This window comes from Budorcas taxicolor, chromosome 21, assembly GCF_023091745.1.
Source record: "Budorcas taxicolor isolate Tak-1 chromosome 21, Takin1.1, whole genome shotgun sequence".
Taxonomy (NCBI): Eukaryota; Metazoa; Chordata; class Mammalia; order Artiodactyla; family Bovidae; genus Budorcas; species Budorcas taxicolor.
Genome location: NC_068930.1, coordinates 29102036 through 29162983, shown reverse-complemented (window position 1 = coordinate 29162983; position 60948 = coordinate 29102036). Strand labels below are relative to the sequence as shown.

The 60948-nt window shown below is 45.9% G+C and overlaps 2 protein-coding genes across 3 annotated transcripts; one reads left to right on the top strand and one right to left on the bottom strand.

Moving 5' to 3' along the window:
* The first annotated feature begins 6741 nt into the window (after positions 1-6741).
* Positions 6742-28489, top strand: CTSH (cathepsin H). Its single transcript, XM_052659740.1, has 12 exons — positions 6742-6867; positions 11217-11248; positions 11894-11999; positions 13245-13315; positions 13965-14069; positions 16428-16514; positions 17304-17359; positions 19265-19346; positions 20786-20854; positions 25256-25362; positions 27217-27342; positions 28060-28489. Exons 1-12 carry the CDS (start codon positions 6777-6779, stop codon positions 28133-28135), a joined length of 1008 nt encoding a protein of 335 aa, XP_052515700.1. The 5' UTR covers positions 6742-6776; the 3' UTR covers positions 28136-28489.
* Positions 28490-35718: 7229 nt separating this feature from the next.
* On the bottom strand, positions 35719-56946 carry MORF4L1 (mortality factor 4 like 1). 2 transcript variants are annotated; one of them, XM_052659578.1, is made up of 13 exons: positions 56811-56946; positions 52658-52704; positions 50813-50880; positions 45467-45586; positions 44146-44232; positions 43703-43783; positions 42180-42205; positions 41662-41750; positions 39738-39839; positions 38587-38675; positions 37934-38106; positions 37572-37656; positions 35719-36462 (listed from the first exon to the last, which is right to left on the bottom strand). In XM_052659578.1, the coding sequence occupies exons 1-13, from the start codon at positions 56848-56850 to the stop codon at positions 36378-36380; spliced, it is 1092 nt and encodes a 363-aa protein (XP_052515538.1). In that variant the 5' UTR covers positions 56851-56946; the 3' UTR covers positions 35719-36377. The 2 variants fall into 2 exon arrangements, with proteins under 2 accessions (XP_052515538.1, XP_052515539.1); XM_052659579.1 differs by lacking the exon at positions 45467-45586 and having other exon boundaries at positions 56811-56943.
* Between the last annotated feature and the right edge of the window lie 4002 nt (positions 56947-60948).

Genomic DNA, 60948 nt, shown 5'->3' with positions numbered 1-60948 from the left:
ATTCTCTTTGCTATACAGGAGAAACTAACAACATTGTAAAACAACTATACGCCAATAAAGATTAATTTAAAAAAATTAATAAAAATTTAGAGGCAAACTATTATATGTAGGATGGATAAACAACAAGGTCCTACTCTAGAGCGCAGGGAATCATATTCAATACACTGTGATAAGCCATAATGGGAAAAAACATGAAAAAGAATGTATATGTGTATAAGTGTGTGTAAGTGAATCACTCGGGCTTCCCTGATAGCTCAGTTGGTAAAGAATCCGCCTGCAGTGCAGGAGACCCTGGTTTGATTCCCCAGTCGGGAAGATCCACTGGAGAAGGGATAGGCTACCCACTCCAGTATTCTTGGGCTTCCCTTGTGGCTCAGCTGGTAAAGAATCTGCCTGCAATGCAGGAGACCTGGGTTTGATCCCTGGGTTCGGAAGATCCCCTAGAGAAGGGGAAGGCTACCCACTCTAGTATTCTGACCTGGAGAATTCCATGGACTGTATAGTCCATGGGGTTGCAAAGAGTCAGACACAACTGAATGACTTTCACTTTCATTAAGTGAATCACTTTGCTGTACTGCAGAAATTAACACCATATTGTAAATCAACTATTGAAGAGCCTAAGCTATTCCATCTTGTAAAAGAACTCCATTTTGTAAAGGTACCGGGCAAACAGACTTAGACTTTGGATATTGCCTACACTTGCCCCACTGTGCGCGAGCCAATCAGCCCTTAGGTTAAACCTCTTGACTTTAAGTTCAAGAATTTGTGATTTACCTTGGAAGTAATGATTTACATTTGTGATTTACCTTGGAAGTAAAGAGTTACATTTGTGATTTACCTTGGAAGTAATGATTTACCGTGGAAATGAAAACCAATCAGAACCCAACACCTAACCCTTCCACAAAAGGTAACCAATTAGACGTCTCCCAATCCAGAAACTCCCGTTTTTCGAATTTTTCGCGCGAGAATACCCTATATAAGCAATGTAACCCAGAGTTCGGGGCTCGTCGCCTTAGCCGCTGCATCGGTAATGGTGGGAGCCCCAGCTCGAGCTTGGTAATAAAAACTCTCTTGCTTTTGCATCGGATATTGGCTCCCTGGTAGTCATTGGGAGATTTCTCAACTTGGGCATAACACTATCTACATTCAATAAAAATTTTTTTAAAAAACCAATGGAACTAGCAAGAGGTGCAAGTTCATATTACAATCCAATTGAAGTTGCTCTTTGATGCAGAATTATACACTTCCTGCATTCATTACCTTTCTCACTCTACAAGTTCTCTGGTCACTCATCTCTATATCCGCTGATCCATCCTTCCACTCCTCCATCCATCTACCCACTCATCCATCCATCCATTCATCCACCCATCCATCCATTCATCCTTGTTTCTAACCAAGCATCCATTTAGTCATTCAACCATAAAGCCATTTCCCTATATATCCATCCATCTATTCTTTCATCCATTTATGCATCCCTATAGACCACCTGGAGAAGGAGATGGCAACCCACTCCAGTATCCTTGCCTGGAAAATCTCATGGACACAGGAGCCTGGTGCCCTGCAGTCCATGGGGTCGCAAAGAGTCGGGCACGACTGAGCGACTAACACTTATAGACCATCATCCACCCAAACCACTTAATCAACCCTCTGCTTACCTACTATGCAAAATCAGCATGTGGGTGTGAAAAGAGCCTCATCACTTACCAGCACACCTACTTAACTCTTCAAATCTAATTTCTTCATCTAGAAAGTGGGTGTGTGTCTTCTCAAAGAAACTTCATAGTGTTGTTATGAGCATGAAAGAACAAGATCCATGTACATGGTAGTTATTATATTATTATGGCAATTATTATTATCGTAAGATGCTAGAGACAGAAAGAAAGAAATCTGGTGAGGGGCCCAGTTTTCCAGCCAAGACGTTCACTCTGACAAGTGATCTGGAAAACCAGTTAAAGCCATAAGCAACAATTATGGAAGGGATAAAATTCTGAGGGGATGAGAGGAGTGACCAGCAGATTTGGTTTAAAGAAAAAGGACAAATGAAGGTGGGCTGAGCAGTGATCCCTAGAACAGTAAACAGGAGGCAACCTTTTTTTTTTTTTTGGCCCCACCATGAGACATGTGGGATCTTAGTCCCCTGATTGGGGATTGAACCCATGTCCCCTGCCACGGCAGGCAGATTCTTTACCACTGAGCCACCTGGGAAGCCCCAGATGCCCACTTTGTGGAGAACTCTGGACTCAGCTGGCCAGGAGTTCAAACCCCAGCACTCTTAGGTATTAGCTGTGGGGCCATAGCTACTTAAGCGCCTCTGTCACCTCATCTCTATCTTGGGAGGGGAAACAGAGAGAATTAAGAAAGTTTATTCACGTAGAGTACACACACTGAGTCTAACACATCCCTAGAGGAGGTTGTTGAAAAAAATGTACGTGACATGAGAGTTGGAAGTTAAGCTTTATTTGGGTAAAATGAGGACTGCAGCCTGAGAGAGCACCTCAGAGCTCCGAGAAACTGCTCCAAGGAGGCAGGGAGGGAGCCAGAAGTTTTTCCACAAAGGGCAGATAATCAGAAGTCAGAAGGAAAGAAAAGCCAGATATCCCAAGTTAAGGAATTGAGCAGTTTCCATGTACGGGGAGACGCAAGAGTCTGGGCTCACGGAAGTCGTCCTTTGCTGTGCACCCCAGCTGTCTAGGGCCAGCATCCTGTGTTTGAACATCCTAAGTTTCCCAGGGCTGCAGTCTGTTGGCTTCGAGATGGCACATGTTCTTTCCTTCCTGAGCTTCCCAAGGCTCACCAGCTTACACCAGACTGTGATATCCTTTGTTTACTGATAAGGCAGGAAATAGTTCCTTTCTCAAGGTAATGACTCCTGGGTGTGGAGGATGAGAGCGGCTGTCCCCTCTCAGCCTGCTCAGACTCCAGAAATGCAGCAAGTTGGCACCGGAGCCTGAGACCACACACGCCCAGCCCTCTGTCCCCAGAGGCACCAGTCAGCCTGGGCATGTCACCTGCTGTACTAGTTTCCAGTTGCTGTGCACGAGATCACCACAAATGTAGGCACTTAAAACAATGCAAATTTATGACCTCACATGTAGAGAAGTCCACGTTGTCAACTACAAATTGGCACTTGCCATCCACCTCTACAAGGATTAAATCATGTGTTTCTACAGCTGCTGACCTTCCACACCCCCGGAAAGGCATTCAGGGTGGAGAGCAGAAACGAGGCACGAAGAAATGTACTTGGGCATGGAGGGTGGAAACTGGCAGGACAGGTCTTTAGAAAGTTAAATATTTTCAGGAGCCATTTTGATAAGCTCAATTCATGTGTCTCCTCATATCTAGAAAAGCAGTAAATTCCTTCATGGTGATATCTGCTTCCCATGACTAGCAGAAACCTTCTGCAAAAAAATATATGCTTGATTGCACATACTCCCCCTTCCCCAAAATCATGTCTATACTGACCTTCCCCCCGCTGCCTCTTTGGAACAGTTTCTGGGAGCTATCTGAGGTGCTGACTCCCAGACCCCAATTAGACTTAACTCACAATTTTCATATTGTGCTTTTTTTTTAAGTCAACCATGTGACTTTGGCCAGTTCCTCTCCAGGTCTCACACAGTTGAAAGCAACAGGTCAGTGCGGCTGCCTTCTTTTCCAGTGGAGGTGGTGGAGATGAATCTGCTTCCAAGTTTATTCAGGTCATTGGCAGAATTCAGCTCCATGTGATTGCTGGACCAAGGTCTCCATTTCCTTACTGGTTGTGCATTGGGGTCATTCTCAGCTCCTAGAGGCCAATCACCTTCATTGGCTCATGGCCCCCATCAAAGTCAGCAATGGCAGGGACAGTCTTTCTTTCTTTCTTTTTTTTATAATTTAATTTAAATTTATTTATTTTTAATGTGAGGATAATTGCTTTACAATATTGTGTTGGCTTCTGCCATACATCCACATGAATTACTCATAGGTATGTGTATGTCCCCTCCATCTTGAACCTCTCTCCTACCTCCCACCCCTTCCTTCCCACTCCTCTAGCTTGTCACAGTAGAGTCTTTTTCATGGTTCAAAGTTCTCTAACCTCCCCCTGCCTCCTTCCTCTGACCCTTCTGCTTTCTTCTGCTGCTTGGAAGGACCCCTGTGATTACATCAGGGCTGTTCAGCTAATCCAGGATAATCTTTCAAAGTCAGCTTATTGGAAGCCTTCATTCCACCTGCAAAGTCCCTTCCCAGCTCTGTGTAGATCATGTTTGATCAAATAACCAAAGCATGGAAACTAGAATTCTGCCTGCCATCCCTGGCTCAGGGCTCTGTTGCCAGCACCAGTCCTCAACCACCCTCTGTAGGAGCACAGAGGACCAGGACTGCAGAGAAGCCCTCGCAGAAGTGATGCCCAGCTGGAGCCAGAGGAGCCAATGAACTCACCATGCAAGCGGGTGCAGTCAGTGAAGGACAGACAGAACCCAAAACTGAGCCCACATCTGGGTGAATCACTATAACAGTGCCACACTTGGGGCCAGTGTTTCACCTATAACTAAAGTGTACGGATGTGACAGTTGGTCCGTAAAAAGGCTGAGCGCTGAAAAATTGATGCTTTCGAACTGTGGTGCTAGAGAAGACTCTTGAGAATCCCTTGAACAGCAAGGAGATAACCCTGATATTCACTGGAAGGACTGATGCTGAAGCTGAAACTCCAGTACTTTGGCTACCTGATGCAAAGAGCCAACTCATTGGAAAAGACCCTGATGTCGGGAAAGACTGAGGGCAGGAGGAGATGAGGGCGACAGAGGATAAGATGGTTAGGTGACATCACCCACTCAATGGACAAGAGTTTCAGCAAACTCCAGGAGGAGTGAAGGACAGGGAAGCCTGGTATGCTGCAGTCCATGGGGTTGCAAAGAATTAGACATGACTTAGTGACTTAACACACACATAAAATGTAAACCTGTATTTAACCACTGTGGAAGGCAGTGCACCTACCCCCATTTCACAGATGAGGAATCTGAAACCCCATGTGAGAGAACTACCAGCTTAGGTCATACAGTGAATATGTGACAGGACCAGAACCAAACATTACTCTAAAACTGATCAGGCCAGTGCCATTCGTGTTTCGGACCTTCCTGAATGATCCACCAAAGAGGGTCACTGGGGACCCAGCACAGAGAACAAGTTTGGGGTCTGAGGTCTAATGTTAAGGCCCTCAGTCCTGCCACTCTCTGGGTGGCTTGGATGGGCAGAAAGAGGAGTGGTTCCTGCACACCTGAAGGATAGAACATTGCAGAGGCTGGCCAGGTTTATCCCAAAGCCAGGGGCTTAAATATCCAAGTAGCAGCAACCATGCAGGGTCATTCCTCAGACAGTTGCCTCAAAGCGTACCCAAGGGGCATCCAGACAAGGGCTGATTTATAAATTGATAAAGATCTGCTTTATCTGAAAAGGCAGTGTCCTATGGCACTGCTAATCCTCATGCAGATTCAGTGTCCACCCACCAGCACTGAGCTACCACCGTGAGGCTCTGTAAGTGCACATTCACAAGCTGTACCCATACAGGTCAAATCCAGGAATCTGCTCCCCTGGGGGCTCCGCACAGGCAGAGTCAGGCAGAGATGGAGGTTTCCTCCTGTCTGAGGGAGGGAGAGGGCTCAGGTCTGCTGGGCCAGTGCCAACAGGCTCTGACACACCAAATGCTTAGGACTCCAGAAGAGCAGAGTGAGCAATCTTGGTACTGGGAAGCACACTTGCTGGGAACGTTAGCATCAGTGCTTGGAGCCTCAGTTTCCCCATCTGTAAAATGGAAGAGCAACAACCTGCCCCTTGGCAAGGTGATGATGTAAGTGAACAACTCGGCCCCACTGGGTGCTTGACAGGTTATTGCAGGCAGGTCTAACTGCCCTCTCCTCTCCCTTGAAGCAATCCCTGAGCACACTGCCTTAGTTGAAAATGTTCCCTATGTTCCCTGTTCTATTTATCTCACACCCGGACTCTTACACATCCTATTCTTTTTTTTTTTTTTTCTCAGATTTGCAAAATAGAGAAAATGGCCCTACAGCTGCTAATATGACTCTCTCGACAGAAAGACTAAACCTCCTTGGGGGAGGTGCTTGCAGGGATGGAACAACATCATAAAAACAGCGATCTAACTGCTCTAGTTTGAGTTCATCCCAAGTCTGAAGGGCCCATCAGGGTAAGGTGAATAATGAGGGTGGGAGATGGGAGCCCTGGCGTGAGGAGAGGTCGGGATATGGGGAATCTGGGCTGAGGACAGGCACCACCCTGGCCCATCCGGCCAGGTCTGGCAGATAAGCAGATGGGCAGGACCCCTGCAGACTGAGTGGTCCAACTCGCCTTTCCTTGCAGAGGAGAAGGGGAGTGATGTCCCCGGAGGAGAGGTGAAAGATAAGAGGGTAAGAAGGAGGCGACTGAGACCGAGGGAAGTCGAAGGCCACCGTCTCTCAGTCGCAAGGGCTTCCCGGCTTGTTTTGCTCCCTCCACCTCTTTCCCCTCCTCCTCCCCCGCTTCCTCTCCTCCTCCCATCCCCTTCCCTCCCCTCCCCCCGCCCGGCCCCGCCCCGCCCGCCGCCCGGCCCCGCCCCGCCCGCCGCCCGGCCCCGCCCCGCCCGCCGCCCGGCCCCGCCCCGCCCGCCGCCCGGCCCCGCCCCGCCCGCCGCCCGGCCCCGCCCCGCCCGCCGCCCGGCCCCGCCCCTCCTGCTGTCCCGTGCACATTTTGGCCGCCTGCCCCGCAGCCCTCCAAGCCAGTGCGCCGGCCGAGCCGTCACAGCCGCCGCGATGTGGGCCGTCCTGCCGCTGCTCTGCGCGGGAGCCTGGCTCCTGGGCGCCCCCGCTTGCGGCGCCGCCGAACTGGCCGTGAACTCTTTAGGTACGGGGACTCCGGGGACGGGGACGGGGCGCTCCCGGAGAGGAGCCGGCAGGTCGGAGACTCTGGAGAACTTGGGCTGGTCCGGACTCCGCGCTTGGGAGGAGCCGGGCAGCCCACGTCACAGGCCCGAGGCCCTGGGGCTCTGCGGATCGGGACCGGAGTCCAGGAAGGGTAGCCTGTGTGATGGTGTGGGGTGTGGGCTAGAGAAGGGGGAGGTTTGGAGGGTGAGGGTCTTGCGGGACCCGAGGAGCGGATGGATAGGTGCCCGGGGGTCCCCCTTGCTCAGGGGCGCTGACAGGAAACGCCCCAGCGGCCCCTTCTGCTCTCCACCCCGTACCTGGAGACTCAGAGGATCCGGATCTCCCCCTGCCAGAGGCTAGCAGAGACTTCCCAGCCTTTTCTGGCAGCTCCCAGGAACTGGGCACAGGGAACGTCCCCAGGGGTGCCTTGAGAGCCTGTGAATGGGTTGGACCTGCCCTTTCAAGGAGTGACTGTGCGGAGCCATAGCAGATTTAGCCCCTGAAAACTGAGGCTGTTTGTTCCAAGGACCCAGGGTGTAAGGTCAAGCCCCAGGGCTCCCCTGTACGCACCAGGGCTTCCACTCAGGAAGCTGAGTGGTCCAGCTTCCTGCTGCTCTTACCCTAGTTCTCTTGCTGCAAATCCAGCCACCTACCCAAGCTAAAGGCTCTCCCAAAGGTCCTCCTGCCTTGCCCCCTGCCCACCACCCTCAGCCTCAACCCACCGCCCACAGGCTCTGACCTCCCAAGACCACCTGCCTCCTCACCCTGAGGACAAAGAATTTTAGCCAAAGAGTAGCCTGGGGATAGGACAAAGATCCCGGAGGAGGAATCTTTTCCACTAGAATCTTGCCTCATTACTCCCGACCCAATGATACAAAGAAGCCCCCCAGTCTTGCAGACCTGGGACTACGCCCAGCTCAGCTCAGTCCCAACCTGAAGAAACCCAGCTGCCGGCAAGCCAGGGCCGTGTGGCCTGCGTCGGGGAGGAGGGCTGGTGCTGGAAGCCGTTCTTCCAGAGTAGGGTTTGGCATGCTTCTCCTGTGAATGGCCAGATAGTAAATACTTTAGGCTATTTGTGGACCACACAGTCTCCGTATCAGCTACTTAATTCTGTGCTGAAAGCAGCCAAAGGCGGTATGTAAATGAATGAGCCAGTTGTGCTCCCAGAAACTTTTATTTAGACACACTGAAGTTTGAATTCAGATGATTTTAAAGTGCTACACAATGTGGTTTTCAAAAAAAACATTTTTAAACATGAACATTCTTAGCTCATGGGCCGTACAAAAACAAGTGGCAAGTCAGAGTTTGCTAACCCCTGTTCTAGATAGTACCATGTGCTCCCCGAAACAGCACATAAAGAAAGGATGTGTGCTTTCTTCCAAAAGTCACAATGGACTGAAATGGGTCTGAGATTAGTGTGCAAGGGTCACCAGATGTCCTTCTGGTCCCACCCCAAGATCACCTCTGGCTTTTTCTCCCTCTGACCTCCAATGAATGAGAAGTAGTGCTGGATTTTCACGCCTGCTTGTAGCTTTTGAAACCTCTGCAGGCAAACATTGGTCAGTTGTCCTAAACTCCATCTGCCTCAAGCCCTGGTCCTATGCTGAGATCTGTCTTCCTCTAATGCCATCAGGCTTCCCTGGTGGCTCAGATGGTAAAGAGTCTGCTTGCTAATACAAGAGACCTGGATTTGATCCCCAGGTTGGGAAGATCCCCTGGAGAAGGGAATGGCAACCTACTCCAGTATTCTTGCCTGGGAAATCCATGGACACAGGAGCCTGGCAGGCTGCAGTGCATGGGGTCGCAAAGAGTCAGACACAACTGAGCAACTTTCACTTCACTTTTTCACTTCTGAAGCCATCAGCTATAATGGCTAACCAAGATTTGCAGTCCTCCAATGGCAACCCACTCCAGCACTCTTGCCTGGAAAACCCCATGGACGGAGGAGCCTGGTGGGCTGCAGTCCATGGGGTCGCTAAGAGTCAGACATGACTGAGTGACTTCACTTTTCACTTTCATGCATTGGAGAAGGAAATGGCAACCCACTCCAGTATTCTTGCCTGGAGAATCCCAGGGATGGGGGAGCCTGGTGGGCTGCCGTCTATGGGGTTGCACAGAGTCGGACACGACTAAAGCGACTTAGCAGCAGCAGCAGCAAACCGCACGCAGGGGATATCCTGGAGAAATGTGCATTTCTTTCTCAGGAAAAATGGCTGTCACTTGGTTTCTGGAATAGATCTATGACCCACAAGGGGAGAGCTAAATTCCATACAACTGTGATCTTCCAGCTGCAGGGTGTGGATTGGTGGCACACATGTGTGTGGTCAGTTGTGTCCAATTCTTTGTGACCCCATGGATGATAGCCCACCTGGCTCCTCTGTCCATGGGATTCTCCAGGCAAGAATACCAGAGTGGGCTGCCATTTCCTCCTCCAAGGGATCTTTCTGACCCAGGGATCAAGCCTGTGTCTCCTGCATTGGCAGACGGATTCTTTACCACTGCACTACCTGGGAAGCCCGTGGACCAGTGGAGGAACACAGAAAAGTACCAAGTGATACCAGTACAGACAGTAAATCCATTTCCACACCCTTTACTTCCAAGGGTCCTAGAAACAATGTTTAGCAATAGAGTGCCATGTGATGTGGGGGTGTACAAAGGAGTATGAGGAATTGCGTGACTTTGCTCTAAAACTTGCCTTCTGTTCCCAGAAGCAATAAGCAATCCTGCTTATCTGAGCAGAATTTCTCAGCCCTTTCAAAGGGCTGAGACAAAGATCAGAATTAATGCTAACCCATTCAGAAAAACAGGTAATAATTACTCATGAATATATAAATCCATGAGGAGAGCATTAATTAAGTTTTATTTACCTCATTAAGAGATGCCTCTCCAATGCAAGTTTACTTTTTATGTTTAACAATTGCTTTTCATCAGGTATAATATATTTGACATGTTTTTAATCAGTTGGAGTCTTAATAATGATGATGACTTAATCCAGAATGAACTTCTATAATATCCAGAGGTATATGGGTCACCAGGAGTAACAGTAATTTAAATTTATACTTTCCATGCTTGTCATTGCATAAAAGGATACTAGAGCAATGAAGTATAAACAGATACTCCCTGGGACTTCCATTGTGGTCTAGTGGTTAAGACTCTGCACTTCCAATGCAGGTGGCATGGGTTTGATCCCTGGTCAAGGAACTAGGTCCTACATGCCCTGCAATGTGGCCCCCCAAAATAAATTAAACAGATGCTCCCTTAGGATAAAGTTCTGTGAGATGTGGTTGGAGATGGGGGTTCAAGGAGAAAAAGAAACTATATGAACTATTCAGCTCTTATAGAAGGGCTTGTTCATGTTATTGATGGTGGGTATCACATCGTGATGGTATATGGAATTCTTTGGCTAGCATCCTTTGAAGATGATGGAACAGTCGTATTTTTAAATGTCATTAATTGCAATAAACTGGTGTACATCCTTTGCAGCTATTTAAATTTGAAATGCAGTTTTACATTTTAAAATGTACAAGGGTGGATATAGTAAGAGTCTACAAACAACTAGGCAGCCCGTTTTTGTAAATAAAGTTTTATTGAAACAGTCACACCCCTTCATTTTCACATGTGAGGGTAGAGTTGAGTAGTTGTAACAGACTGTAGAGATTGCTAAGTCTAGGATATTTGTCATCTGTCCCTTTTTTAAAAATTGCTGACACAGGGTATATAAGGGTTTTTAAAGTATTTATTTGTGTTATCATGAATAACAAGCTCTCTGTTAAATTTAATACTTTTTTTTAAATTTTATGTATTTATTTTTGGCCTCTCCATGCAGCATGTGGGGTTAGTTCCCCAATCAGGGATCAAACCCCCTGCACTGGAACTACAGTGTTAACCACTGGATCAATAGGGAAGTCCTGGCATTTAGGTTTTTAAATTAACTTCTTAAAATATGACACAGAAGAGAACACAAATCATTAAATATGCATTTCAGTGAATTTTCATCATCTAAGCATACTCGTGAAACTGGCACCCAGATGAAGCCACAGAACATTACCAGCACCCCAGAAGCCCACTTTGACTCCACACTAAGTATTACGATTATCCTGATTTTTAATACTATAGGTTAATGGCATGTACTTTTTCAAAATTAATTTGGAGCACAAAAGCAGTAAGAATTTAGTTTCTTTTCAAATTCTGTATTGTATACCACCATTTTTGGTGCTTTAAGTTTAACCCAGTTTATTAAAATGCAAATCAGTTCTCTTGTGCCCCACTTGGCTATAGACATGACCACAAGGCACCCAGACTTAATTTTTTTTTTTTTCCTTTTTGCAGAGAAGTTTCACTTTCAGTCATGGATGGTGCAGGTCAGTGTCCAACTTCTTCTTTCTGAAGTTTCTCACTTCACTGTTTCCTGTTATTAGAACAAACTGTCCTAGATTTGAGACGATGAATGAGGAATTTCCAGCCCCCTTCCCCTGTGTCTTTCCCACAAGGGGATGAGTCAAACACTGCAAAAAGATTCGTTAAGTGAGTTCCTTCCAAACAGTGGTCTGGTCCCCAGTGGTGAAGTTGGCTAGCAGCCTTGGAAACCTTCAGATTCATTTACATTTTTTGTATTCAAATCACATTGTGTAACTGGCTACAAAATCAACTGAAAAACACTGGTGTGCATATTTTTGAAAAATGTTGATTTCTGCCATGAACTTGACCTAGTGCCAGTTGTAGCATCTAGGGCTGACCTAAACGTGACAGGCCTTCTCTGTCTCTTGACTGACTCTACGGCAGCTGCATAGCCTTCGTTCCGGCCACAGGCCCCTGGAGGCAGAGGGGTTCCTATATAAGCTTCCCCATGCTCTGCAGAGACCCAGGGTAGTATCCCACCTCTAATACAGTTTTGGCCTGAGAATCATGGCAGGAAGAAAACCTCCATTCCTCCTCTTAGAAGACAAAACCGTTACCCTCTGGTGAGCAGCGTCCTGTTTCCGTGACTTATTGCTAATGTGTTTCAGCATCAAAAGAAATACAGCTCAGAGGAGTACCACCACAGGCTGCAGGTGTTTGCCAGCAACTTGAGGGAGATCAACGCCCACAACGCCAGGAACCACACATTTAAAAGTACGTGGGGACACCTTGCCTCCAGGCCGCTCATTCCTGGGAGAAGGGAGCAGCTCAGATCTGGAATGATTACAGGGTCCACTGGGCTTGGGAGCGGGGCAGGGGGAGAGCAGCCACCAAGTCTCTGAAGCTAGGCTGGGCCAACCTCACATTCCAGCTCTGCTATTGTTCTCTGAGATTCAAGGGGTTGTAACTTTAGGGTGTCCCTCCGAAGGGTTGTGGTGTTCCTGCCTTCTGAGGGTCCAGCCCAGATGCTGAGCCCCTGGGCTGCCGAGGGGAGCAGTGCTTCTGGACTCACGAGCAGCTCCTTAGGACATCTGCCTTCAGTCTGGGTTCGTTTCACTAGAAACACTCGCTACATACACTGAGGACTCAGAAGTGACGGCACTGTCGACTAAGTGAGTAACATGGGCAGAAGCGTGAAGTGGAAGGAAACCTCAGCTTGACCCTTATTTCTGCCCAATATTGGCTGTGTCAACCCTGGGGGGCATTGACAGCTCTGAAGTTTCACTTGACTGTCAAGTGGAGATCATAAGGCTCCCCCCGCCAGACTATGAAGACTGAAGGAGTTAACAGGTGGCAGGCACTTGGCGCAGGTGTGGTGGTTCTGTACCCGGACGTCCACCAGACCTACTAACGGGGCATCTAAAAAATGAGTGCCCAGGCGCACTACGTCCGCATCTCTGGGGTGCAGCCCAGACACTGGTACTGTTGCAAAGTTCCCCAGGGAATTTCGAAGCACAGTCAGGGTGACCTTGGTGTAGTAAATTATAGTTGACTCTTGAACAGTGTGGGGCCAGAGGCACCAACTGTCTGCACAGTTGAGAATCTGAGTATAGCTGATTGTCTGCCCTCCATGTATGCATTTCCTCCATATGTGTACTGTCTCTGTATCCACGGTTCTGCATCCCGTGATTACACCAACCCGGGATCATGTTGCACTGTAGTATTCACTATTGGAAAAGAATCCACGTATAAGTGGATCTGCCCAGTTCAAACCACGTTGTTCAAAGGTCAACTATAACTCAGTAAAAAATAAATTTAAAATTTTGTTTTGAAACAGTTCAACTGTGTCCATTCCGTTTAAAAATTCAAAGCAGCGAAGTTGAGGGCCTGTAAATAGGACACGAGGGAATGTGAGATTTCATTATTTTTTCTGTTTCTTTATTAGTGATCTCCTGAACACCTCTGTTTTGTTTTGTTTTTTTGTTTGACTGTTTCCTCTTCTGCCTTCTCTTTTTTCAGTGGGACTGAATCAATTTTCAGACATGAGCTTTGCTGAATTAAAACGCAAGTATCTTTGGTCAGAGCCTCAGGTGGGTATTATTCACTGGGACCAAATCTGAGTCTTTTCTGTTTGGCTTTGTTTTTTCCCGCTGCGCTGGGTCTTTGTTTGCTGACAGGACTGTCTTAAGTTGCAGTGAGTGGGCTGAGTGGGTGCTACTCTCTGGCTGTGGTTCACAGCCTTCTCCTTGCAGTGGCTTCTCTTGTTGCAGGCTCTAAGGTACGCGGGCTTCAGTAGTTGTGGCACTTGGGCTTAGTTGCTCCAGAGATGTGGGATCTTCCTGGAACAGGGATCAAACCTGGGTTCCCTGCATTGGCAGGCAGATTCTTGACCACTGGATCACCAGAGAAGTCCCAGCAAATAATATTTTAGCATAAGTAATATCCAAAGTATTGCATGAGATGTACACTACAACCTTTTCATCATTGATCTAAAATTCAACTTTAACTGGGTGAACTGTATTTTTGTTTGCTAAATCTGCCCTCCCTGTCCTAACTGCCCCAACCTGAGCCCCCCCGCAAAGGACCTGTCATTTAGCATTTGGAACTAATAGAGTACAATAGGATGGTTCTGACAACCATAATCTTTCTCATTCTCCTGTGGTGACTATTTTAATTACATACTTTTCCATCAGAAATGCGGGTTTTTTCCCCTGAAAAACTTGTAATTTGTCATTTCAGAATTGCTCAGCCACCAAAAGTAACTACCTTCGAGGTACTGGTCCCTACCCACCCTCCATGGACTGGCGCAAAAAAGGAAATTTTGTTACACCAGTGAAAAATCAGGTATGCATGATGGTCCCCAGTTTTTCCTCCAAAACAGCAACATTCTCAGACAGTATGCTAGGAAGAAAAACTCAAGAGAATCCCAAAACACAAAGAGTAATACCCCCAACTCCATTCATTATTTTTCCAGCTGCCTTCCTCCAAAAGGCCAGGAGGTCATTGTTTTTATGGATGTAGTTCCTCTCTGGGCTGAAGTGTACCCCTTTCCTCCTGCCCCACTGCCCTGTCTAAAGCTCCCCGCTGGCCCTAGGTCTCTCCTACAGTCACCCTAAACATCTGTGCCCTTCTGTAACTGGATACAGGACCCCATTCCTACACATCTTTTCTTCCTGTCCTCCATCTACTCCACAAGGCACCAGGCCCAGCCCCTCCCTGGCCCTCTGCCTCCCTCAAGGGAGCTGCAAGTGGTCAAGGAACGCAGCTTTGCAGACATGCTCTGAAGAGCACCTCCTGCAGAACACTGCGTGCCAGGCAAGGAAGATGGTGGCAGGTCCCTGCACTGAGGGCTAAGGACGAGCGGCTGGCTGGAGGGCCCCACACACTGCTGGGAGCCTGGGCCCTGCTGTCCCCGGAAGCGACAGTGCAGTGGCCATCTTCAGAAGCATCCCCACCCCTTGCTCCCAGGAAACACAGGGTGAAGGTTCCCCTCCTGGTAGCACTTGGCTTTCCACTGAAACTCGCCATGAGAAACATTTTCTCCTTTTCCTGAAATCCACATGACGCGGCCATGATGCCCCCAGGCTCACTGGATTCCCAGAGCCTGCCTAGTGAACTAGACGGTTCAGCCAGAACCCAGAAGCCAAAACGAGCCTCTGCTCCAGCAGAGGGGTAGGGTGAAGTCAGTCCCCTCCCCTAAGACCCCAAGGTGGCTTTTAACCATCTGAGAATCCCAGGACAGTTCAAAGCCCAACAAGTATTCAATGTGGAAGCCTGAACCCCCTCACCCTCTGGGCAAGGAAGAAGCAGAGGTCTGCCAAGGATGTTCTGGGTCCTCTTGTTAGCTAGCTATCAGGCAGGAGAGAGACCCCTGAGCAGAGGGGCCGGAACAAGGTGGTCACCCCTGTGGGTGTATATGGTTACAGGTCTGACGACAGGATCTGACATTAGCTCAGCAGCCTCAAGGGCTGAAGGTGCACAGCAAGCAGGTCTCTGCTCAAGGCCTGCTCTGTCTCTTTCCTCAGTGGCCAAGCCCACCTCCTTGACCAGAGATACTCTGATCAGGCCCTCCCCTCCCGCTGCCAAGGGAAGGGTTTGAGAAGAAGAGACTGGGGATGGGGGGAGGGTGAAGGCTCTTTCCAGGAGACAAGTGAGGATTAGACAAGAACAGTGAGGAAAGGATCTGAGGAGACGTTTCAGAAGTAGTCTGTGGACGGTTGAGCCAACGAAGGGTGGAAAAGAGACAAAGATGGGGATGAGAGAAAGATGCCAACAGCAGCTGGTGTTACTGAACCCGTGGGGTAACTGCATGACTGGCCGGCCCGGATCTTATCTGTGCTTCTGACAGTTCTGTGGGGCAAGCATGGTGGTTCCTGTTGTACAAGTGATGAAACTGGGGGATGAGGAGACACCCCTTGCCCAGCTCACATGGTGGGTGGAGGCAGGACTATGATCTGAAGTGGGCAGGCAGGCTCCAGCACCCGACACCTGGCCCCAGTGAGGTGTCAGGAGACTGGTCAGTGGCCGTGATCATGGTAGAGGACGGGGAGATGGATGGCTGGGGCAGGACACCCAGGGTCTATGGTGTCTGGGGTGTATACAGGTGGGGTCCTCTGGGAGGCAGGTAGTCTGGGTCTGGGCAGAGGTCAGGGCTGAAGTGGGGTCTGGGAAGTTGTTAGTTTGACAGGACTGTGGGTGATATTGGAGGGGGAAAGGTGAGAGAGAAGGTTCTGGAAATAGGACTTTGGTGAGTCCTTCTGTTGAGAGCAGTGGGAAGAAGAGAAGCCAGCAGGAGATTCAGAAGTAGAGGGACTTCCCAGGCAGTCCAGTGGTTAAGACTCAACTTCGTGGGTCGATGCCTGCTTGGGGAATTAAGATCCCCTGTGCCTCGTGGTGCAGCAAGGAAAGAAAAAAAGTAGAAGGACATGTAGAACAGCACAGAACGGAGTCGGGAGGAACTCCAGCCCTTGCAGGACAGTGGGGGTTGGTCAGCGAGGGGCCGGATGGGGAGTGCACAGCTGCTGCTGCCCCTTTTTTACAAGCCTCAGTCTTCTCATCTGTAACATGGGGAGAAGGATGCCAGCCACTTGGGGCTTGTGAGGATCAGCACGGACAGATGTGAGTTGGGGCTTGGTCCAGTGAGGTTCTCAGGAGCCTGAGGGGCCCAGGTTCTGACTCCGCTTCTCCACTCTGGCCCTCCAGGGCAGCTGCGGCAGTTGCTGGACCTTCTCCACCACCGGGGCCCTGGAGTCTGCTGTCGCTATAGCAACAGGGAAGTTGCCCTTCCTGGTGAGTGACCAGCCACGAGGCGGGGTGGGATGTGGGGTACCGTGGGGTCAGGGTCTCCTCCTGCAGGGGTCACAGCTTGGCTCCGAGCCCTGACTTGGTGGGGCAGGCCAGGCCTTCAGGCTTCTTCAGGGCATTAGAAGACAGTGGCCATGTCAGCTGGACTTTGTGTCCCAGTCTCATGGATATTTGGCATGCAAACCTTCCCTGACGGTTTGGAAGGACTGAGGCTCATTCCTGAGTGGGTCTGAGTGTTCCTCGGTCTGGGAACCCAGGGCCTTCAGGGAGCAGAGGCTGCCTGGGAGGCAGTCCTGTAGGAGCTGCACCCCCTCCCAGGCTGGTCGTCTTCCTGCAGGGGAGAGCAGGGACCTGTGTATTCACCCCCAGAGCCCCCAGAGCAAGGGGTGACTGTCGGACCACGGCATCCTGCATAGGGAAGCGGGGGAAGAGAGGGCTAAACTGGCAAGGGCCACCAGGGCCCAGAAGTAGGGAAGGCCTGTCCCCTCCCTCCCACATGCCACCATGGGGGCCCACCTACGTGCACCCTTCCAGCCCCTCCTCACCCTCTCACATGCCGGCTTGGCTGCCAGGTCATCACTGAGCTCTTCCCCAAAAGGCACTGGCTCTGGGCTGGCCCCTCGGACGCAGAGATGGACCTTGCCCTGGGGGAGTATAACCTGATCCTCCTGACCCAGAGCTGGTGGGGCCACAGGTGTGGTCAGCTCAGGGGCCCCTGAGCTGGGGGCTCTCCCGGTGAACACCTAGCTCACCAGGTATGTGTTCCTTCTCCAGGCTGAGCAGCAGCTGGTGGACTGCGCCCAGAACTTTAACAACCATGGCTGCCAAGGGTACGTCCCAGACCAGGGTAGGGAGGCCTGGAGCCCCTTCTCATTTCCCGGGGTTACTTCTGTTGGGTCTAGGATGGGCCGAGACTCTGTCCTGGGTGGGAGCAAAATTGGCCCCGCTTAAAGAGGAGGATGGTCACCCCACATACCCAAAGTCCATCAGCTGGAGTGGGCAGACCTATAAGCCAGGCCCAGGCCTGTCTGCTCCCAGAATCTGTCCTCTTTCCCTGTTGTCACCTGGCTGTCACCCCTCAGCACATTTGGCCTCATCCACCACCCAGGCCTCTGGGTGAGTGGCCAAAGGAATTCACAGAATGAGAAGCACATTGTCCTGCAGAAGCAAGATCCACACACAGGTGTCTGGTCGGCTGTCTGCGAATTCTCTAGGGCAGCAGTCCCCAGCCTTTTTGGCACCAGGAGCTGGTTTCATGGAAGACGATTTTCCCATGGATTGGGGGTGTGTGTGTGGGGGGGCGGAGATGGAGTGGGGATGGTTTCAGGATGATTCAAGTACAGTACATTTATTGTGCTTTTATTTCTAATCTAATGTTGATGATGACAAGAGGTACTGGTCTGTGGCCGAGAGACTGGGGTCCCCTGCTCTAAAGCTTTGGCTGCCCCAGCTCGGCAGGCTGTGTGAAGGAGCTTTTCTATAGATGAGGTGCCACGTTCAGGCGGAAACACTGTATTTTGCCGGGCCTGCACTCCTGGCCCATTTATTTGTTTATTGAGGTCTAGTTGAACTACAGTGTTGTGTTAATTACTGCCGTACAGCAAAGTGACTCAGCTATACACATCACTGTCGTTCAGTCGGTGAGTCGTGTCCAACTCTTTGCAACCCCATAGTTATACACATATTGAAAAGCAGAGACATCACTTTGCTGACAAAGGTCCGTATAGCCAAAGCTATAGTTTTCCAGAAGTCATGTACCAATGTGAGAGCGGGACCATAAAGAAGGCTTAGCACCAAAGAATTGATGCCTTTGAACTGTGGTGCTGGGAAAGACTCTTCAGAGTTCCTTGGACAACAAGGCAATCAAAGCAGTCAATCCTAAAGGAAATCAACCCAAAATACTCATTGGAAGGACTGATGCTAAAGCTGAAACTCCAATACTCTAGCCACCTGATGCAAAGAGCTGATTCATTGGAAAAAAACACTGATGCTGGAAAAAACGGAAGGCAGGAGAAGAGGGCAGCAGAGGATGAGATGGTTGGATAGCACCATTGACTCAATGGACATGAGTTTGAACAAACTCCGAGAAATAGTGAAGGACAGGGTAGCCTAGCGTGCTGCAATCCATGGGGTCAGAGTCAAATATGACTTAGCGACTGAACAGCGACAGTATATACACATATATACATTCTTTTTCATATTCTTTTCCATTATGGTTTATCACAGGATATTGAATATAGTTCCCTGTGTTATACAGTAGGACCTTGTTGTTTATCCATCCTAGATATACCAGTTTGCATCTGCTAACCCCAAACTCCCAGTCTGTCTACCTACCTCCTGGCCTATTCTTCAAACAGGTTGTTAGGGATTGACTCATGGTTCCCAGTGTCTCCAGCCCTCATCTCCGCCTCACGTGCAGTGCTCTAAGACCTTTCCTGTGTACACAGGTATAAAGCCAGGCCCCTCGTGTTCCCCCAGAGCAGGCTCCCAGCCTTACCTCCCGCCCCTTCCCAGCGGCCCAGCCCTCTCCCGGGCGAGTCCTGCTTCAGCGGCAGCCAGCACAGGAGTCTCCTGCAGGGAACCACGCTCAGGCTTGTCCTAGGACTCAGGGCTGAAGTCACTACCACAGCCCCCCAGCCCCGCCAGGGCAGACGTCTGGCATGCCCCAGCCTCCGTAGGCCCTACCTGTATCGGGGCCGGTCCCAGGTGGGCACAGCTGTGTGTGCTTCTTGCAGGGGTCTCCCCAGCCAGGCCTTCGAGTACATCCGGTACAACAAGGGCATCATGGGTGAAGACACCTACCCCTACAGGGGCCAGGTAACTCGGGCAGCCTGGGCTCTGTCTTCTTGGTCTGCAGGGGGCTCCATCTCTGTGCTCCCAGCCTGGGCTCCGTCTTCTTGGTCTGCAGGGCCCCCCAGAGCCCCCTATCTCTTTTCTCCCCGCCTGGGCTCCATCTTCTTGGTTGCAGGGCACCCCTGGGCTCCCCCCATCTTTGTGCTCCCAGCCTGGGCTCCATCTTCTTAGCCTGCAGGGCCCCCATTTCTGTTCTTCTCCCAGCCTCAGGACACACGCCTCCCCTGCACCCTCTTGAGGACTCCTACTCCCTCCTGAATTCTGTATTGTCTCTTCATGTTCACTCTTTGGCCTCCTCTGTTTGTCTGAGCCCCAGTGCTCAGCTGTCCTGGGGCCTCTACGCCCTGTCCACGGCAGCACCGTCTCTGCTCACGGCCTGGCCCGCACCTCCTGCTGAGGGTGCACCAGAATGCCATCTGTGGCTTCTACACTCCGTGTCCATGCAGACAGTGCTCCTGGGCCCAGGGCCTCCCCTGCTGTCACCTCAGCCCCACCTGTGCATGGCTGGGCACCCTGATTTTCCCCCAAACCCAGGACTCTCCTCCAGTGTTGCCCCTCCCAGCCATGGGAGGCACCACCTTTCCCAAAAACCTCTTGGCTACTTGTGTCCCTTTCTCAGGGCAATCCCCCTGCCCAGACCCTCCCCCTACAGAGACCTTCTTGCTTCTGCTCCTTGGTCTGTCCTGTGTCCCTTCCCCCACTCAGCCCTTGGTCCCCCTTCATCCTGGATCTCTGAGGGTGGTCTGTCCTGGGCCACCCTCCCCCAGGGGCTGCCAGAGTGGCCTCTCAGACCAAGCTCTGAGTATACTCAGTTCAGAACTCTTCAGAGGCTCCCCAGGGCTTGCAAGATAAACTCCAGACTCTCTGGCCTGCCTTCCAAGTCCCTCTGCCCGAATCTGTCTGCCCAGTCTTGTATTTGACTTAACTCTCCCCTTGGAAACCTTCCGCTCCCGCCCAACCGCTTGCTGCTTCCTAAACTTCAGGTCCTGTGTTGTCATCCTGACTGTCTCTCCATCTCAGAGGGGCTTGCTCTTCCCTGCACGTGTCCTGCCTCTTGTTGATCATCTTCCCTGGACTGAGACTGGCCCTCCCTCCCCTGCCATGCAGGCTCTTACTGGGTTCCTTTTCTCAGCAAGCCTCCTTGGACTGGGTCAGGCCCCGTCCTCGTGCTCCCACCAGGGGCTACTTGAGCCCACCTCTGCCAAAGCCAGCATGGTCTCCTCCCACTGAACTGTAACATCCTCAGGGACAAGGATGCCTCTGATTCTCTCCTAAGTGATCCCCCTCACCCAAGTCCTGGTACCTGTAGCTTTTGCTTTATCAATGTTATCAAATTGCACAGGGTGGCGAGGGCAGGGTAAGCATCCCCAACCTGTATCCCATGACCTTTGCCCCCTGAACAGGATGGTGACTGCAAGTACCAGCCCAGTAAGGCCATTGCTTTTGTCAAGGATGTAGCCAACATCACACTGGTGAGTACCAACCCTTCTCTGCAGTGGGGAACACGTTTTGATCAGGAGGCAGCCTCCACTGCCATCGGATGGCCAAGGGTTATGGCATGGCAGCCTTTCTGGGCAGCACATCCCTTTGACTGAAAAGGTTTTGATTATTAATGAATGTCAGTCACCATGATGGCAGCAGGGTGTAAGATGGAAGGGATAGAGCAGGGGTCAGCGGTCAGGTGCTCTGGTCCTGGCCCAAGTCTGCACAAGTGTTCATTCTTTCTTGTTTTTAATTTTTGGCTGCACTGGGTCTTCATTGCTGCACACTGGCTTTCTCTAGTTGCAGTGTGTGGGATTCTCATTGCAGTGGCTTCTCTTATTGCAGAGCATGGGCTTCAGCAGTTGCAACATGTGGGCTCAGCAGTTGTGGTGCTCGGGCTTAGTTTTAGTTGCTCCATGGCACTGGGACCATGGATTGAACTTGTATCCCCTGTGTTAGAAGGCAGATTCTTAACTACTGGATGACCAAGGAAGTCCCAATATTAAACACTTTAAATTACAGTCACGCAAAGATTACTGTGCTTAACAGTGAAATGATATACATGAATCTGTGGCTATGAGTTTGGTTCACTTTTTTTTTCCAAATTCATTTGTTTGGCTGCGCTGCATCTTCATTGCTGTGCGCGGGCTTTCTCCAGTTTCAGCGAGGGGGGCTACTCTTCGTTGTGGTGCACGGGCTCTTCATTGCAATGGCTTCTCTTGGTGTGGAGCACAGGCTCTAGGTGCATGAGCTTCAGTAGTTGCAGCACACAAACTCAGTAGTTGTGGTGCATTGGGCTTAATTGCTCCATCGCATGTGGTATCTTCCTGAACCAGAGATTGAACCCATGTCCCCTGCATTGGCAGGTAGATTAACCACTGGGCCACTAGGGAAGTCCCAACAGTTCAGTTCAGTCACTCAGTCATGTATGACTCTGCGACCCCATGGACTACAGCACACCAGGCTTCCCTGTCCATCACCAGCTCCTGGAGCTTGCTTAAACTCGTGTCGTTCGAATCAATGATGCCATCCAGCCATCTCATCCTGTTGTCCCCTTCTCCTTCTGCCCTCAATCTTTCCCAGCATCAGGGTCTTTGTCAATGAGTCAATTCTTCACATCAGGTGGCCAAAGTATTGGAGTTTTGGCCTCAGCATCAGTCCTTCCAATGGATATTTAGAGTTGATTTCCTTTAGGATTGACTGGTTTGATCTCCTTGCAGTCCAAGGGACTCTCAAGAGTCTTCTCCAACACCACAGTTCAAAAGCATCAATTCTTCAGCGATCAGCTTTCTTTATAGTCCAACTCTCACATCCCTACATGACTACTGGAAAAACCACAGCTTTGACTAGATGGACCTTTGTTGACAAATTATGTCTCTGGTTTTGAATATGCTGTCCAAATTGGTCATAGCTTTTTTTCCAAAGAGCAAGTGTCTTTTAATTTCATGGCTGTAGTCACCATCTGCGGTGACTTTGGAGACCAAGAAAATAAAACCTGTCACTTGTTTCCACTGTTTCCCCATCTATTTGCCGTGAAGTGATGGGACCAGATGCCATGAGCTTCACTTTCTGAATGTTGAGTTTTAAGCCAGCTTTTTCAGTCTCCTCTTTCACTTTCATCAAGATGCTCTTTAGTTCCTCTTTGCTTTCTACCATAAGGAGTGTACTAACCACTTAACTTGTGTTATCTCCTTTAGACTCAAGACAATCTTAGGAGATTTTGCCTTCATTATTGCCTTCATTTTATAGATGAAGAAAGGTTCAGAGTGGTTAAGTAACCTGATCAGGGCTGCAGAACTAGAAGTGTAAGCTGGATTGAAACAGAGATCATGGCATTCCAGAACCTTTAATTGGGATGTTTCTGACTATGATACATTTATCTTGAGAAAACAGCCGGTTTCTCTTAGATACACTCACCAGGGGCTGACCCACTCTGGCCCATTTGCCGGGAGAAATATCAATAACCTCAGATATGCAGATGACACCACCCTTATGGCAGAAAGTGAAGAGGAACTAAAAAGCCTCTTGATGAAAGTGAAACTAAAGAGTGAAAAAGTTGGCTTAAAGCTCAACATTCAGAAAACGAAGATCATGGGATCCGGTCCTATCACTTCATGGGAAATAGATGGGGAAACAGTGTCAGACTTTATTTTGGGGGGGCTCCAAAATCACTGCAGATGGTGATTGCAGCCATGAAATTAAAAGACGCTTACTCCTTGGAAGAAAAGTTATGATCAACCTAGATAGTATATTCAAAAGCAGAGACATTACTTTGCCGACTAAGGTCCATCTAGTCAAGGCTATGGTTTTTCCTGTGGTCATGTATGGATGTGAGATTTGGACTGTGAAGAAGGCTGAGCGCCGAAGAATTGATGCTTTTGAACTGTGGTGTTGCAGAAGCCTCTTGAGAGTCCCTTGGACTGCAAGGAGATCCAACCAATCCATTCTGAAGGAGATCAGCCCTGGGATTTCTTTGGAAGGAATGATGCTAAAGTTGAAACTCCAGTACTTTGGCCACCTCATGCGAAGAGTTGACTCATTGGAAAAGACTGTGATGCTGGGAGGGATTGGGGGCTGGAGGAGAAGGGGACGACAGAGGATGAGATGGCTGGATGGCATCACGGACTCGATGGACGTGAGTGTGAGTAAACTCCGGGAGTTGGTGATGGACAGGGAGGCCTGGCGTGCTGCGATTTATGGGGTCGCAAAGAGTCGGACATGACTGAGCGACTGAACTGAAGAGGTGCACTGGGGGTCAATCCAATCCCTTTTGCCTGGTGCCCAAGAGAAACTTGTCTGTGACACGTGCAGGCCCTGACGAGCAGGCCAGCATGGGCATCCAGCCCTCCTTGGCCATGGGAATGGCCAGCCCCATGACACCCACCACCTCTTGGTGGGCAGGCCTTCCTGGTCTCACCGGCCCTGACAAGGCCTTTGCTGAGCACAGGGAAGGAAGCAGCTTGCTTTCCAGGCAGTCATTTGCCCTTTGCAGCCAGGTCTCTGCCCCTTCTCCAGGGAGAGAGGACTGAGGAAGGCTGGTGCCCTGACCTCTTCAGCCTGCCCCTCCTTCAGCAGAGCTCTGGCCTCAGCTCTTCCTTGCTTCAACTCCCCAAGGTCTCTAGCCAGGGGAATGGCCTCCTCAGCTCATGGTAACCCAGTGGTTCCCAGCACAGATGCTTTAAGAAATCCTCCTGCCTTGGACCCACCCCAGAAATGCTAACATTATTGTCTGGGGTGCAGCTTGGCCATTGGGATTTTTTTAAAAGCCCCCCAGGTAATTCTAGGGGCTTCCCAGGTAGTGCAGTGGTGAAGAATTCCCCTGCCAGTGCGGGAGACTCTGTTTCGATCCTTGGGTTGGGAAGATCCCCTGGAGGAGGAGGGTTACAGGCATGGGTTACAGTCCATGGGGTCGCACAGAGTCCGACGCGACTGAGACAGCACAAGCACAGCTGGTTCCAGCCGCTGCTGTCTGCAGCTCCGCTTCAAAGCTGCAGCCCCTAGGAAGCCCTGGACTTCCTCCCACTGCCCCACCCCGACCCCAAGCTGATGGGGCTGAGTCCTTCTCAGGCACACAGTCCTTTGCCAGGTCTTGTTTCTACCACCATCTGAGCCTTGTCTGCTCACGGACTTCTAACCCCGGTGTTCTACCAAAAACAATAAAAGCTCCTTAGACTAGATTTGTGGGTGCAGGGGTCCTGGGGATGGGAACAGGGGAGTCCCACTCACCTCTGCACCCCCGGGAGACCCTGCCTCACGGGAGGGCCGTGGCATGTGGTTGTGAGTGAGAGTGTGAATGAGTCTCCACTGCACCCTGGGCTCAAAACCAAAGGGTGCAGATTCTCTTGGAGCAAGGCAGGGAGGCCCAGCAAGGTCCAGGGAGGTCATAGGGGAGCCAGGGTTTTGGGGAAGGGGCCGTAAGCAAATAGAAAACACAAAGGATCCTGGCCATTCACTCACAAGAGGGCTGTGCTGTGCTTAATCACTGTCGTGTCTGACTCTTTGCAACCATATGGACTATAGCCCACCAGGTTCCTCTGTCCATGGGATTTTCCAGACAAGAGTACTGGTGTGGGTTGCCAGTTCCTCCTCCAGGGAATCTTCCCAACTCAGATCAAACCCATGTCTCTTTTCATCTCCTGCATTGGCAGGCAGGTTTTTTACCACTGCACCACCTGGCAGGGGACCCCACACCAGCCCTCAGTGTCCAGGGCAGGCTCTGCTTATAAGGAAGGGAAGTTCCCCTTTGGTGGCAGCTTTTTGGTCTAAAACACCTTTCTCTTCCCTCCTCTGTGCCTCTGTTACCTACTTTGGAACAAAGGGCCACATTTCTCGCATGGGGTGGGGAAGTGGCAGAGGCCAGCGTGTCCACGTGTCCGCCCCTCTGTCCACAGAACGACGAGGAGGCAATGGTAGAGGCCGTGGCCCTATACAACCCCGTGAGCTTCGCCTTCGAGGTGACTGCTGACTTTATGATGTACAGAAAGGGCATCTACTCCAGGTGAGCAGGACCCCAGCATCCTCAGGGGAGGAGGGGCAGGTGGGCTCCCCATGGCCGGGCCCGGGTCTCACTCCGGGTCTGACCATTTCTCCACCCATGCCACGTTTGCTGGCCTGTTACATCACCCTGCAGCCCTGAGGGTCAGGATCCCCAGTCCCCGAGTTGGGGAGGAGGAGAAGAGTCACACAGCAGGTCAGGGGCCCCTGTTTGAGCCCAGAGCTCCCCCTCGCTCAGCAGAAGAGCTGCCTCTGGTGGTGAACACCCGTGTTCAAAGCTGTGAAGATATGAAACAGGGAAGGGAAAACAGCTGCTCCCAGATGCCAGAATCCCGTGCTGAAGGGTCATCGAGTTCTCTGGCATGGGCTTCCTCTCATTCATTCCTCTTGCCTATTTTACAATGAGAGTGAGTGCAGCCACTTCTGGTCGCTGCCCAGCATCTCCTCAATGGCCTCGATTGCAGTCTGGCCAGCCCTAAATGCGAGCGTGTTCCAGGACTTTCTCCTCTGCTCTCCTCTCACATATGTCTTGAACTCCACGGCCAACTGTTTGCTGAGTCTCCAGGCCCGCTCCTGCCAGCGGGCCTCTTGAGCAGTAGACCCTGAGAGGCAAGGGCCTCCCCACCACATGAAGCTGGATGGCCCGCAGGGACCTCAGATCCTGCCTGTCTCCTCCCCCTTATCAGATGCTGCCCCATGATTGCTGCTCAGAAACATGTCCTCTCCTCACCATCGCCTCCTTACTGCTTTGTTCTGTGCCCTGACTAATGGTCCATCCTCCACCTGGAGCCAGTCAGCTTCTGAACACCCTCTCACCACACCACTTCTGCACACACACACACACACACCCCATTGTCCCACGTCTTGGCTTGGCTTGGGGAGCCTCTATCATCTGTCCTTCTTTCTCCAAGTTCAAATCCCATCAAAGCCACCCACATCCTCCTTGTTCCACCCTGCTCCTCTGCCCATGGAATTTCCCAGGGAAGAATACCAGAGCGAGGTGCCATTTTCTACTCCACTGAGCACCCACCTTCCCAGGGAAGCCTTCCTTGCCCCCACACCCTGCCCATTCTGTTCCCACTTGGTCAGGTCCGCTTCCCTTGGGCTCTTGTCAGCCCCCTAGTTGTCACTGTATAGAACCAGCCTCTTTGCCTGCCTGCTCCCTGCCAAACGGAGCTTCCTAAATCCAGGAGCACAGTTGGGCATGCTGCTGGTATCCCACACCTTGCCCCAGGCCTGACACGTGCCAACAGCCCAGTTACACATCGGTTGAATGATCGCACGGCCACTGCAGCTCATCCGCTTGAAATTCTCAGAATTTCCTCATGAGAACTAGTTCACTGTCTTAAATGAGAAGCCTGTATAATTGCCCTAAATACAGGGTAATCGTGAAAATTAAATACAGTGGCACCAAAGCAGTGTCATGTGAAGCTCTAGCCGGACAGTGCTGCCCTCAGAAGGCGCAGTCGGGGGCTGCTCCTTCCTTGTAATGTGAGCAGTATGGGAAAGCATCAGGTGTCAGGGCCCAGCCAGCTCCATGCTACGTCTCACTCCTTTGGGTCAACAGAACCCAAGGGGCTGAAGAGAACACTTCTCCTGCCCTGTGACTGCACCGTTAACTCACCACCTTCAGTGCCTCCCAGTCCCCGCTCTGGAAAACATTGCTCTAAATCACTTGCTGGGTGTGACTGAATCATGTTATCCTTTCATCCTTTTGGCCACGTGGCATGTGGGATCTTAGGTTCAGCGATCAAACCCACACCCCTTGCGTTGGAAGCACAGCATCTCAACCACTGGACTACCAGAGAAATCCCACCCTTTCCATATTTTCAAGCCTTTATTTATTTTCCTTTTCCAGTACTTCCTGTCATAAGACTCCAGATAAAGTAAACCACGCAGTGCTGGCTGTTGGGTACGGAGAAGAGAAAGGGATACCCTACTGGATCGTGAAGAACTCTTGGGGCCCCCACTGGGGAATGAAGGGGTAAGCAGCTTCTAGGTCCCGAATGCTGAGGGAGGCGTGATTGCCCAGGTCTGGGGGGCCCTCGGTGGGAGGGAGGGTGTGTGTCTCCTCTGCCTCAATGTGGCTTCCGAGAAGGGGCTGCTCAACTGAGCCTGAGCCCAGGCCAGAAAGAGGGGAATTTGAGGATGTAACCTTCACACCCTTCAAGAACCCTCCAGCAGCCCCTCTCTCATCTCAGACCCCAGATTATAATGACTGTGTATCCAGGCACAGGAGTCCGTTTGGTTCAGTGGGTTCTGTGACCACCGCTAGGAGACAGTCCACAACACAGGGCCCAGCTGGGATTCAGCCATGTCTGGGAGGCCCTGAGGGAGAGAAACCAAAGGAACAAGTTTACGGGTGGTGGACAGCCCCTCCTTCTAGAAGGGGCTGCAGTCAGGTGGCCTGGAGGCATATCTTAATGTGACTTTGTGTCTCTCCAAGTCTCAGACTTGATGTCCTCATCTGAGGAGGGGTCCCCAACATGAGGCCAACTAGGCAAGACTGAGAAGGGGGCCCTCAGGAGATTCTGGAGAGAAGTGAAGCAGGGACAGAATAATGGGAGAGAGTTCATGTGGTGGCCAAGTCGGAGGTTTCCTGGAGACCAGTAAACCCAGCGCTACTCTTTTGTGAATAAATGGGAGGGCCTAGTCCCTGGAGTCAGATCTTGGCCAGGGCTCAGCCCCTCCCTCTGCCCAGGTACTTCCTCATCGAGCGCGGGAAGAACATGTGTGGCCTTGCGGCCTGTGCCTCCTTCCCTATCCCCCTGGTGTGAGCCCCGGCGGCAATGACGGGTCAGTGGAGAAAGCGAGGACCAGGCAGTCGGGGGCCCAAGATCCTGCCCTGGAGGACATGTTGGGAGACCACCCCTAACACGTGGCCCTGCACTTTGCACCTCACCCCCACGCCAAGCCCGGAAACCCAGAAAAAACTGGGAGGTGAATCCCATGGAGCAACAAGCCTGCCCACGTCTTCTGCTGCAGAGGTCACCACCAGCCGCGTGCCTCACACATGGTTTCTCACTGATTAACCCCTTGTGGACAAGGAATATTCTTTTTTCCCAGAAGGGCTGCATTTCACATTGGGGAGAAACTCCACTGTCTCTTCTGTGGTCTTTAATAAACCTGAAGTGGGCACCTCCTGAGCCAGGTCTGTGCTGTGGGCTGGGGTCTAGGTCTGTCTCCAGGCCGTCTCCTAAGAGGGAGGCACTCAGGGGTGGCTGGCTCTCTGGCTGGAAGGATGGAATGCAAGGGTGCTGGTGCAGCTGTCTCCCAGGTGGAGGACCCTGGATGAAAGAGCAGATTTTGCTTGATGTTTTGAGCACATGAGGAGGGAGGAGGAAATACACCAGGCTCTGACAGAGAGTGACATCAACCCACAGCATCGGTTAGGAAGCCTTACTCTCCATGTGGCTTACCCATGCTCAGCTTCCTGCTCCCAGCTCACCTGCCCTACCCCTTGGGATGGCCCCTATGTCTCCCTTACCAGCCCCTTCCCCTGACCCTCCTGCCACATCCACCATCCCAATGTGTAGCTGTGGAGCCTCTGGCCCCTGGGGAGCAGGGTCTGCAGCATGAGTTGGTGCTGTTTTTCCTACAGGTCACACTTTCCTAATGAGAAGAGCTTTCCAGACTTCCCTGGCAGTTCAGTGGTTAAGACTGCACTCCCATTGCAGGGTCATGGGTTCAAACCCTGGTGGGGGAACAAAGATCCCACATGCTGCCTGGAGAGCAAAAAAAAAAAAACAAACTTTCGTGTCATTTACAGCAGCTGTATTCATAATTACCCAAATGTCAAAATAACCACATTCATCATCTGACAGAAATGAAGAAAATGTGGTCTATGCGTATGACAGAATGTTGTTCAGACATAAAAGGAAAGGAAGTTCTGATACAGGCTACCACAGGGATAAACTTCAGAAACACTACAGTGTGTCAGTGAAAGACCACAGGTTGTGTGATCCATCCAACCACGATGTCCAAAGCTGGAAAATCCACAGAATCAGAAGGCAGACTGGTGACTGCCGACAGCTGGGGAGGAGGAAGACGGAGACACTGCTTATGGGTCTGGGCTTGCTTTTGGGGGCCTTAAAAATATTCTGTAGTTATCGACGGTGGTGGCTTGCACAACCCAATGAATATACTTAAATGCACTGAGTTTTATACTTTTACAGGGTGAATTTTACGGTATGTGAATTATTTATTTTTTTTGGCTGCTCCAAGTGGACTGTGGGATCTTAGTTCCCCAACCAGGGATTAAACCAGTGCCCCCTGCAGTGGAAGTGCAGAGTTCTAACCACTGGACCACCAAGGAAGTCCCTGAATTGTTCCTTAAGAAAAGCCTGTCTAGGGTTGTGTGTTGTGTGGGATTTCCACAGGCGGCTACCCATGTAGCTACGCCACTGGCTCTGCACCCAAGAAACCAGGCCCTTCAGAGAGGAGTTCTGCGCTGAGCTGAATGGGCTTATTTAATGAGGAACAGTGAAGGCATTCCACGTAAAGGGCAGATGTCAAGAGCTCAGTAGGGGCAGAGAGCACGGCGGCACAGCTGTGTGGAGGCCTGTATGTGGCAGGGAGTCGAGTCTGGGAGGTAAGAGGAGGGAAACACACCAGTGAATCTGGAAAACCCGGACAGTGACAGGCTCCTGTACACCCTCCTGTACCCGAGTCCCTGAGGTTTTACTGGAAGGATACTTACCTTCACCCACGGCCCCTCCCCAGGACCATGTGACCTAGGCCTGTGAATGACAGGCTTCACCCTCCCAGCCATGGTGACTGGTCCAGGGAGCTGCACAGGGCTCAAGATGGGTGAGTCAGAAGCAGTGAACGTGGGATTTTGTGGGAAGCATCAAAAAGGCTATTCTGGTGATCACTTTGTAACATATAAAAATATTACAGCAGCCTGCTGTACATCTGGAACTAACAGTGTTGGTCTAATACAGGTCGATTACACTTCAAGTTAAAAAACAAGAGGGTTTAGAAATGGATTCTTCCCTAGAGCCGCCAGAATGAATGCAGCCTGCTGAAAACTGATTTTAGTTTCAGTGAGAGTGACCTCCCAAACTGTCAATAATGAATGTGTGTGTGGTGCTTTAAGCCAAAAAAGGAGGGCAGGGCAGAGTGGGGCCTCCTCCCTGGGTGACCAAGTTACTAAGATATAACTTACAGCTTCCTGTTTGGCCACTCTGCTGAAATGTGAAAATGCCAAAATTGAAAATGAAGCCAAAATAGAGGAAAGCAGGGTCAAGAGATGAAACATTCCAGAGAACACAGTTTAAGCATCTGGATCAATGCCTGAAGCCTTTCCACAGAGTTCTCAGTAACATAAGCCAATGAACTCTGAGCTAGTTCTGAGTTACAACTATCATTTCCAACTAAAACCACCCTGATGAATGCAGTAGGCTACGTTCAGACAAACATGTCTGTGTGTACTCAAGACCTAGAAACGTCAAGACAAGTAAACTGTGGAACACCAGGGCCCACGCTTGCCACCATCAACATTAAGTAACCAAGGCCTCTCCCTCTAAGAACAGGTCTGTTGGTGCGTGAGATGACTCAGGTGGCATTTGTAGGAGCCAGTGTCACATCTGGCCCTTAGTGCTCAGAGGAGGGTTATCTCTGCTCAAGCGTGCAAGTCAGGTCTGGGAGCTACATTCAGAACCAAGTCACCTTTTCGCCTCTGAAGATAGCCAAGAACCACCCCACCAGGTCTCACATCCAACTACTGTGAAGGTTCCACCTGCGCACATCAGTGCCTCGTAATTATTAAGCACCTGCTGCACGCCAGGCTCCGTGCTGGTGCTTCAGTCACCCAACTCCACTCAGTTCCTCCCTCCTTGGCAGACAAGCCTTTCGTAAACTCTCCTCCAACTACCCCTCAAGTGGTCCTTTTCTCGTGCAGGGATGCTGGCTGGTATTAATACAAGGGGGTATCTGAAGGGTAGCACCATTTACTTTCTATGATTCTTAGAGAATTTGAGTCTAAGCTAGAGACAGAGAACGGATGTTCACTATTACAGGAGAATCCCTTGGCTGTGACTATGTGAGATTAAGAGCAGCAAGCTATTCCAGGTGGGGAAAGGGGTTTACTGTGTGAGGTTCCGCAGACACTGTGAGGTTCAGCCAAGACTGCCACTCTCTGGATTCCAGGGGGCAGGGTGGACCAGTCTGCACAGGAAACCAGAGAATGAAATTGGGGACAGCCATGGGGGTAGTCTGGGATGGCCCTGAAGCAGGCACATGGCAGGAAAGATCCTGAAGGGGACACCGCTCTGCCCCCCGCAGAAGGGCAGAGACCCTGATGGCTGGCCCAGATTAGAATCAAAAGGTTCAAGGGAAGAGCTGACGGAAGCCTGCAAGGATCCTGGCAGATGTCCTGCTCCAGGGAAGGAAGGCTGAACAGTGACAGCCAAGGGGAGCAGTTCCAGGGCCCAGAGTTGAACAGTGACAGCCAAGGGGAGCAATTCCAGGACCCAGAGCGGGGTGCCCCGCAGCCCTATGCATGTGTCCCCAGAGCGCAGGCAGGCCAACGGACTTTCGTCAGCGACACTGTGATCACCACAATTAGCGTGGTGTCCCAGTCCAGCTTGGGAAAAACTGACCTTTGGAATTCTCTTGACATTTAGGGGATGGGTGATCAAAGAGGAAGGCACTGATGTAAGATTCATCACTTATGGACATAAAGGCCTGAGCATCACTGGAAAAGTAAAAATGAAAGAGCATGTCCCAAGCTGGTGACACAGGTCCAACCAGGAACCTCTGATTGGACCAGACCAACCCACCCCTAGGGGCATCTTTGTGTCTCCAGCTCTGGCAACAGGAAAGGTAGGATGATCTGGTCCCTGAATAAAAGCACAGAGCAGTCTCCTACCCGTGCACATGGTGGCAAGCATGTGGTCTTTCCTGTGTATGCTCACCAAAGGGGTGGGACGGGGTGGGGATATCAATGCCACCATAATGCCACCACTGCCAGACCCACTAGACAAGTGCAGATCAGAGCTACAGCTCTGCTCATGGATAACTTCATGCTAGAGAACATCAGATGAAGGACACACCAAGCCCTCAGGTTTGTCTAACCTCCATCACTCCCAAACCCAACACCCTGAGGCCCACCTCCACCCCAACCCCTCCCGGGGGCAGGAGACATCCCCCCAGGCTCGGCTGCCCTCCAGTCTCCCCCAAGGCTGCGTGACAAAGCACATCCATCTGTTCTGAGACCATCCACCCATCTTCCTTCTTCCTCATTTTCAATTCCTACTTTTCTATTTATTCTCAACATTTAAGTGTTGCAACATGAATAAAGCAATACTTAAGACTATTTCAGTTTGGTTTTTTTGCACCTTTCCCAAACCAGATTCTCCTGAGGGTGCTGGGACCAGCCCAGCCTGGCAAGCCCCTCTGCATGGCCATCTGACAACTGGCTTACCGAGACCACAGGACAGCAGGGCCCCTTGGGGCTCATCTGTCCCCTTGGCCCTGGCCCCAGTGAAACTCAAGACGTGTCTGTCTGTACACAGGAAAAGATATAGGAGGACCTGCACCACATGGCTAACAGCATTTAACTTGGAATGGTTGTGAAGAAGAATCAAAACCATTAATCTGGGTCAACTTTCCTTCAACAAGGCACATACATCTTTGTAACTAAAATCCTGGGGCTGTTAATTACATCCCTCTCCAATTCCAGTGTTGAGCTAAGAAATACGCAAAGGCATTGTAGGGACTAAGATACAGTATCTGCTTTATTGCTAGATCTCACAGCAAAGGGGGCACTTTACCCACCTGCCTTCCCCTCAGGCTGCACTACAAAAGCAGGGGTGCAGGAGGTCAGGGCACATGGTGGACTTCAGAGCTACCTGAGCATGATGGAGGGGTTTAGGAGAGGGCCAGAGCCAGCTGGAATAATGACCTTCTTGCCACTTTGGACAAATCAAGACAAATATTAAAGACATGATCATGTGTCACAGGGGAGTGAGGGGTGAGGGAGGCACAGTTCTCCTTCCCAAAACTGCCCAAGTGGATCATACCAGTTGGCAACACCTCTTACTATTCTATGGATAAAGCTTCCCCTTAGAATTGTATTTGTGTTTTTTCCCCAAAGCTGTTTAGGAAGTCTACATGACCTATGCATCTGTCCCTTCCTGTGAGCCACCTGAAGAGGTCCTGCTCCCCTCTCCTTATTCTGAGGGTTTGCCAGAGAAATAGAGAAGGGAGGCTCCCCAATACTCTTCACTGCACATGAGCCATTTAAAACCCTCTTGAAAATAAATAAAACTGAAAAATAAAAAAAACCTTCTCGAGTTCAACCAATTAGTTTAGTATGTGGCTCCTAGATCAATGTGAACTTGACCTGGCCTACCTTTTTCAAAAGTTAACAGTGCCCTATTGCTGGACAGAGAATATTGTTAACCCTCTCCATCTCCTCCCCCTCCAATAAATTAGTGTATAATGAAATCTCTAGTCCAGCTTTTCTCACACAGGATCTTGCACTGAGACTTAAAAATGCAATTATTTTTACTTTCAAATCATTCAGAGAAATAAAGTGATTTTCTGTGGAGAGTGCATGTGTGCACAAAAATGTGACAAAGACAAGAGGTAAATCTGAGAGGTGGAGAGCACACAAGGAAGTACTCATCTACTACTCTGGCAACTTTCTTGTGGGATTGAATTTGAAGAAGTTGCGAAAACTTTGAAGACAGATATGTGAACCCCATGCTGAGCCTGCTGGCAAAGAATCTCACCGCTCCCCTGGACAATGAAGTCTCCGATGAGTAAAAGAAAACATGAGGTTACTGTGCAAGTGACTGTTGAAAGCTCACAAGCAGAGGCATTCTGGACACCCACACACACCTCTAACCTGCTTAGGTGACAGGAAAACCTCGAACCAGCAAAGGTGCCAACCTTCTAAGGTTTCCTGACTCAACAGGGGACACTGCGGGTGAGCACCGAGAGGGTCCACGTAGATGGGGTGGCGCTGGGAACCTCGAGGCGTCTGTGTTGACAGTGGTGCTTCCAGGCTGACAAGGTGGCCTTGTCAGCAGTGGGGGAACCTTTGCAATTCAGCCTCCAGTCTCAGCCTGTTCTTCCTTTGAGCAAAGTCACATCTGCTGAGCCATCTCTTTGCCAAGCCACAAAGACGGAAAAAGATCCCAGAGCTGACTGATTCTGTCCCAGGACAACCAGGGTAAAATGAGAGTTATTCTTCATCGAGGAGAGCATGGCAGCCCTTTCCAGTGTTCTTGTCTGGAGAATCCATGGACAGAGAAGTTTGGCAGGCTACAGTCCGTGAGGTCAGAGAGTCAAACATGAGTGATCAACTAAGTGCAGCATTCTCCTTCATCACAATGACAACTCACCTGTCAACAGTACATAACCACCGTCTGGTATGTTGTTTTAACCTCATCTCTCAGACAAAAACAGACTGAGCCTCAGACAGTGAGTGATGTTCACACAGCTCGGGAAGAATAAAAACAGCTCTGCGCCTAGCTCTCTGCATAAGCCCAGCTTCTGGCCAGTAGATTCTATGGTTTGTAACCATTCCCAGGAATACCTGGGCACTGAGGCAGGAAGGATTATACAGGGAAACAGAAAGGAAATCATGGGATGCTCCTAGAAGCAGAGATGAGACTACTTTAATTTCAAGAACTTCCACAAAACAAAGGTGAGGGAGGTCAAGGAAACACAAGTCAAACCCTCTCGAGGAGGTCTGTATTTAAGTTGGGGGAAGGAGCTCAAATTTTAGGCACTGAATAATGTTAGTAAACACCTCAAACAATTAGCAAAAGGCTAGCAGTCACACAGAGAAGGCAATGGCAACCCACTCCAGTACTCTTGCCTGGAAAATCCCATGGACGGAGGAGCCTGTAGGCTGCAGTCCATGAGGTCGCTAAGAGTCGGACACAACGGAGTGACTTCACTTTCACTTTTCACTTTCATGCATTGGAGAAGAAAATGGCAACCCACTCCAGTGTTCCTGCCTGGAGAATCCCAGGGACAGGGGAGCCTGGTGGGCTGCCGTCTCTGGGGTCGCAGAGTCAGACACGACTGAAGCGACTTAGCAACAGCAGCAGCAGCAACTGTCAAACAGCTAAAACTCCCTCAATGCTCAAAATCTACATTCCATGAAAAGTAGAAAAATAGTCATACAAACTTCTAACTTTTCAGCCAGAACTCAAGAGAACAGACAACCAAAGCTGCTCTGGCAGATGAAGGTAGATACTGAAGACAGATCAGGAAGCCAAACTTCTCATCCCACAGAAAACAAGACAATCACTCACCTCAAAGAAAAATCACTGTCTGAACATGAGAAGACACACACAATACACAAAGGTTCTGTAATGCATCCACACAAGTACACTGCTCCTTGAAATTTAAAGAAAAAATTTATTGAAGATCTGAAAAACAATTTCTAAAAGATTAACTTTTCCAGAAAACTGTAGCTACACAATGCATTGCGTCTATCATGTTAAAACGTGCATTAGACACAAATACAAAAACCATGAAACAAGCCACCGTTCTTCAACAATCTGAGCAAAGATAAAATGCCTAAGGAACAACATGGATGGATGACTCGCAAAGGATGGGATCTTTACTTTAAGCACCATAAAAAAAAAGGGGGGAGCACAAATGTATGAGTGTTCAGTTATATACACTGAATTGAACCTTTGGCACTAGTAATCAGAGCATTCTGTCATATAGCATTAACACATATTATAAAAGTGCGTAGTGTCAAAGGAATAGAAACCACCAGCGTTCAAAAGCAGCTTTGTCAACTAAGCAATAAAACGCTCTACAGTATGTCTCTCTGTTGTCCATCACTGAATACACTGGTAGCAACTTTGAAATGAAAAAAAGGAAAGAAAAAAGGAGCTGTAACTCCTTTTATTTTCTCTGTTTAAAATCAAACAGAAAACAAACATCAATTTTGTTATACACGAACATTTCCAAAGTACATTGTACAAGAGAAGGACTAAGAAACAAAAAGGTGTTTACAGAGATCAAACGTGGGTGGGTGCACGCGCCTCACACAGCTTTCCGATGGTACTCAGGGGGAGCCACTTCATAATCACTGGCACTAAACAAAGTTGCAGAGTTCTTTGCCAGGTATCTAAAAATGAAATGTTATTCATTACAAGTATGAAAAAGAATTGTATTTTGATCCTATTTTGATCTTATCAATTACATACAGAAGCCACACAAAGCACTTTAAAATACATATCACAACCATTTAATTACAACTCAGATAAATAGGGTTACATACCAGACAACAATGCATAAAAAAGATGGAAGTCTAGAATTACTCCCCTTATTTCAAAGAAGCAAAAAACAGGAGTCACAAGAATACCAACCTGAGTGCTTGGGACCACCCTTAACAGGTGTCATTACCCTGAAAGAGTTAACAGCTAGGGTGTCTTCTTTAGCTCTTTGAAATCCATAATATTAGATTCAGAAGTTGACAAGTAAATCTCAACTTGAAAGTAACACCATAAAAATCAAAGGGCCCTAAAATGTCAAGTAGTAGAGCACTTTTATTTCATAAAGAAATTGGAGGGAGAGAATATTCATCACTGGTAGAGCAAAGACTATAAAAGCTAGGTAATTTCCAAGTTCACACTGATTTTAAAATTATTATACAATACATGGCGCCATTTTAGGAAAATTAAAAAACTTTCCTTCTCCCAATACTATGTCCAAGAAATAACTCACTGTTAAGCATAATACTTATTTTTCCAAATCTTTTCCAAAGACTGAAAATGTTTCTCTACAAAAAAAGAGGATCATACCAAACTCAACTGCAATCTAATTTTTTTAAATTGACATACCTTGGACATCTTTCTTGATCAGTATATGTAAACCTACCTTTATCCATGAATAGCAATTTAATAAACATGCTTGGAGATCTTTGTGCATATAAAGTATTTCTATAGGACAAGTTCCCAGAAGCCTAACTGCTGGTCATTTAAAATGTTTATATATATTACCAAAGTGCCCTCCGGAAAACTGTAAAAATCAGGATTGCACTTTCCATTTTCCCAAAAATATAAGCCATCCCTAGTTCATCCCCAAAATAACAAGAGACATTTTAACTATGCTAAACATATATTGTTTTACTTTATTTCTATTATAGTATCTACAGTGCCAATCTATCGAGACTAATTTGCAGTACACTAAAATAAATTCATGTTTTTAACTTCAAGCATTAATTTTTAGACTTACTTTAGGAAGTCGTGAAGATAATTCAGTAATAAAGCAAGACTCTTCTCATCCAGAGGTGTATACGCCAACATTGCTCCAATTCGTACTATTTAAAAAGAATGCAGTCAAAGTTACACCCAAGGTAGCATTATGAGCATATACTTTATTATGTGAGCAAATGCAACCATCACTAATTTCCTTAAGACATATGATTTTACAAACTGACTTTAGATTTTAATATATATGAAACAGAAGTTCAAATTGGAATTAAACAGTCTTTTAGAATGTTATTTTATGTTACCCCTTAATATAAATCAGGAAAGACAAAAATATCAAAGGCTCCAGGCGAGAAAGTAGAACTATTTTCTAAAAGGGATCATTACCAAAGAGTCTCAGGAGATGTGGCGCCCCGTACACCTGGGACATGGGGGCATCAGGGTGGTCCGCAAGGATCTCGGCGTACTGCGGCCTCTCAAATTTGTAGAGCAGCTGAGTGCCCAGCATCACATTGAAGTACTCCTTTATCCCGGCCACAACCTCATTGACTGCATACTCCCTGACAAGGGAACCAAAGTACATACCTTCAGAGCAGGTCACTGAATGAACTGAGAGATGAAGATTCAGTCAGCAAACATGAGGGTAAGAAGTTAAATGCTAAACCAATGACAATGAACCTCTGCTAAACAGAGAGAGATTTAATAAGAGGTAAGAAATCAATCTGAAAAAACAAACCACTGGTGAGCACACTACAACACACAGGTTAGGGATGGATTTTAGTTTTCACATTTTCAAACAGTTGTGTTTTAAATGGTTATATACACAGTTACATAGATTAGCTTCTTCAATGTCACCTGGAACATTTACTGACTTGGCCCTTTAATAAATGTCTACCAGCTAAACCTTATGTCTAAGCAATGAAATTCTATTTTGCTAGTTTCTGATGGTATTGTTTTAAAGTACATGTTTCAGATAATTGATTCAGAAATAATGTTTTAAATGTCTTTGGTATACTTCAAAGATGTGTGTATTTTCTTACTTATTATCTGTGTTTCCTCGAGATTTCTTGTAATTTGCATAATCCTCTAGAATGGAATCCACATTCTTCTTGGCAGGAAGATAGAAGAGCTTTGAAAACAAAAATACACTTGAATATTAACATTCTTTTTCAAAGAAAAAGTACACTGGCGAAGTTTTAATGCAATAAAAGATCACCTGATAGTATTACCAAAAAGAAAAGGACACTGTTCAGCACTTAAAAACACGGATCATGTGGCAGAGGAACTAAAAATTTAATTTAATTCAACAGCCAAATGTAGCTAGTGACTGCCACACTGGACAGATACACTCTATGTGGAGTACACCTGCACATAAATTCACCTCTGACGTGCTATCAAGTCACCATGTATCATTCTGCCTGTAACACTTAGCTTAACACACTCTTTATCTTCACATCAAGGTTGGGTCCCAGTGTTACATTAAACGTCAAAACTAAAACACAAAAAGCTGCCAAGTGGGAGAACAGAGCTAAACCTTTAGCTTCAGAGTCAGATCAAGACTCAAAGTCCACATATTGCACAGCCTATGACTGATGCCTATCCCACACAGTCCTCATTTCTCCCCTACCCCTGGTTGTGCTATTTTAAGAAACTGATTCTTCTGTCCTACAGAGTGCCTCACTCTGGACTTTGGTGGCTGTACCGTTGTGATGTTACACACATACCTCACAACGTCCCTCTTTCCTGTACACTTGTAATTAAAACCTAGGAGCTTGATCAGATTCAGGTTCTTTTGGAAATCACAAATACCTGCAGAAGCAGTTGTGTGCTTCCTATTTCCACGCAGCACTATATGTGACGATGTCCCACTTTCAATGATATTAAACAAGAAATAATATGGTTCTTTTTTAAATCCATTTTCAGAATGATGTATTCATGTCCTAGCCACTGCCAACAGTTATCTAAACCTCTGTAAAAGTAACTGTAAACGCATAGTCTTTTGTACACGTACCTTGCTTATTCCTCTCCCAGTCCTTTTTGATAATCAAAGTGCTCAGCCTAGTCCCTGAATTAAAAATCCCATCAGTCATACCTTCGATGTCCAAGTCTACAGCCTTTTCCTTTAGAAAAAAAATTTTACACTAGCAAGACCATTATCATATAGATTACAATCTATCTAACACCAGGTTACCTGTTTTTGCCGGGTAATTAAGTCCCAGTCATCAACAAGCCATGGCTTCAGTTCTTCAGGAATCTTGACTTTAACTTCAACTCTGCTCATAAATGTTTCTTCCTAAACAAAAAGGAATAGTACTAAACACCGTTCTTTCTAGCTCAAGAGCCAGCCACCCTAAGAGTTTTCTAAAAGCTTTTCTGAACCTTTAGAGGCACTTGGAATAAATTCTTTACGCAAACGGACAACTGGAACTGTCACTTGGAAACAGTAAAATGAATTAAGATCATACAGCTAACTCCTGGGAGAAAAGAATCTTGATAGTCTACTTGATGCTTTTTCATGTGAACGCTTTTTTTTTTAAAGCAAAATTTCCCTTCTTTTATAAATGACCTCTCCAACTTAATGTATTTTAGTCTTTTCAAAACTTATTCATTTCGAATAGCCACATCTTCAATGAAGCCCAAACACGACTCTCTTAAACTTCTCTTTTCAAATTCGTAACTCGAGATTATAAATATAATAAATTAGACATTTAATTCACTTATGTAAAAATCCTAAACTATTATACCCACACACATACACGTGTAACTGATAGGCTTTCTTGGCATTTTTCTGTGGGTTTATTAAATCAGTAAATCAATTTAATGTGACCTAGTAAGTCAATTCAATCTTAATACCAAAGAACTATTTAGTCTTATACAAGAACACAGGGCTTAAAACAAACATGTGATGAGTTAGGGATAAAACCTGAAGGAATACATCTAGTGCAACACATGAAATAAAGATGTATACAAATATATCCTTTATCTAAAAAATAATATTTTCACTTCAGTAATTAAAAGAAATCTGTATGCAGGTCAGGAAGCAACAGTTAGAACTGGACATGGAACAACAGACTGGTTCCAAATAGGAAAAGGAGTACGTCAAGGCTGTATATTGTCACCCTGCTTATTTAACTTATATGCAGAGTACATTATGAGAAACGATGGACTGGAAGAAGCACAAGCTGGAATCAAGATTGCCGGGAGAAATATCAATAACCTCAGATATGCAAATGACACCACCCTTATGGCAGAATGTGAAGAGGAACTAAAGAGCCTCTTGATGAAAGTGAAAGAGGAGAGTGAAAAAGTTGGCTTAAAGCTCAACATTCAGAAAATGAAGATAATGGCATCCGGTCCCATCACTTCATGGGAAATAGATGGGGAAACAGTGAAAACAATGTCAGACTTTATTTTGGGGGGCTCCAAAATCACTGCAGATGGTGATTGCAGCCATGAAATTAAAAGATGCTTACTCCTTGGAAGAAAAGTTATGACCAACCTAGATAGTATATTCAAAAGCAGAGACATTACTCTGCCGACTAAGGTCCATCTAGTCAAGGCTATGGTTTTTCCTGTGGTCATGTATGGATGTGAGAGTTGGACTGTGAAGAAGGCTGTGCGCCGAAGAATTGATGCTTTTGAACTGTGGTCTTGGAGAAGACTCTTGAGAGTCCCTTGGACTGCAAGGAGATCCAACCAATCCATTCTGAAGGAGATCAGCCCTGGGATTTCTTTGGAAGGAATGATGCTAAAGCTGAAACTCCAGTACTTTGGCCACCTCATGCGAAGAGTTGACTCATTGGAAAAGACTGTGATGCTGGGAGGGATTGGGGGCAGGAGGAGAAGGGGACGACAGAGGATGAGATGGCTGGATGGCATCACGGACTCGATGGACGTTGAGTCTGAGTGAACTCCGGGAGTTGGTGATGGACACGGAGGCCTGGCATGCTGTGATTTATGGGGTCGCAAAGAGTCGGACACGACTGAGCGACTGAACTGAACTGATAGCAATGCTTCTGAGTCAAAAGTTCTATGACTATTTTATCCGTATTGTAACAGGACAGACTAAAAATTCTAACATGCAATTATTAACATAAATGTAAGGAAAGACTCACATTTTCAACAGTAGGGTCTACTCGAGCCCTTTTCTTGCGAGGAGGCTGAGGTGTCTCACTAGTGCTGCCACCATCTCCATTTCCAGGTGCTGTAAAATTTTGGGGGTACGGAAGGGAAATTGTTGGCTTAATGAGTAACTCTTTACTCCTTGACCCTTCCATTACATAGATGTTACTTAAATCTACATTGAATAATCAGATTCCTACCAAAAATATACCTCTTATGAACAGCTCATCTAGTACAAAGCAATATTTAATATTACCATCTATTTTTAAAATATAGTTATCTCAGGGTCAGTCATTAAAAAACACAAATAGAATAAATGCTTATGTTTTTCCACAGTAGAAAGAATGTCAGTTCCCTATGGCTATGTACCTAACTCTGTAACACTGCTGTGACTCATGAGACCATCAACATATGCTTACTCTAAAACTTGGTGACTTAAAATTTAACAATGAATTCAAAATGCAAATGTTACAAAGGCAGATTAATTAACTCAGACAGTTAATATACTTACTCTTCTGTTTGTTCTTTTTTGTCTTCCTGAAGGGAAAAAAGAAAAAAAGCTAATTATCACTATTGTCTCTGATTTAAATTCCCTTCTACCAGATTGAGTCCATAGAGAAATACTGCCTTAATGTTAAGATCAGGCAGCGATCTTTGCCTGATCTTATTTCTTGCATATTCTTATTTACTACTCAAGACTCAAGGACTTTTTTACTGATAGTTGGCTCAATCCACATCTCCCTCTAGACAGCAGAAAAATCAAAACCATATCATAAGATCTTCTCCCAGGGTTTTATTATTTATGTCTATTAGTAAGTTTATAGCATGTAAATTATATTAAAAAGAATCTGCTTCATAAGACTATTAGTTCAACAAACACAAAAAACTCCAAAGATTAAAATATTTTCCCCAATTACTTTAGAACCAGCATAATTTGACGTTAGACTTATTATGTTTCACACCAATGCATTATTCCACTCTCACTGGTCAAACTGTTTCACTTTATTTCTTCTCAAAACTACATTCCTTTGTTTACAACACTAAACACTCTGCTCATCCATAGAACAAAGCCTGTGTCTAGACTATTATGTCTAACAGTAATTTATCTCATGGCTATTTATGTATGCACCAACAGTGAATTACTAATCCTGACATAATATCTAATTATTTCTGGAACACAAGGAAAAAATTTATAAAGCCATGATTATAGATTATGCCTGGAGGGACCATCACATTACACCTGAATGTGTTTGCTTTTCTACAGTTTTAATATTTATAAATGTTAACTACCTGTGTTTACTCTTAAGTTTTCCAAAGATCAACATCATGGAAATATGTTACTACTTATTAACAAATGAAGCTATGAATCAATCTCAAATAGTAATCCTTGCCAAATCAATCAATTATCTTACCAAATCCATTAATCCTTGCCTAATTATCTTCTTACCCCCCCAAATAAAACTGCAAACATTTCAAAATGCATAGTTATCTTCAATACTGTCTTTAATTTTTAGGTAGTAAAGTCACACTAGTTAAGGTCTAAAAGCAATAGGAAAAATACTGAAAAAGCAAATCTAACCCTCAAATCTCAAAACTTGTGTCTTGAGAATCCAATGCTAATGCTTGTAAAAGAAAAACACATTATAGGCACACGTCTGTTCTAACTTGAATGACTGTAAGGGAATTCCCTGGTGGTTCACTTGTTAAGACTCTGCACTTCAACTGCACAAGGCAGGAGTTTTGCCACCCAGTATGGCCAAAAAAGTAAAGATTAAACAAAGGAGGGGTTGTGTATGTACTTAATGCCACCCAACTGTACACTTAAAAATGAGTTAAGTGGCAAAAAAAAAATTTCTAAGGAAAATGAAGGAATCAATATGTAATCAATATATAGTTTCAATAACCCAACGCCAATGAGGTTATCACTGGCATTTTTCAAATCACAACAATGTTCCAGTTTCCACTTTCAATAAATTCTAAGTGTATCAAGCTTGAATTTCACAGTGTGTAAAATTAAAACAAAGAGCTTCTTACACTTCAACATTTTTCTGTTGTAGCCCAGCAGTCTTCTTTCCAGGGGCAGCCCCTCGCATCTTCCCCTCTGCATACTGCTCCCTTCAAAAATAATTTCAAAGATATATCATCATAAAATATTTATATAGAATAAATTGATACCTTGATTCCATTTTGAAATTTATATTCAAATTGAAGTTCCAAGGCTATACATATTCTGGTACAAAATTTTTATTAACAAGTTGGACAAAGAGAACACATTTACAAAAATCAATTTAAGAAAGAAAAGAGTAAAAAGGCTACAAAAGGCCTCTCTGATCACTTGAGATCAAAATCGTAACAGCAGCTGACAGATATTATGAATCATTTTAAAAGCAGGCAGCCAACATGATTTCTATTGTGGATTCCATTTCCATAAACTAACTTACAGGCATGTCTCCTATTTATGTGGCAAACAAACTTACTGATTGGCTTTCTGAAGCTCTCTTTGTTTCTGCAAATTGGTATCCACATACTTGAGTACTCTGCTTTCTGGAACCCATTCATCCCAACTGAAAAAGAGAAAAGTTAAAATATCATTCAAAAATATTTCATTAGTATTCAGACTGTTCTACAATTTTTTCTTTTAAATCCAAGAGGCAAGAGTTTGGACTTCTCTGAACTAAGGTGATGAACTGGCATTACAAATCCATTCTCAACTAGACTGAAAGTCTAGAGAAAATGTTTTATAAAATGGTAATATAAACATTCTCAGAAGCAATAAATACCCCAAATCCAAAGTGCCAGAGTCCAAAGGATTATCCAAATCGTTTGTTTAAAATGGCATAAGAGTACAGCATATTAAAATAGCATATAACCTAAGAGCCCCTAAGTAATTATCCTTGCAGAATAAAGGCACCTGAAAAACTTTTTTAAAAAAAGCACAGGGATCCATAAGATGACTTCTTAAAGAACTAAAACCAGCTGGTTCTCTCCAATACAAAATTTCAGAACTCACTGTGCCTTAGTTTCACCTGTATAATGGGGATAAACATTATCTATCTCACAGGACTGTTAAGAGAATTAAATAATAGATATAAAACACTTGAGAGTTTTGACGCATAGAAGATAAACACTCAAGCTCCATGAGACCCATACTAGGAGGTCTACAAAACTCAATACCACCTACATCAACTCACTTAAGACTAAAGTGTTACAATGGTTATCACTCACTCACAAATAATTTACCAATTTCCAAGGCAAAACCTTCTTGGCTTTCTAAACATCAAAAGGTAGTACCAACCACTCTCTTAAAAAATATCTAGTTGCTAAAGCATTCTGCCAGTCAGAAAAGCTTCAAAACAAGATTCAAAAAAAATTTTATTTTGATATTAAACTGACTTATACTGTGTTAATTACTATACAGCAAACTGATTCTATAATAGATTATACACACACACTCCTTTCATTATCTTTTCCATTATGGTTTATCATGAGATATTGAATATAGTTTCCTGTGCTATACAGTAGGATCTTGTTCAAAACAATACTTCTGATGTGGCTTTTTTCCCCAAAGAGAAAAAGACAGGGTATTTCCTAGGCAGTGCTGAACTTTTTGTGCAAAGTAATTTTTTTCCTCCTGCTGATGGAGCTCCTTTAGTGACACAATTAGGCTGTATCCTCAAAGTCTTTATTTAATGATTTCCCACCTTTGACCTCTTATGTAAGGTAGCCAAAAGAATAATAAATAATAAAAAGCAACCCTCAACATGATTTCCTAGAGAAAACTTTAAAACATGCATTTACCTAGAGGTCAGGAAGGGGTGGTGGTGTACTGAGGGAGCTCCTTCAGGAACAGGAAAAAGGGCTACAATATCCTCACGTGTCTTCAAAGTTTTTTCAGAGCGCCTGGGCCTCACAGCACTTCTGATACAGACAGCATAGTACAAAGTAATCTCAGTAACTAGGTGTAGAATTCTGCTTATGCTTTATTAAGATTTACTTACAAATGGAATATTTAAATGTCTGTGTCAATAAATCGAGTATCTACTGTGCTTTTGAAGAAGGATATATTTACTGAAGTTTGAGAAAATTCCAATTTGAAGACTGGGCTTTCATTGTAGTCTTTTCTAAAAGTATGGCATCTTATAAACCATTTTCAAAATGAGGATCTTATTCCTCCTACTACTTATATCTGTTCCAATTCTCTCTACAGGGAGTTAGCAAACTTTTATTTACTAGGAAGTTCCACAGGAGAACCTTGAAAATTCCTTTCTTCTCATAAAAAATGCATCTAAATAAGGACATTGATCTAAAAACCAAAGTCCATTTCAGAGTTTCTTTTAAATGCCAGGCGCTGAAAACAGTTGCTGACCCACAGGAAAATGAAATGATGTCTTTTGCTCTGAGGAACATCACTATTGGGGTATAACTGAAGGCCAAACATCCAGAAATTTTTCCATACAGCTCAAACAAAAGAATTTCAGAACTTTCTAAAGGTAGTTTGTCATTAATTCCCAAAGTCACAATGATCCATGGCATTAACTTACACAGCACTAAATAAAAAACATTCTGTACAGATTTAAAGGCAACCTCTAAATAGTTATTAAGGATCAATATAACAAATCCCATAGATTTATCTACATACCAAGACAACTACAAAAAACACATCCTCTACAAAGATACAAAAAACTATGCAGCCTATCATTTATTTGTTACTAGATACTATAACAGGAAAAAACATTTTCAGGCAATACTATCAAAAAATACAAGCTTTTTATGTACTTCCACAATGTAAGTTGGAAATGTAACTTAAAACCCAGTCTTGAAGTTGTACACATCTACACGGAATTTAACAGAAAATACTATACGTGAAAGAGTTAAGCACAAAAGTTGTGTTCACAGTTATTAAGATGTAATCCTAAATTACTTTTAGGATTAAAAATACCTGGGGATGGGGCACAGACCTAGTCCATGAATCTGCTATTTGTTTTTCTTTTATTTCCTTTAAAGTTCCCATTCATGACGTGCATAAATATTTGCTTTCCTATACAGAATTAAGATTTTCATGATATCTAATACACTCTCAATTTTACCATAGTATTTTTATATAAAACATGAGTGTAATGAAAGACACAGTTTCAACATTTTTTTTAAAAGGAAAGAGCAAGCTGTAAAGTAATGGAGCTCCAGAAGATAAATGTTCCTGGATATTTGAATCAATTTAGTATTAATCCTAAAATTCCATTTAAAATCAGAGACAAGTTTACTTCTGTAAGACCAAAGGGATTAAAAGCTCACAGAGTCACTTTAAGTTACTATATTACTGTCATTATGAGGAATATTTTAATTATTAACTGGAAGAAAAACCAACTTATTGAATGTGCTTCTATACATTTTAGATTTCCACTTTTCTACAGTTATACTAATGGAACAAAAGACAAAAAAATCTGATACTATTTCTTAGCTAGAACTATCTTGTGAAAAAAATCTTCTAACTAATAAAATTAACTGAGTTGGTCACTAGCTAAGGGACTGTGTGAAATATCACAGAAACAGAGTCAGTCAATGTAAAAAAAAAAACCTTCCAAAACAAGAATATACATCAAATCAGATGGCATGGCTGAGCTGACGTAAAGTTTAAAAAAAAAAAAAAACTCTAAGAACTACTCTTTTTGGCAGTGCTATCCTTGAAGGACAAAACACCATTAGCAAAATTAAAAGGCTCTCAGAGTAAATATTACAAGCTATTCAATTTCAGATGACCATTATTTCTACTATTGCAGGCAGGAATCCCTCAGAAGAAATGGAGTAGCCATCATGGTCAACAAGAGTCCGAAATGCAGTACTTGGATGCAATCTCAAAAACAACAGAATGATCTCTGTTCATTTCCAAGGCAAACCCATTCAATACCACAGTAATCCAAGTCTATGCCCCAACCAGTAATGCTGAAGAAGCTGAAGTTGAACGGTTCTATGAAGACCTACAAGACCTTTTAGAACTAACACCCAAAAAAGATGTCCTTTTCATTATAGGGGACTGGAATGCAAAAGTAGGAAGTCAAGAAACACCTGGAGTAACAGGCAAATTTGGCCTTGGAATGTGGAATGAAGCAGGGCAAAGACTAATAGAGCTTTGCCAAGAAAATGCACTGGTCATAGCAAACAACCTCTTCCAACAACACAAGAGAAGACTCTACACATGGACATTACCAGATGGTCAACACCGAAATCAGAGTGATTATATTCTTTGCAGCCAAAGATGGAGAAGCTCTATACAGTCAACAAAAACAAGACCAGGAGCTGACTGTGGCTCAGATCATGAACTCCTTATTGCCAAATTCAGACTTAAATTGAAGAAAGTAGGCACCACTAGACCATTCAGGTATGACCTAAATCAAATCCCTTATGATTATACAGTGGAAGTGAGAAATTGATTTAAGGGACTAGATCTGATAGAGTGCCTGATGAACTATGGAATGAGGTTTGTGACACTGTACAGGAAACAGGGATCAAAACCACCCCCATGGAAAAGAAATGCAAGAAAGCAAAATGGCTGTCTGGGGAGGCCTTACAAATAACTGAAGAGAAGAGAGGCGAAAAGCAAAGGAGAAAAGTAAAGATACAAGCATCTGAATGTAGAGTTCCAAAGAATAGCAAGAAGACATAAGAAAGCCTTCCTCAGTGATCAATGCAAAGAAATAGAGGAAAAGAACAGAATGGGAAAGACTAGAGATCTCTTCAAGAAAATTAGAGATGCCAAGGTAACATTTCATGCAAAGATGGGCTTGATAAAGGACAGAAATGGTACAGACCTAACAGAAGCAGAAGATATTAAGAAGCGGTGGCAAGAATATATAGAAGAACTGTACAAAAAAGATCTTCATGACCCAGATAATCATGATGGTGTGATCACTCACCTAGAGCCAGACATCCTGGAATGTGAAGTCAAGAGGGCCTTAGAAGCATCACTACAAAGCTAGTGGAGGTGATGGAATTCCAGTTGAGCTATTTCAAATCCAAAAGATGATGCTGTGAAAGTGCTGCACTCAATATGCCAGCACATTTGGAAAACTCAGCAGTGGCCACAGGACTGGAAAAGGTCAGTTTTCATTCCAATCCCAAAGAAAGGCAATGCCAAAGAATGCTCAAACTACCGCACAATTGCACTCATCTCACACGCTAGTAAAGTAATGCTCAAAATTCTCCAAGCCAGGCTTCAGCAATACATGAACCGTGAACTTCCTGATGTTCAAGCTGGTTTTAGAAAAGGCAGAGGAAACAGAGATCAAACTGCCAACATCCACGGGATCATGGAAAAAGCAAGAGAGTTCCAGAAAAACATCTATTTCTGCTTTATTGACTATGCCAAAGCCTTTCACTGTGTGGATCACAATAAACTGTGGAAAATTCTGAGAGAGATGGGAATACCAGACCACCTGACCTGCCTCTTGAGAAATCTGTATGCAGGTCAGGAAGCAACAGTTAGAACTGGACATGGAACAACAGACTGGTTCCAAATAGGAAAAGGAGTACGTCAAGGCTGTCTATTGTCACCCTGCTTATTTAACTTATATGCAGAGTACATCATGTGAAATGCCAGGCTGGATGAAGCACAAGCCTGGAATCAAGATTGCCAAGAGAAATATCAATAACCTCAGATATGCAGATGACACCACCCTTATGGCAGAATGTGAAGAGGAACTAAAGAGCCTCTTGATGAAAGTGAAAGAGGAATGTTGGCTTAAAGCTCAACATTCAGAAAATTAAGATCATGGCATCTGGTCCCAATACTTCATGGGAAATAGATGGGAAAACAGTGGAAACAGTGTCACACTTTATTTTGGGGGGCTCCAAAATCACTGCAGATGCTGACTGCAGCCACAAAATTAAAAGACGCTTACTCTTTGGAAGAAAAGTTATGACCAACCTAGATAGCATATTCAAAAGCAGAGACATTACTTGGCCAACAAAAGTCTGTCTAGTCAAGGTTTTTCCAGTGGTCATGTCTGGATGCGAAGAGTTGGACTGTGAAGAGGGCTGAATGCCGAAGAATTGATGCTTTTGAACTGCGCTGTTGGAGAAGACTCTTGAGAGTCCCTTAGACTGCAAGGAGATCCAACCAGTCCATTCTGAAGATCAGCCTTGGGATTTCTTTGGAAGGAGTGATGCTAAAGCTGAAGCTCCAGTATTTTGGCCACCTCATGAGAAGAGCTGACTCACTGGAAAAGACTCTGATGCTGGGAGGGATTGAGGGTAGGAGGAGAAGGGGACGACAGAGGATGAGATGGCTGGATCGTATCACTGACTCGATAAACATGAGTCTGAGTGAACTCCGGGAGTTGGTGGTGGACAGGGAGGCCTGGCATGCTGTGATTCATGGGGTCACAAAGAGTCAGACACGACTGAGCGACTGAACCGAACTGATTCAATTACAAGCACCAAAAATGAGTCAATTGTCAGATGTGCTCTTTGTGAAATCCAAGAAGAAAGACCCATCACTTACAGAGCTCCACAAGCTGAATATTCTAGAATGTGTTTCAGTCTACAACCACTGTCCATTCCCAGCAACATCAATATATCACTTTTTTGTAAAAAAAAAAAAAAAAAGCTCTTCAGAGTGGAAAAGATTCTGTAATTACATTTCTGTACCTGTGTTAAACCATATGCTAAAAGTGAACCACATGAATTCACTGTTAGTATTTAATTATGCTTTCAAAGTTCAAAACGTGATTTGGTCAATACATCCAACCAAATAAAGCAATTTTTAAATCTTTTCCCCCTTCCTTAGTAGAAAAACCCCAATTAGTTTAGAGTGTAACTGCTTGAAATATCATTTGTAGTCGCTAAGTCTGTTAATAAAAAAAAACCTCAAGCTGCACTAAAATGTACCAAAACTAGAAAATAATCAGGCTAATGACTATTAGACGTTATATCAGAACACAAGAAATAGGCCACAGATTGTAAAACAAAATGGCAGTAAACCCTAATTTCTATTATATTTCAACATACTACAAAGTTCACCTCTGCCCCAGTATGTACTTACAGTAAAACTGTACAAGAATTAAAAAGCACAGGCTTCTATCAGTTTATGACACAAAGCCAACTTGTTAATTATAGATAAAAATTGCTTTTAAAAAATCTAATACTCACTTTTTATTCCAACCACTGTAATGGATGAAGTATTTGACTTGTTTATCCTTTATGGCAACTTTTACACACTGAAAGAAAAAAGAAAAAAATTTATTCAGAAATAATGAAGGAAAAGAAAAAGACTACCTGGGTAATTTTGAACTATCCAACACTGAAGCTCTTTGGTGGCCAAAAGAAACCTAATGAAACTCTTGAAAAGAACACTATTTAAGCCTTTAGACTAGTATTCAAAGTTATACTGCCAAACAGTCATAAAGTCATTTGTTGGGAGTTAGTCCAACAAATCTAAACAACCATAAGCACTGGAGGTAAGTTACCCTAAACCTTAAATCAGTGGGCTAGATAGCTATCCAAGAACAGCTAATGAACGTTGTAGCTGTGCTTTCTCCAAGTCCAGCTAGTCAAAAGCTATATCTGGAGAGACAAATTAAGCTCAAGAAAAATATTTACACCACATTATTTTAAAAGCTCACTAGTTTACATAAGGCAATAAGCTATTCTGCTGATTATCAGCAACTAACAAAGTGACAGATAAAAAACAAACCCTGGGGATCATAGCCCACAAGGCTCCTCTGTCTATGGGAGTCTCCATGGAGGAATACTGGAGTGGGTTGTCATGCCCTTCTCCAGGGGTCTTCTCAACCCAGGGATCAAACCTGTATCTCTTATGTCTCCTGCATTGGCAGGCAGCTTCTTTACTACTAGTCGTACCTGGGAAGCCCCGTGTTCTTCTTAAAAGCAGCCAAACACATTAAAACTGATTAGTGAAGTCATTAACCATGAAAAAGTGATGACTATCTGGTTTTGGATTTTAAAAATTTTTATCAGAGGCAAACCAAGAGAACCACAATAGTTTAAGTTATTCCAATTGCCATTTGAAATCGTACACTAGTGTGTTTCTGCTGCCAGAGCAGAAAAAGTTGCCAGTTTAGAAGAGCCTGCTAGAAGCTAGGTAACAACAGAAACAACATTCAACGACAGAAATGATCACTGGGACATAAAATGCATCCGTAAACTGTATTGGTATTATACCATTAAGATATATGTACACATACGTGAAGTTCTTGACCATCCCATAAATCCAATTTTAGTCATTTTAGAACTTTAAAAACATATACCTATTATGTATTCAAAATAAGTAAAATGGTTAGCAACACTGACACTTCACAACTGTTAAGACTTTTTCACAGACCAAAACTATTCACCAAGAACATACATAGAAATTGCCTTTACCGTTTGTTTTCTTAAAAACAATTGTCAAAATAGTTGACATGGCTTAAATATTTGTGCTAAAAGTTAACAGAAACAAACACTAAAAACATTAATGCATTATCCAATACATTGGTTAAATGTAAAATCAGTTTTTATAACCTCTGCGCAACATTGATACACAGAAAATACCCCAGGATTCAAACTTTGCCAATCTAACAAATAAAAGTTAAATGTACTCATTTGAAATGTTAGCTTTACCCTCCACGTAATTTTACTCAGTGCTTACTCAGCATATTATATTTGCCAATAAAATTGACTTTGGCAGTATTTTCTCATAAGTCATTACCTAACAATGCTATTTTGCTTCCATAGTCAAACCTCTACATTTCCGTTCATTTTCCAACTACTTGCCTTTAGCAGATGGGTAACACGAATGGCAGGATGCTTTATGTGAACCACTGAGCAAGCAGTGAGACAATGATAAGAAAGATGAGAAACTATGAACCTGAAAATCTGCGAAAAAGGTAGCTCTCACTAAAGCTACCTATCACTGAAATCTAATTATCACACCAGTAGTTTCAACTATCAAACCAGTAGTTTCAACTAACTTCTTATATAAAACGGGTTTTGTACCTTTGCTTCATAAAGAAGAGGCCCATGAAAGCACAGCACTCTTTCACCTGTAAAAGGAAAAAACGGGGGAAAAGCACTGTGTTAGTTGTGATTTCTCTTCATATATAAGAATATTCACATCTAGGAGAGCCGTCACCCTTGTACTATGGTGTTCCTCAAACTAATAAGCAAGTGGATAAGGGAATGTATACATCAACGCTTCAGATCAAATTTCAAGACAAAAAACACCTCAGCATTTGATGGAAACAACAATTAATATATCTATTTAAATCATCAAATCATCTATCACCTGCTAAGCAAGTAAAATCTACTATAGCTATCTACTGGCAGGGTTGATTTATTTTTCAATGTACATCTGAGAGTTAAAGAAATTTTAAGTTTAGAACCTTCTGCTCTACCTATTCTATGCTTCCAACCCAGCAAAGAAAGAAAGAACCCAACTGAGGAAAACAATTAATACAAAAGCACAGATGAAACATAAATTCTTGTGCAGTGGTCCACTGACGAACCACTGCCTGATGCTAAGTCTATGCCGAACTTAAGTGGAGACTAGAAACAGGGAAACCAGAGACTTCTCTCAAAGTCAGGAATAAGAACAGAAATAGGAGGTATGAATCAAAGACCGTGAGAAGGACAACTAAGCCAAAGTATAAACAGTTTAAACTTGACTTCCAGCATGGTGGAAGTATTATCCAGAAAAGGAAATAGAGAAGGGGTTTCAGATCAATTCTGGAATAAGTTACAGTAGCTACAGAACACCCAAACTGGAACCATCTAGTGAGCAGTTGAGTACACATATCTGGAGCTCGAGAGAAAGCCACTGCTGAATACTGTGGACAAGAATAAGACCACAGGGACAGAGGAAGAAGGTATAGAGCCTACTCCGAAGCACCAAAGATGGGAGACCGGTGCGCCTAATTTTAGCCTTTCTTTAAAGGCACCCTGACAACAGCCTTACCAGTGTCTCCCTCCTTTTGGTTGCTGCCACCAAAGACAACCACACTGAGGCTAAGGCCCTTTGACCTCCATTCTAGCTACCTATCCCTAATATCTCGCTGAAAAAAATATACATTAAGTTGAGGAATATGACCCAGCAAAACAAGTGCCTAATTTCTCCTGGAAGTGGAAAGACTGTTAATTGGGGAAGGAGCAAACCACTGTCTCACTTTTTCTGAACTTTTCCATCCTTAATCCTTAATAGTATTCAAAATGTAAAGCTAATTTTGCCCAATGCTGTCAAATTCAACAGTGATGAGATTCCAATTCCTCATCCTCTCATTGGTTTTCTTACTAGGAACACTACTCAAATTCCAGCATCAGCCACCCTCCTGACAAGCCAAAAGGTCTTCCCCTCCCCACCCTACCCCCCCACCACACGGGTTAGATGCCCAATAGTTTTTACTTTTTGCTTTAACACTTCAAGTGGAAGAACCAAGTGCAGTGCAGAACAGTCACTGTGCTGAAAAAATGCTTGTAACATATGCTGCACCATTATTTAACAACAGAAATTTTCAAGTTTAAAAGAGAATCGGAAAAAAACTTTCCCATCATTCGTATTTTTACCATCACATTAGCTCAATTCTTCTGCAGTGTTTTAATATAATTCTGCTAGTTCCTACAGAATATTCCTTTCTCCTTACAAGATATTCTCTTCTAAATAACTCAGTCCTGTCCAACTCTTGGCAATCCCATGGACTGTAACCCACCAGGCTCCTCTGTCCATGGAGATTTTCCACAGACAAACACATTGGAGTGGAGCCTTTCCTTCTCCAGGGGAGCATCTCTACCCACGCAGAGAACAGAACCCTCAGCTCTCCCCTTCTCCTCCACTGGCAGATGGATCTCTATCACTAGGGTCACCTGGGAATCCCCAAAATAGTAATTTCTTAAAAGATGGTTATACAAACCAACTTTGACACAGGAGTAGAAAACACGTCTGCAAAGTGCAAAGACTCAGGTAGCTTTCAAACCCATAGCGCTACACTGGCTCCTTTTGCTGTTCAGTCGCTCGGTCGTGTCTGACTCTTTGCGACCCCATGGACTGCAGCACCGTCAGGCTTCCCTGTTCTTCACTATCTCACTATCTCCCAGAGTTTGCGCAAATTCATGTCCACTTACGTCTGTGATGCTATCTAACCAACTCATCCTCCGCCGCCCTCTTCTCCAATTCACTGCTACAGCAGCATATGGATCCTCCCTCACTCTACCATCCTTTCCAGTTTAGAACTAAAGCACTTCCTCCAGAAAGCCATCCTTAACTGTTCCAAGTCTGTGTCGTTTTCCTTTGATGTCCTACAGTGAGGATTAATTTTTTTGTGCAGTGGACCCTTCAGTCTAGTTGTCTTTGGGCCTTTTCTCAGAATGTTTCTACAAACATGTAAAACCGTACTACAAAAGAAACGAACTATATTGAGACAGTTATAAAAACACTTAAAACATCATGTATTATGGTATTATATGAGCTCCTTAATTGATACAATAAACATTTAGCTGCTGATCCAGGAAACTACCACAATTCTGAAACAACGAAAAGCATACATCTGAATGTATCTTCCACAACTTTAATGCTGGGATGTGAAAACATTACAGCTAATACTACTGTGGGAGGGTCTTGTTTTGCTTTTCTGTGGGGGAGGAAATCTACAGTCGTAACTGTAGATTTAATTTTAGTTAAAAAATCGAAAAAAACTTTTTCCTGTCCAAGTACAAGGGGTGTTCTGAATTATAAACACCCTAGATCAAGAATCCTTGCTCTAAAACATCTGATTTTAAAAAAGCAATGCAAGCAATCCACAGTAGTCGTCACGTAGCTTCTCAGAGTGAGAGAAAGCAGGTATTAAGAGTCAGTTACAGGGAAAACACCCGCGGCAATCTTTTAAATATTCCATTCTGTTACAATACGCTTGGGTTTTGCGTGTATGACTCAAAGTAATTCTAACGCACGTCAAAGTTTGAACATCCCCACAATTTTTTGCAGACGTCTCGACATCCGTGGTATCTAACACGTACAACCACAATAATGTGAATGAGGATTTTAAAGTGTTCTTGCTTGCCTCACACAATTTTATATCCACTTTAGTTTACTGTTAAACGTCCACTATATAAATTAACAGATGCAGTAATAGTGAAAATTACAGAGCTGTCTTCCTCTGGAAATCAGGCTCTCTACAGTCAGCCTTCACGTTGATCAGAGACAATAAAACTCAACTTTCAAATCAGTTAATCAATTATTGCAATTAACCAAACCACTGCCGTACTTAAAAGGCTGACATCAAGACAACGGGACTTCACATAAATGAGGTCGTAACACCGCATTAAAGCAGTTTTTCATTACTGCTTTACAAGCCACCGCGCAGCCAGAGCGCGTTCACGTTCCCATAGGACACCGACACTCCGCTTTTCCGAGAGCAAAGGGATGCCTTCGGGCGACACAAAGCCGAGTGAACGCTTGCGCTTTTCCCTCCTGTCCCCACCCACCTCCCCGGGGCCAGCGCCGAAAAACCGGTTCCCGATTGGCGGCGGGCGAAGAAGGGGGCGCTCCTCTGCCCTAAAGCGGCGTCTGCCGCCGCGAGCCGTGGATCCAGGCGCCGGCGGCCATGATGGGCCCGCCATCTTGCAGCGGCCATCTTACAACGCAGTTCTCCCGCCCCGAGACGCGAAGCCAAGCCCCTCCAGCCGCGGCTCCGCGGCTCCACCGCGAGCTACCCACCCGCGGCTGGAGGTCGCCGCGGAGCGCCAACCCTCGGACGCCCACGCGGACGGGAGCCCGAAACGGCCGCCGCCGCCTCCCCTCCCCCACGCCACATCACTTCCCCTAACGGCCGCCATGGCGCGCCCGCCGCCTCCCTACAATAGGCTACTTTCTCCGCGCCCTCTTCCTCTCAACAACAAACACAGCACCAAAGCTGTGCCACGAGGCAACGGCTCCCTCTCGCCTTCTAACGCCTGCCTAACGCTTTCGCCTCCCAAAGTGTTTTTATCCTCACGAAGCACAGAAAAACCTCGCCGCAATGCGCTTTCTCCGCACAAAGCCCTGCCCGCCGCCGCCTGGGGGCACGGCCCTCGCCATCCCCAGTCCCCAAATCTCAACCGTCCCGAGACCGCCTCCCTCTCCGGGCCGTTAGATGCTTTGTCCCCAGGGGATCAAACTCACCCTCCTGGAATTTAGGCTTCGGGTCCTGCTTCGGCGCCATTTATAAAAGATTCACCGCCGCCGCCTCCTCCTTCTCCCACCACCCCTGACTACCGCCCCCTACTCTACCCCACCCAGCTCCGCGTCAGACGCGCCGTCAGGCACCGCCAACTCTACATCCTGGGCCCGATTTGCCAGCGCCCGCAGACCGCCCAGCACCGCGACCGGCCCAACTGTTGCTCCAGCCAACGGCTGCCCGCCGCGCACGCGCCCCTGCGCCCGCGCCGCCCCGGGGCACGCTGGGATTGGTAGTTCCGAGGCGTTGGAGGAGCCGAGGGGCGGGGGCGGGGCGGTGGCCTCCTCCCCTCCCCCACCCCTAACCCCCCTGCCCCACCCCCATCCCCGGGGTTTTTACTTCCTAGATTTGATTTTAAGTTGTTGTCGGAGTGAGGGACAGCCAAGCTTTGCCTAACCCACACAAAAGAAGGGGAAAGACTCAGTTGCGGAGGTCCATGGGCAATGGGCCGCAACGATATGGGCTTGGGAATGGCCAGAGAGAAATGGCGGCCTCTGAAGCCCCTTTTCAGTAGCATGTTGAGCAGTTTCTGCACAGGGAAGCTTCAGGGCCAGCAATCTTGGCCAGAGACGGGGAAGTTCATGGAGTCTGCGTCTGGATGTTTCCTCGTTCAGCAAGCTGGGTCCTGGGCCTCCCCTTCCCCACCCGAGACCTGCGGAAATGGCACGAAGCGGGCGACATGGGGCAGGCTGAGGGGTCGACCTCTGGCTTTTAGAGATGCTGGAGCTCGGCTTGCCGCCGAAAGAGGCGACCGTGAATAACACTACACCTACACCGTACCGACGTCGGGGTTCTGCACCTGCCCTACTTGTGCAATTTTTTGTCACCTAGTTGTTGTTAGGGCACAGTTAGTTGCTGTTACTGAATATACACGAGTCTGCCTGCAGTGCAGGAGACGCGGAAGGCGCAGGTTCGATCCCTGAGTCGGGAAGATCCCCTGGAGAAGGAAATAGCAACCCACCCCAGTATTCTTGCCTGGAGAATTCCACGGACAGAGGAGCCTGGTGGGCTCCAGACCATGGGGTCCCAAAGACAGAGACTGAGCACTAACTATTGAATATACACAGGATTTAAAGGAATTTTCTCCCGTGGTTCACCTGTTCAAAAAGTCTGTCGTGTGCTTAGCTGCAAAATGGGGAGAATAAGACCACCTTCCCATGGGTTTCCTGTGAGAATTGCACAGACAGGCTGAATGGTGAACTGGTGCTCAACATACAGTTAAGGAGGATACATCCCAAAGTCCTTACCTTGGCGTTTGAAGTCCTTGCACAAACAGCCCCCAACCGTCCCTCCAGGCTTTATACTTGTCCCCATGCCTTTCTAAATTCTGCCCCGCCCCGTGAACAGACGTGCACCCCATGAGTTCCAGACCCCTCTCCATTTATCTGACTCCAGTTTCTCCTTCAACCTTCCCTTAATACAGCCCCTTCTCTAACCGCAGAAACCCACGAAGAACCCTCACTCCGTTTGTTTGTATAGCATCTGCTCTGCACTACTCCTGAAAATATCGAAGAAAGGGGCATGGGCCTCCTGGCGACCCCACCACCACACCAAAACTCTGAAGTACACGTCTTGTTTTAACGTTTTGAATACAAAATATTTTTTAATTATTCAAACATTTAAAACACGTTTAATATAAAAATGAGGACAGTGAGACTTGTCCTGGGTTTCTGCTTCCAGTACAAGGGACCCAGGCTGCATCTCTAGTCAAGGAAATAAGATCCTGCAAGCCACCATAGGTAACCAAAAAACAAACAAAAAGCAGAAAAACAAAACAAGGCTTTGGACTGGTCAGCTATTGCTCTAGGCTCCAGGCTCTTCTGTTCATGGAATTCTCCAGGTAGGAATACTGGAGTGGGGTGCCCTTCCGTGCTCCAAGGGATCTACCTATTGCAGGGATTGAACTGAAGTTTCCTGTATTACAGGTAGATTCTTTACCATCTGAGCCATCAGGGAAGCCCTATGTTCTTTACTTTTCTGCAAAATATACCTCGTTGGCTTAAAAATCAGGTACTATGCTTGAAGCTTTAAAGAAAATAAAGTGAAGACAGAAAAAAGATGCTTTCCCACCTCAGTCCCTCATCTGTTCCTACCTCCAACAAAGATACAGCTATTAAAAGTTCTTTAATATCCTAGCACCCTCATTGCCTTCTTTCTCCATATTTTTTAAAGTTAATTTTTTTGCCTTTATGTTTATGTTTAATTATACAAATAATATTTACCATTTGAGTCTCTCACGATGCAACAATTCAGAGACATAAAATACAGGGCAAAATTTGAGGAACCTTTTATTTTTTCTCATTTTCCTCCCCATCATTTTGCAAGGACATTTTTCTCTCTGTTTTTTTTTTCTCTTTACCATAAATGGACTGTATATATAGTTCTCTGTCTGCTTCTTTTTAAACTTCATAATATGGCTAAGAAGTTACTGAAATTGCATGTGTCCATCTCACATTTTTAATTGTGATGTAGTATAAGTAGACCATATTTATCCAACCTTGGTTCTGTTGCTTTTAGTTTTTTCACTGTTAGAAATGTATGCCTTTCAACCTAAATCTTTGTACGCGTTATTTTTACACTTTCAGGACCCTAGATGTAGGGTCCTAAACTTAAATTTAATGAATAAATAATAAAAAATAATTTAAACTTGTCAAAGTCTTCATCAACTTACATTTCAAACAACAATTTAAGAGAGGACCTGATTCCCCACATCCTTGCCAAACATGGTATTATCTGTCTCTCAAAACTTGTTTTAATATAAGAGGAAGTCATGTGCACAGGGAGCCAGACATCAAAGACAATATACTTCAGTGATGGTGTTAGAAGTCTGGATAGTGGTTAGCTGGCTTGGAAGGGGGAACTGACTAGAAAGGAGCATCAGGGAACTTCAGGGTGCTAGAAATGTTCTATGACCTTAATCGGGTGTGGTTCCATGGGTGTTTACACATGTAAAATTTTTCAAGTTGTACACTCACTAGTAATGCGCTACTGAGTAATACCACACCTATCAGTTCACTTTGGTCGCTCAGTCGTGTCTCTTTGCAACCCCGTGAACCGCAGTACGTCAGGCCTCCATGTCGACCACCAACTCCCAGAGTTCACCCAAACCCATGTCCATTGAGTCGGTGATGCCATCCAACCATCTCATCCTCTGTCATCCCCTTCTCCTTCTGACTCAATCTTTCCAAGCATCAGGGTCTTTTCAAATGAGTCAGCTCTTCACATCAGGTGGCCAAAGTATTGGAGTTTCAGCTTCAACATCAGTCCTTCCAATGTATACCCAGGACTGATCTCCTTTAGGATGGACTGGTTGGATCTCCTTGCAGTCCAAGAGACTCTCAAGAGTCTTCTCCAACACCACAGTTCAAAAGCATCAATTCATCGGCGCTCAGCTTTCTTTATGGTCCAACTCTCACATCCATACATGACCACAGGAAAAACCATAGCCGTGACAAGACGGACCTTTGTTGACAAAGTAATGTCTCTGCATTTTAATATGCTGTCTAGGTTGGTCATAACTTTCCTTCGAAGGAGTAAACATCTTTTAATTTCATGGCTGCAGTCACCATCTGCAGTGATTTTGGAGCCCCCCAAAAAAAGCCAGCCACTGTTTCCACTGTTTCCTCATCTATTTGCCATGAAGTGATAGGACCAGATGCCATGATCTTTATTTTCTGAATGTTGAGCTTTAAGCCAACTCTTTTACTCTCCTCTTTCACTTTCTTTTTTTCTTTATTTCCTCCTTCACTTTCATTAAGAGGCTCTTTAGTTCCTCTTCACTTTCTGCCATAAGGATGGTGTCATCTGCATATCTGAGGTTATTGATATTTCTCTTGGCAATCTTGATTCCAGGCTTGTGCTTCCTCCAGCCCAGCATTTCTCATGATGTACTCTGCATATAAGTTAAATAAGCAGGGTGACAATAGACAGCCTTGACGTACTCCTTTTCCTATTTGGAACCAGTCTGTTGTTCCATGTCCAGTTCTAACTGTTGCTTCCTGACCTGCATACAGGTTTCTCAAGAGGCAGGTCAGGTGGTCTGGTATTCCCATCTCTCTCAGAATTTTCCACAGTTTATTGTGA

Bases quoted from the DNA above. Each gene is read 5' to 3' on its own strand.
- CTSH (XM_052659740.1), top strand. From the start codon at position 6,777: ATGTGGGCCGTCCTGCCGCTGCTCTGCGCGGGAGCCTGGCTCCTGGGC. The intron at 20,855-25,255 runs GTGAGTACCAAC...CTCTGTCCACAG, and splicing joins ATGTAGCCAACATCACACTG to AACGACGAGGAGGCAATGGT. The intron at 25,363-27,216 runs GTGAGCAGGACC...TTCCTTTTCCAG, and splicing joins AGAAAGGGCATCTACTCCAG to TACTTCCTGTCATAAGACTC.
- MORF4L1 (XM_052659578.1), bottom strand. From the start codon at position 56,850: ATGGCGCCGAAGCAGGACCCGAAGCCTAAATTCCAGGAGG. The intron at 50,881-52,657 runs GTACAAAACCCG...TTTTTCTTTCAG, and splicing joins CTCTTCTTTATGAAGCAAAG to TGTGTAAAAGTTGCCATAAA. The intron at 38,676-39,737 runs GTAACCTGGTGT...TTGTTTTCAAAG, and splicing joins TAATTACCCGGCAAAAACAG to CTCTTCTATCTTCCTGCCAA.